Source organism: Ambystoma mexicanum, chromosome 5p (genome assembly GCF_040938575.1).
Source record: "Ambystoma mexicanum isolate Mex_15411 chromosome 5p, UKY_AmexF1_1, whole genome shotgun sequence".
Classification (NCBI taxonomy): Eukaryota; Metazoa; Chordata; class Amphibia; order Caudata; family Ambystomatidae; genus Ambystoma; species Ambystoma mexicanum.
This window is the reverse complement of record NC_090930.1, coordinates 911,313,417-911,385,505: the sequence shown is the minus strand read 5'-3', so window position 1 is coordinate 911,385,505 and position 72,089 is coordinate 911,313,417.

The window sequence follows — 72,089 nt, the reverse complement described above, 5'->3', positions numbered from 1 at the left end:
GTCATTTGTGGATGGGTGCGTGACTGTTTGAAAGCAGCCAATGAGTGAGTGTTACAAACATAAAAGTAAAAAGGGTAGAAAGCTTTCCTAAGCTACTGTGTCCACTGACATCGCAGTAGTCTGCAGACTGGCATGTACCATCTGTGCCTTTTAAGGATGCCCGGTAAGGAAAGAAGACTGTGAAGAATGCAGACCGTCACAGTCGTCCGTGGATGTCGGGGGGTTTTGTGTCTGTGGTGTACAGGAATACAGGTTAGCAAGTGTTTTATTTCTTGTGTGGAGCGAAGATGGATATGGCTATGAAGTAGCAGGGTGTGTGGATCGTGGGAGATCCTTGGACCATTCATTGAAGGTTTAAACTGAACACTGTGGCATCTCTGCTACTGTTGGATTGGACGAAATGGAAGTGTTATGGTATGCAGTTTATGGGTTAAACTGGGTTGACTTAACAAATATCATTGTTGTGCATTGTTGAGGCAACAGTTTTGGGCATGTGACTGCAGTGACTGCAGTACAGCTGCGGTTTGCCATGAAGGATTTGTTGAAAAGCGTGATGGAACTGTTTCCAGATGCAAACATTTTTTTTCCAGAAATTAATCAAAGACAAATGTGGAAATGTCCAAACTTGTCATGTCTAGATTTTTCTTTCCAATGTTCAGAGAGCATTGAAACAGTTTGTGTGAAAAAGTGAAAAGGGAACATGTGGAATCTATACTAAAGCATGTGCTAATAGGTGTGTGACATAAAAATGAACAACACAAAGAAAGGTTTGAACCAACTTTTGTCGAAGTTATAAAAAACACATAAGTACAGTACAGCTTGTGTTAGTATAGTGAATAAAATAAAGGAAAAGCAAACCCCCCAAAAAACAAATAATGCTCCTTTAACAGAGACCATTGTAGAATAGATGATTTAAATTGAGTTTAAACCTCCACACTTCCATTAATTGGCCATTTAGTCTGTGGACAAGGCAGGAATCTGCACAGTCTTTAAAGGATGCCTGACAGTGTTTTCTTTGTTGTGTGCAGTGAAGATGGCCATGGCTGTAGCTATGAAGAAGCAGTGTCTGGATGGTGGGAGATTCTTGGATCCATGGTTTAAAGGTGTATTCTGAGCAGTATAGATTATCTGTGAATCTTGGATTAGAAGAATTTGAAGTTTCTTGGTATGGAGCTTGGGGATTGAAGTGCGTGGAATGGTTACAGTTTTGTGAGAATATGGTTACTTTGAAACATCCAGACATTATTATAATTCACTGTGGAGGCAACAGTCTGGGCTATGTGACTGGAATATCCTTACAGTGTGCCATGAAGGATACATTTACAAACTTAATGCAGCTGAGCTGTTTCCAGGTTTGAAGATAATTTTTTCTCTGATCACTCAAAGGTAAATGTGAAAATGTTCTAACTTGTTTTGAACACAAATTGAAAAAGCCATGCGTGTGTATATAAATCTGTATCTGCTTTTTTACAGGATGTTGGAATGACATCTTTCCACAATGAAAATATATAGTTTGATGGAGTGAGTTTTTTTTTAAGGGATGGTGTTCATTTGATGGATGTTGGAAATTAGATTTGTCTTTCCAATGTTCAGAATGCATTGGAACAGTTTATGTGAACTTGTAAAATATATATTGAAGTATTTGTTAGTAGCTGTAGTAAATCAAAATCAAAATCATAATAAATTTAGAAGCAGTTTTTGTGAAATTTACAAAATGTTTTAACCCAAAAAAGTTAATTGATTTTAACCCCTCCCCCTGTAATGTTCCAGGGGTCTGTGGACAATCATACTGTTCGCGGACTATGCAGGCTACAAAAGGTGCTTAGGAAGGTATGGTCTTTGTGTGCTAGAGAAAAGTATTAGGGACAGAACACTGTTTCTGTCATTTTTTCTTTATCTCTAGTATACAATTGTCCATTATTTCCATCAGCATAGAACAAAATGCTAATGGATTTTTTACATTTATTTATTTTGCATATATGAAGTACACATAACCCTCAGACATCAAAGCTCTGTTACAACCAGGTTCACTTAGACATGTGAGGAATGGGGGAACAGATTGAAGGCAGTGAGAGCAAACAGTCTAGGGCCTTAAAAGAAAAGCAATGTTTTCAAGCTTTTTCTGAATATCCAATATGAGTTTCCCGATCATAGGTGAGGTGGGAGTGAGTTCCATTGGTGGGCCGTCACGAAGCGGAAACAGGCAAATCCACTTTTACCTCATTTGGCCTGGGCACTATGAGTCTGTGGGTGTAAGCCCTTCTGATTGGTCTGATTGGCTGGACTTTCTTGAAGCATTGATCCAGATATGAATGAACTGTATTGGACAGGCAGCAGCGAGTGATCGATAGAGTTTTGAAAGTGATCCTTTCCTTGACTGGCAGCCAGTGGGCATTTCTTCTTGCCTTGGAAAGATGCTCTCTTTTGGGGATATTGAAAACTGTGTGGATTGCGTTATTCTGGATTACTTGTAGTTTGTTGATGTTATGTGCTGACCTGCCTGTGTATAGGATGTTACAATAGTCCAGTCTGGCTCCAGTGATAGCTCTTGCAATAGTGAGGCAGTTGACTGGGGCTAGGAAGGGTCTTGCAGTATTGATTTGTTTTGTCGTGTAAGCAGCTGATGAGGCAATGGAATTTACCTGGCATGTCAGGGAGAGAGAGGAGTCAAGGTAGGACCTGAGGATAATCACAGATGCGGAGACAGGGATCTGCAGGCCTTTTATGCCGAAGTTGGCATATTGAGACTTTAGATGGCCCAACCATCAAGATCTCAGTCTTATCATCGTGTAGGCATAGGCTGTTGGCTGCCATCCAGGCTTGGATGGTTAGATAGAGTGTGTTGAGGGAGCGCAAGTCTTCTGTATAGTTGCCAGTGGTAGCAAGATTTGCTTATCATCGGCATAGTTTGTGTAAGAAATGCTATGGAGCCCAAGAGGTCAAGAATGGGTTTAGTAAATACATTGTACAGTGTCAGTGAGATGCAGGAGCCTTGGGGAACTCTGCATGAGATAGGGAGGAGGGGAACAGGCTACTTCAGAGAAGACCCCTATAGATCTTTCAGAAGGGAAGGAGGCTACCCATGCTGTTGCTTCCCTTGTGAAGTATGCTGCTGTGGTAAGATGGTTGCATTGAATTGTATGGTCAACTAAGTCGAAGGCACCGGAGAGGTCTAGTAGGGGAAAGGGGCGGGGGGGTTGCACTGGTCTCTGAGTGAGTTGAGTTGTTTTTTTAGATCCAGTAAATCTAACTCTGTTCCGTGGCCTGGCCTAAAGCCGGACTGGCATTGTCCTAGGACTTGGTTGGTTTTCAGACAGTGTTCTCTTTTCAGATAGGCAGCTGTATCTATGATTTTTAATGGAACGCGACTGTCATGATGGTGTGGTAGTTGGTTGGTAAAGTGGGTAAAGTGTGGGCTTTTTTAGAAGGGGAATACCCAAGCTTCTTTTAGTGAGGTGGGAACAGTGCTTGTGAACAAAGAGGCATTAATGAATGTGGTGATGAATGGGATAAGCGCTTCCACACAATAATTGATGGCAGAGACCGTGCAGGTGTCTCCTTTTCACCTGGAGGTCTTAAGACATTTGAGAATGTCTTCCACCTCTGTTTCTGAGATCTGATGGAAGTGGATGGTGGGCAGGTCTTGGGGGTTAGGATGGGTCAGGGTAGGGGAGGTATGTTTTATGGCTGCTTGTTTGGCGATGCTGTTCTCCTGTAGGGTGGTTACTTTGTTTAGCAGGGCGTTGTGGATATTTACACACCAGGTTTCATCTTTAGTGATGCATGAGGGGAGGGACAGGGGCTTCCGGGTCTTTCAGGATGGTGTACAGTTCTTTGATGTTGGAATTGGCATTAGTGATTCTGTTGTTGCAGGAGGAGGCCTTGGCTTGAATAATAGCGTGTTTATAGATCATTGCAGCAGACTTGAAAAGGACATTAGGCAAGTGTGTTTGAGATTGTTTCCAGGATGCTCTCAGCTACTGAAGGTCACCTGTGTACAAAGAGTTGGTGTGGGAGAGTGCATTGGCCTTACAGAGTGACAGAGGGGCAACAGTCTCCACTGCAGTGGTAATAGGAGTCTTCCAGTGCCACGGGGTCACTGGTCATGGTAGAGAGATGGACAGGTAGGAGGTTTAAGAGAAATTGAGTAATACACTCCTTAGTAATTTTATGGGAACTCCTGGCTCAGGTGGGAAGCATGTGGGTGCCAGTATGTGGGTTGTCTTGGGGTTGCATGATAGAGAAGCTCAGGACAAAGTGGTCAGACCAGGGGCATGGTGAGACATTGATGGAGTTTATTTTACATTTGAGGTCCTCTAACCAGTCTAGGGTTCGGCCCTTGACATGAGTTGGGGAGTTTAGTCAGTGTGAGAAGCCTAGTGCATTAACTGCATTGGCAAGCGAGGCTGCATTACCATCAGTTGGGTCATTGAGACCTAGGCTCAAATCCCCTAGAAGAATGACTTTAGAGGATGGTTTGAGGTTATCATTGAGTAGATGTAGAAGGTCATCCTTTAAAGTGCTGAAGGGTCCAGGTGGTCTATATATGAAGCTTAGAAGTGTTGTGCAAGTATGGGAGGTAGTAAGTTTAAGTGAGAGTATGTCACAGTTTCCCTCAGGTTTAGATTTTTAAAGTGTCTTTGTAAATCAGTGCCACCACTACTGCCCTGGTAGCCTGTCTGTCTGCTCTTAGGATGGAGAACCCAGGGGGCAAAGCCAGGGATACAGCAGGGCCAGAATCTGGATGTAGCCATGATTCAGTGAAGGCTAGGAAGTCTAGATCCAGTGCAGTGATGAGATTTTGAACCTCAATGGCATGGTCAGGTAAGGATCTCACATTTATTAATGAGTGGTTTTATGGAATTGGAGTGATCCCTGCTGGCAGCCTGGTGCTGGGTGGGTATCATGGGTAGTGCATCAGGTGTGTACTGGTTGGGGAGTGGGGTAGGCATAGGTGATGCCAACCATGCTGGTTTGAGGTAGCTAGGCAGTTGGACTTTTTGTACACTTCACTGATTGATGGGACGCAGTGCAGACTGCTAATCTGAGGTGTCTTATGGGGGTGGGTTGCACATGAATAAAGAGCATGTGGTAAGTACTTGTATTGGAGGTGTTCATTTCTTGAGGTGATAAGAGGAATGCATGAGGGTCTGAAGCCTGAAGTTGTTGTGTAGCATGTGCATCATAGAGGTAGGCTTGAGTTCAGAATCTTATTGAGTCTAACAACTTTACTGAATAATTTAAATCAGATGGAGTCAATAAAATAATGTTTTGTAGTTCTATTTTATAACAGTGAAAGATGGCTCCAAATGGAACCAAATACTGCTGATGTAGATATACAAACAAAGGGAAATACTATACCAAATGTCACTTTGGCTTCCCTAGACCAGTTTCGGAATAAGGACATGTAAATAGCTTGATGTCTTCTATTAGATACAGTGTAAAAGGTAAATTACCTAAAAACACATATAACATTAAAGGGGATGAAGCATCAAAGTGCATCAATGATTACAATGCAATCATTGCCCTCTTGTGGAATAAAAAACTAGACATACAATATTTTGCAGACAATTCCACTGCTGTTACAAGATATGTCTCATCAAAGCTGAGAAAACAGAGCTAAAATACCTCTGGGATGACATATCATCTGACAAAACACTGTTGCAAAAATTGTACAGCTTCAGTTTAAAAATGCTTTCCCATAGAGAATGTGGGTGCTACGAAGCTGCAGACCGTTTAATAGGTACAGCCTTAAATGGTGAATCTGAACACATTGTCTGGCTAAAACTTGGTCCAGCTTCATCCCGACAAAGAGTACTGAAATCCTACCATGAGATAGAAACAATAGCCACAAATGAGCCCAACAGACAAAACATTAAAAAAAAACAATTTAATAGACACATTCTACCCAAACAGAAGTCCTGCTTTGGAAAACATGTGCCTGTACCACATAGCCCAAAACAGCTCCTACAAAAATAATTTCAGACCAGATGAGACAACTGGCAAATATGTAGTTTCAACTTGTGAAGGAAGCCTTGTTAAACTTACCAAACCCAGTCTTATTAATTATATAAAATGATCATTTAAATCTCTGCAACATGGGGAATTTTATAACATGGCCCAACTACAACTTTGGAAACCATGGAGAAAAGAAGAAGAATTTTTAGGTAACCATGACTCATTTGAAGCTGCATTCACTGCAAATGAAAGCAGTATAACAAATGACAACTTCAAGCAATAAATGTTGGACAACGAATGCCAACAATATGAAGACGATGAAGCTCAACACTGTTTAGGGCAGTCAACCTCCCCTTACAGGAAGCCAAAAAAACACTTGGAGAACCACTCATTCTAAATGAAGTCGAAATAGCACCATATATCAATCTAAACAATCGGAAGAAGACTTGTAAGTACTCAAATCACAACTAAATAATGAACAAATCACCATTTACTGACGCATTTGAACATGGTTTTAAACATGAAACTGAAAGTCGTGGCTGTAAAAATGATAAACCTCTGCTCCTGTATGTAAGTGGTGAATCTGGTTCTGGAAAAAAACATTCTTAATTAAAACAAACTTAACAAGCAACAATATTTTGCCTATTGTAACACACAGAATAGAAGCAACCGCATGACTATATAGCTTAGAAAATTCTCCAACAGAGCTGAATTGGAGAAAATGTTAATGGTGTGTCTAAACTGCAGAGTAATTCTAAAAGGTAACCTTGACATAGAATAAGGTTTAGTCAATGGAGTAATTGGTACGGTTGTTGGCATCCAAACATATCCATATGCATTGATTGACATTGGCAGCACAGTCTTTAAAGAAGGTATGAGTTACGTAGCACTTTCACATCTACGTACTTTTGAAGGTTTATTCCTAGTCAACTTTGATGCACACAAAGTCAACGCTGACATTCCTTGCATCTTAGAACACAATAGGTTAGGTGGACTTTACACCATCTGTCTAGATATGTACCCTGTACCTCAACTAAACCATTAAAAAGAAGGGTAATACAACCAGAACCTATAGTAGATCTCCTACATAACACCAAAGAAACAAAAAACAACTGTTACTCCATCAGAAGACAAAAAGACAAATATTTCTTCTCCCAAAAACAAGTGCAGGTCCATCAAACCACACAGAGACACAACTCTCTGGTCCCTGTAAATTTAGCAACACAACTAGTGTACATTGCTATGCAAATCTAGCAATAATTCTTTTCGTCCAATTACCACCAATTGTTCAAAACATTTACTTGAACGGCTCAGACCAGTTGTGCTTACACATGCTCATCCTTCATAGAAATGCCACAAATAACCCTGACAACACATACAGTGTCTTGGGTAGAAGGCAATCATTCACATTTTGTATAAGAATGGTTAAATTGACCATAAGCACACAGGAAGATCTACAAGAATGGCTTATGTACTTACTACAAGTAGTAGAGACAAAAATATACCTATAAATGAATTTTTCCAGAATTCATACACATGGAAACATACATGCAGTCCCTGTAACCATGTTTCACAAGGGAACATCCCTAAAGAACAATTTGTGTATCCATACCAAATTGTGAATATGTTCCATTAACGCATTAACATATTATACTGTTTTTTTTCACAGAGAAAGAACCACAGATCTCTCCTTCATCACCATCTGCAACTAAGTAAACCTACAAACACATATACATTTGATAACCACTACCCTCAATTGTACTGCACTTCAAATGTTTTATGCCACCATATTACAAATACTGTATACTCCCCCTACAGTACTTATAAATACTTGATACATATTACTATAGTGTATGTAGCCAGTATCCAGATTCTTGGAGGCATGGCCACAACCCTCAATTGTACTGCACTGTAATGGTATAATGCACCATATTACAAGTACTGTGGGATCTTGATAAACTTTGCAAAAGTAATTAGATTGTACATGGGAGAATTAGATAACTGTCGGCTCTTGATTGGCTGAGCGGCTTGCCCAATGTCCGCGGACATCCAACGTGTTCGCTGATTGGACCACAAGGGTCGTGGAGCGCGTCAGATTTTTGGTGGTGCCCAACATCTTGCATTCGCGGACGACCGCGGACAGCGAAGTGAAACTTGGTTTAAAAATTGTATTTAGTGGAGTGTGTTGGTGTGTAAGAGTGTTCGGGGAGGGTGGGGAGTATGAGATAGGTGCAATGTTGTATTTTATTTATGTGCTAGACGCTTTCGCTGTGTGCGATTTGTCTGCAGACAACACGACTGTTCTGAAATGTTCGTAAAGAAACAAAATGGATTCGGTGTCAAGTTGAAAGTGTTCTAAGAAGACGCGTGGGGTCCTGGAATGTTCGCAGGGGGTGTCCTGAAGACATTGGGCCTCATTACGACCCTGGCGGCCCGGAAATAACGGTGGCAGTAAACCCGTCGCCACCGTTGTTTCCGGACCGCCTGATCCCGACCCCTGCAGGTGGGAGGTGATGTTCCCGCCAGGTCTGACCTGGCGGGTTTAACACCTCTCGCATGCAGGCGGACGAGGAAACACCGGCAGCATTACGAGATGCTGCCGGTGTTTCCATGATCCCGATTCCCATTGAGTCCCATAGGACTCAATGGGAATGGGGATTTACACCATTCCGCCTCCGTGATTCCCGGAAAACCGGGGTTGTAATGCCCCGGTAATTCCGGGAATCACGGAGGCGGAATGGTAATACGAGTCCGGCGGTAACCCGGCGGTTTTACCGCCGCGGTTACTGCCGGACTCGTAATGAGGCCAATTGTCTGTATTGTTCATTCTCAAGCTGAAAGTTTTCTAAGAACACTTGCGGTGTCGTACATAAAGAAAATGGGGGTGTTCTGAGGACGTTGTTTGTATTGTTCGCTGGCAAGTTGAATGTGTTGTAAGAACACTCACGGTGTCCTGAAATGTTCGAAAATGAACAAAATGGGTTCTGAGGACGTTCTCCGTATTGTGTGCCTGCTTAGCTGTATCCAATGAGGGAATGTCACAGAGAGTGAAGTGGAAATGGTAGAAGGGCTGTCTAAGAGTTACGCGGTCCGTGGACAGGGCGTGCTACATCCGGGGTTTTCCAGCAAATCCAGCATGGAAAGAAGACTGTAGGGATCAGCCAATCAGATGTTGAGGTTGTGGATTTGTGTTCAAAGAGACTGTGTGTAGTGAAGATGGCAGAAGTGGAGAAAGTCAGGGTGTTGGTGCTTGGAGATATGTTTGTGCATGGTTTACAACAGTATGCTCAATGCAGGCATGTTGCAAAGAATTTTGATGTTAAAAGAGTGGAGGTGGTGTGGAGCACTGTGCCTGATTGCAATGTACAGGGAATTGTACAAGTTTGTGAAGATATGGGCAGGATGAACAGTCCCCATGTGGTAGTTTTGCACTATGGTGCTTTCCATTTGGGCTATGTCAGTGCCCCTACTTTGTTGGCAGATTTAGAACACTTGGTTCAAGCAGTAATGAACATCCTTCCAAATGCCAAAGTAATTTTTTCTGGATTAGTACCTAGGGCAATATGGGACAATAGTTCAGTTTTTTGTCCTCAGCAAAACAATGCTAGGTGTGTAATCAACCGAGGCATGTGTGCCTTCATGCTTAGAGCTGGTATGTTCCACTGTAATAATGAGAATATTGATTCCAGTAATGCTATTTATTTTAAAGAAGATGGCATTTCCTTATCTTTTATGGGAAATGCCATTCTGTTTTGGAATGTAAGTGTTGCTTTGGATTCCACCAGAGTACCGCACGTGTTGCCGAAAAAACACCAATAGTTGGAAAACACCGAAAAACTGCCCAACAAAATTGTCAAAAGTAAGAAGCTTTATTTAACCAATTGCCGTTTAAAAGGCTTCCCAATGCCAAAAGAGGCTAACTGACGTGTTTTGCCACACTCCTGTTTCTTGCTCACAGTAACTCCACCCTGTAATGGGAGTCCATTTAACCCATACATACAGTAACTAACTGTGACAAGGTGACTTAACAACTTTCTGTTATTGCTGTCGGCCATCTTTGAAAGGACTCATATTATTCTCAACATATATGCACATTGCAATAACTACAAGATTAAAAGATTACAATTTGAGCAGCATATACAGATGTCAGATACATTAGTCTCATATGTTTTCTGAATATCAATGCATGAGTCTACACGACTTGTTGTAAAAATGGCACATTTCAGCATTTTACATTTTTCCACAATTGGCTTCAATCCGAATTGGAAAGTGATGTAATGTATGATGCCGTGATTTGTAATGTGGCTGTATGGCTGTTGTCTAATATGCGTGCAGACCTCAATTTATTTGCTATTATTTATTCCTCTTAATCATTGCTTATTATGCCTCTAATGCTGCAGCCAGGCTCGCATACTACCATACCTATATATGTTGGTCCTATACTGTTAAAGTGCAAATGCATAGTGCAAAAGTAATAAGCAGCATGGTTATATAATAACATGATTATAAATAGTACAATAGTGTTAAAGTGTCAATGCACAGTGCAATATATATTTGCATGGATGCAGTAGCGTCCATGTAGTTATGGTTAAGTTGGTGTTTCCATAGGAAGAGCACTTTTTGTTGGCTTATAACTTCGCTCACTCTGGACGAATCCTCACCAAACTTTTCAAAACAAGTATATGGCCCAGTCTGATTTTTTTTGCAAAGTTTGGAGAGGTTTGGTTGAGGGGGGGCAAAGTTATAGGGGGGGTCCCAAAACTTTTTTTTTTTCATATATACATAATGGGAAAAAATCTTTGAGCACGGCTACAGCCCGAACCGCTGGACGGATTTACACCAAATTTGCGGCAGGAGTGGCGGCTTGGTCCCGAAAGCATGCTTTTGCAAATTTGGTGTAAATCCGTCCAGTAGTTTTTTGAAAAATGACCAAAATGTAAGGCAAAAGAATGAGTGATATCTGTGTTCGCTTCGCGGACGGACTTCCCTGTTCGCTCCGCGGACAGCGCCCCGATTGGCCCATGGGCTTACGTCATGTCCGCGGACATGCAACGTGTTCGCTGATTGGACGGCGTGGGGCGTGGAGCGTGTCAGATTTTCTGTGGCGCCCTCCATCTTGTATTCGCCGTCGACCGCGTACAGCGCGGTGAAACCTGGATTAAAAATTGTATTTAGTGGAGTGTGTTGGTGTGTAAGAGTGTTTGGGGAGGGTGGGGGAGTATGAGATAGGTTCAATGTTTTGTTTTTTTATCTGCTATATGCTTTTGTTGTGTTCGATTTGTCCGCGGAGAACACGGCTGTTCTGACATTTTGTAAATAAACTAAATGGTGGGGTGTTCAGAGGACGGAGTATGTGTCCTTTTTGTTCGCAAGGAAGGTAAAATTGAGCTAAAAACACTTGCGGTGTATTTAAATGTTCGTAAATACACAAACTGGGGGTGTCCTGAGGACACTCTCCGTATTGTAATCTGTCAAGTTGAATGTGTTCTAAGAACACTCGCTGTGTCCCGAAATGGTTGCAATTACACAAAATGGGGGTGTCCTGAGAACGTTGTTTGTATTGTTCGTTGTCAGGTTGAAAGTGTTCTACGAACGCTCCTTTTGTCCGCTGATAGTACAAATTCCTATGGGCCTCACCCGACTTTTTGTCCACTAAAGAAACGATAAATCAGGCTGGTGTGCGCCGACATTATGTGATAATCCTATGACTGGCGCTATTGACCTGGCTGACTTGCTTTTGCAACACTAAATCATATCTCCCGCCCCTAAGACTGACATTATGAAAGCATTCATATTCCCTGCCTCTCTCCGTGACGTTACAGGGTGTGTCATCAAACGCGCCCCGTCGTCTCCAGTCCTACGCGACTTTACACAGAACCCGGAAGACAACACACATTATGTCACAACACAGCGCGCCACAATTCGGAATATGAAACTGTGATTTAAAAGCAAACAGCAAGATTGTACATTTTGTAAAGTACACTTATTTGACATCAAATCTTTAGAGAATATTCAGCGATTTGCATTTGTCTTTGTTGTCGATCCGCAAAAGTTGATGTTGAGCCATGCGATGTTCCTTTGTGGTACAGAGGGTGTTATATCAGTTTAGAACACAGTGCGCCACAATTCGGAATATGAAACTGTGGTTTAAAAGTAAAAAGCAGTATTGTACATTTGGTAAAGTACATTTATTTCACATGAAATGTTTAGTGAATATTCAGCAATTTGCAATTGTCTCTACTGTCGATCAGCAAAAGTTCATTTTGAGCCACGCGCTGTTCCTTTGCGGTAGATAGGCTGTTGGTTTATGAGCAGTAAATGGTCACACTGATAATCGGAAGGTTGCTCCAACAACGAGGCATTAGACCACCATAATAGTTGTATGTTGCTTCTAGCCGCTAGTACTGCGTAAGGGCATATTGGTCCTTGGCGATTGTCCCATAAAATGGTGAGGGTCATGAAGTTGCTTACATGGAGCTGCACCTGTCAGTTGAAAAATCCATCCGCTGGAGTTTGAAAATCGTGACATTGGCAAAATGGGGCAACATACCTGTTTTAAAAACATAAATTAGTCTCACCAGCCGATCTTTATTAAAAATATTCATTTTATTTATTAGGGCGTGAAACTATTTGCTAGCGAAGATAGTGCAACAGAGTATGTTAATAATAAAATAATAATCTTTTCGCATTTATATAGCGCTAAGAACCGTCAGGTATCTCAGCGCTGCTTATTATTACCCACGGTGTGTGGTGCTCATTTATCGACCACGGAAGGATGAAAGGCTGAGTATGGCCGTGCCGGGATATGAAACTGCGTTAGCAAGCTGTGCACGGATGTCAAAGCGAGCGCTCTACTCGCTGTGACATTTGACTGGCTACAGTGAAGTGGCACAGAGAGTAGAGCGCTTGACCGGCTGCAGACCGGTTACATTATTTCTATTCACCCACCCTGTGTCGTCTGCCTTTTTCAGAGGCCTCTAAACGACAGGGGATCAATTCGGCGGTGATAGTGCGCGGTAGAAAACAATATGCCACATTGAACGAACAAGTACAATTTGACCGGGCTTTAATGCCACGCTATTGTTATTATATTCCGGTATAAAAATCTAAAGGGTTACTTACATTATAATTGCATTTTCCATTGTCCAAGTGTAGTGCAGTCCCAAAATACGACTCTGCGTGTGCCAACAATCTTTCTCAAAGTGATATAATATACAAAAGTGGTTTCGTTTCGGAAATTTCATCTTTATCGTGTTTTACGTTTTTGCTACACTTCTTCAAAAGAAGTCTTTCAGCACAATCTCTGTCTGTCAAGGTAAAAAAAAAATAGAACCTTATACTGGGAGTCGTGGGCCTCTCCGGGCCGCGAGAAAAAAAATGAAAGTTGCTGACCTTCACTGTGAACGAGCATAAAACCTTACTTTGCAACATTCTGTGTAAAGCCATCTGTGAGAATTTGCTGTTTACGCTACATCTTTGTATATTGTTTGTGTGCTAATAAAAAAAGTTTGTTTAAGGGACGTTATGGTTCCAAGTAAAGCCGAAAAACCCCTGACATTCGCCAGTATGGTAAGCTAAGCAACCATAACTCACGCCACCACCGTGCACTGCTAAGACTAACACCCAGGACATCAAAGACAACATCGCAAATGTCATTGATGACATCACTGATGACATCACATGTGCATTTACTTTTCATAAAATTTGTGTACTAGGGATTTTTATTATAATGTTGCGAAAAAAGTGTCAAGGATCATTGCAATAAATATCATACCGTAATTAGTGCTTTGAACGATGCATTGATATAAATAGCATTGTATTATGGGGTTCTATCTAGTATACTGAGCTACTAATGGAGAAACATAGCATTGTGTGCAGCGTACAAGATGAAAGTATAATATTTGTAATGTTAATATGTTGAATAATTAAATGATTATTGTCCTGAAATGTTCGAAAATAAACAAAATGGGGGTGTTATGAGGACGTTCTTCGTATTGTGTGACTGCTTAGCTGTATGCAATGAGGGAATGGCACAGAGAGTAAAGTGGAAATGGTAGAAGAGGTGTCAAAGAGTTACGCGGTCCGCGGACACCGAGGCTGTCTGTGGACAGGGCATGCTACATCTGGGGTTTTCCAGAAAATCCAACATGGAAAGAAGACTGTACGGATTAGCCAATCAGATGTCGAGGTTGCGGATTTGTGTTGAAAGAGACTGTGTGTGGTGAAGATGGTAGAAGTAGAGAAAGTCAGGCTGTTGGTGCTTGGAGATATGTTTGTGCATGGTTTACAACAGTACGCTCGATGCAGGCATGTGGAAAAGAACTTTGATGTGAAAGGAGTGGAGGTGGTGTGGAGCACTGTACCTGATTGCAATGTACAGGGAATTGTACAAGTTTGTGAGGATATGGCCACGATGAACAGTCCGCATGTGGTAGTTTTGCACTATGGTGCTTTCCATTTGGGTGACGTCAGTGCCCCTACTTTGTTGGCTGATTTGGAAAGCTTGGTTCAAGCCGTAATGAAGATCCTTCCAAATGCGAAAGTAATTTTTTCTGGATTACTACCTAGGGCAATATGGGACAATAGTTCAGTTTTTTGTCCTCAGCAAAACATTGCTAGGTGTGTCATCAACCGAGGCATGTGTACCTTCATGCTTAGAGCTGGTATGTTCTTCTGTAATAATGAGAATATTGATGCCAGTAATACTGTTAATTTTAAAGAAGATGGCATCTCTTTATCTTTTACGGGAAATGCCTTTCTATTTTGGAATGTAAGGGTTGCTTTGGAGAAGGTTATGTGAAGATTTTAGGAGTAAGGTAAGAAAAAAAAACATGAAGAAAAATACAACATAACAGGTGTCTGTCAAGCATCTGTAAAAAAAACAAAAAAAATGGCTCTTTTCAGAGCCAACTTCAAAGGGGAAATGGGGCACACTATTTAAATTTACATTCACCGCGCTCAGATTCTCGATATGTCCGTGGACATGGCGGTAGTCCGCGGACATCAAAATCACTACGTGGGGGTTCAGTATGTTCTATGTTACATGTATATGAAGTCAGGGATATTATGGTTAAGTTGTGCTACTAAAAACCTATAAAATTCAGTAAAAAAAACTTTGTTAAAGGGACGTTATGGTTAAGTTGCACTACGAAAAACCTATGAAATTCAGTAAAAAAACGTTGTTAAAGGGACGTTATGGTTCAAAGTAAAACCGAAAAACCCCTGAAAATCGGCAGTTATGGTAAAATAAGCAACCATAACTTGCGCCACCGTGCACTGCTAACACTAACACCCAGGACATCAAAGTTGACATCACAAATGTCATTGATGACATCACTGATGACATCACATGTGCATTTACTTTTCATGAAAACTCTGTACAAGGGATTCTTATAATGCTGACCAAAAACTGTCAAGGATCATTGGGATAAATATCATGAGCTAATTAGTGCATTAAGCAATGCATTGATATAAATTGCCTTTTGTTATGAAGTTCTATACAGTATACTAAGCCACTCATGCAGAATCATAGGCAGTGTGTGCAGCATACATGATGAAGGTGCAATATTCATAATCTTGTCATGTTGAATAGTGAAATGATAACTGCTTTCTTATTAGAGTTTTGCATACTGTGAAACATGTAATAAGTAGATAATAAAACCCACTTAATGCATAATTATTACAGACAAAACATAAGGAGACAACAACACATACAAATATGAGTATATACAGGGACAGTGAAGTAAACAAAAAAGCACGAGTAGTAGCATAAAGAGTTCATAACCTAACTGATTGTCTTTATGCAGAGAAACTATTGCTCTCTTTCAAAGCTGCTACTTACCATATGTATGTGTATCACATGATGTGACTGCACCCAAAGGAAAGGAGAGTGAGTACAATGTATACAAATATGAGCATATACAGGGAAGGTATAGTAATAAAAATAAAACTATGAGAAAGTGCAGGACTAAAGCAGGACTTTTTGCATAATACAGTTTATAAACTAGATTTCTTATACTTGCATGATGTGCTGATATCCTTTTGATATCATGGAAGGTTGTTTTGCAAGTAGGTCCTGATATGCAGGCCAACGAATGTCCTTGCAGTCCTGTGAACATATTTTTGGGAATGTTACACATTGACGTGCATGGCCATGTGTAAATTAGATGTTCTGATTCAGTCGAATGGAGGGGTAAATCTAAGTTTTCAGGGCATATTTTTGTAAGGAGTACTTCTTGTTCCATTATGGTATTATTAACTTTTTCATAACCTCGACCACTGCTATGTATGGCAATTGTATGTGTTTGCTTTTGTTTGTACGCTTCTTCATTAAAGTATGGTTCTGTGCTTGTAGTGTGACTCTATTCATCTCCACAGATATTTAAGAAGTTATTTCTGTTCACATTTCATTTATTGAGAAGTCTTTTTTGTAATTTAGTTGTTAGTTTTGTTAGTGGTTTAATTTTGTTTAACACAACAATAAATACGTTTCTTTTGAGAAGAATTGCACTGTCTATCAATGCTTCTAAGATTACTTTCCTACGATAGGTTTGAAGTGTTGAACCTGGTTTCTCTCCTGTTTTTATCAGATTTTGAAGGACTTTGTGACGGAACATTTTGGCTAATATACTTTTTTTGGTATGCTTACTTTGTACTATATCGAGATTTATAGAAGACGTTTTATTTGTAGTGATAGTTGATTTTCTGTTAATAGTTTTTTGGATCGTTTTACTTTGTGATAGAGGAGGCAAGGTTTTTGCACTAGAAACTTCTTCTGTTTCACAACATGACTGTATTAGCTGTTGTGTTTCAACGTTTTTTACAAATTCTGCTATAGATGGGTGTTTATGTTGGAGACTTTTCTTTTCATTTGCTCTACTTCTGCGTCCCTTTCTAGAGAGTTGCTTTTTGGTGGGCATTCTTTAGCGTCTGTTGAAAAAAATACAGAAGGTATGGGTTGGGGTATTCTGCAAAGCATGTGTGTTGTGTGCTTGATTGTTTGAGTAAGATGATAAAGATGTATGTAATGGTTTGTGATTGTGAATTGGGAAGTTGAACTACTAGAATGGGCAATTAATGTGTTACTAAACTGTAAGCCGGTGGTATGGAGAAGAATAAATAATATAGGTAAAGCTATACAATTAAAACAGTTGTTTGTTCTACAACATCTACATTCTAGCAGCTGAGTTGGGTAATTTGTGTGGCGAAAAATAGGAATTTGAGGGCCATTCTGACCGGAGATCACTGTTTAAGACGGGGGGGGGATTTTTGGTCAGAATGGTGCAGAATCTCTATTTATAGGCACATAAATACCATGAATGCACCGTACAGTGCGTTTGAGTTAGAAATCAAATATTATGGTAACAATCTACTTACTTTTTGTTTAAAAAATGAGTAGTTTGCTTCTTAGTTGTTCTTTGTAAATCAAAATCGGCTGCTTCTATTCAGGAGAATGGGCTTCACTGCAATTGTAAAAGAAAGAAATTAGTAATTTGGTTGCTATATAGCACTGTTTTCATTTTAGACATAGATTTTTTTAAATTGAAATGCTCAGCGCCTTCCTGAAAACCATTAAAACTATATTATGACTAAGAGTAGGAAAGAAAATATCTTTACTATGGTTTGTGGAATTCATAATCTACCAACGTATACAACTATTCTTGTAACTAAGCTTTTCCACGTAATAGTGAGTCATTGTCATCATAGCTCTCAACCATGTGTGTCGTTTGGATTTTGGGAGACTTGTGGATTCATTGGTTGAAGGTGCATGCAGAAAGCTGTGGAGTATCTATAGATCTTGGATTCCCACATGTGGAAGTGCACTGGCATGGAGTGCGTGGAATGAAGTGGTTGGACTTGCTACCTCTCTGTGCAACTTTGAAGATAGAGGAACATCCAGACATAATTTTAATTAATTGTGGAGGGAACAGTTTAGGACATGTGTCTGGAATTTCTTTGCAATTTGCAATGAAAGAAGGACTTCAGAGATAATGGACATGTTTCCAAACTCTAAAATAATTTTTTCAAGGATTGCGCAGAGACAAGTGTGGCTTCGTTCTTTCTCATGTGGTCCACAAATGGAGAAAGAAAGGCGTAATGTTAATAAGGCTGTTTGTGCCTTCCTAAGAGATTTTGGTATGTCCTCTTTTAACAATGAAAATATTTTGTTTCGTAGTACATACATTTTTCGCAAAGATGGAGTCCATCTTACTTATGCTGGCAATCAGATTTTTCTGAGAAATGTACAAAATGCATTGCGACCTTTTTTAGAAATACAGCATTCGTTTTGAAGTACGTCTTACGTAGTTAAAATGTTTAACATTCAAACACCTCCCAAAGGCTCTTTTCAGAGCCACCAATTCCTGTTAGAGAAAAATGCATTGGTTTCAATAGGGTAGCAATGCAATTGTTTTTATGTTCGCGGACCGTCCGCGGACTTTCACGAAATGAAAATGGCTATGCTTTATGTATCTTCACTTCTATTTTTTAACTGTGAAAGGCGGCTCTGAAAAGAGCCTTATTTTTTTTTTGATTTTTGTTATTTTGTATTTTTTTTGTTCTTTTTTATACACTACACACTAGGAGAGGAGGGAAAGGAGGGTAACGGGGGGGACACCAACCAAAGGGATAAGAAAGGTCGAGCTGAGAGAGGAAGATGTAGAGTGGGTTTTATTTGGGTAGTGAGCAGGTCTTTTGGTGCTCTGAGACGATCGTCTCAAAAGCACTCCGAAGTCGCTCCCCCCTGCAGAGTACTGTGTCAAAGTACACACATACAACTGTGACCCTCGAAAGGTAAGGTTCATCAGAATTCTGTATGGCCTGTGAGGCAGCTTGAGAAAGACGCTGTCCCACAGAGGTGTTCCTTATGGTGACAGGATCAGAAACGGAGGATGAAGTAGAGGCAATCAACCTACTACGCTTCTCGCAAGGTACAACCTTGCGAATGGCCCCAGTGTGGAATGAGCGCAGGTGTCGCTTCATGGTAGTGGTCCCAAAGCTATACGAACCATGCTTCCCGCAACTGAGTACCATTTTGCACTCATTACAGGTGACACGGTTCGCATGAGACTTAGGACCATTTCCATGAACGGTAAACAACCGCCACACCCAAGATTCACGCCGACGGCAGGTAGTAGGGATTTCTTCTACCTCATTCTCGTCATACTCTTCTTCCTCCTCTGTATCCTCACTCCTGTTCCCCTCTTCAGGCCCTTGGGGAAATGGTGGTGGTGGAGGGGGTGGGGGTGGTGTTTAGGCAGATGTAGCACCATGTGGTAATAGTCGAGCCATGGATGTCATAGGCTTGGAGATGGAAATCTCAAAATCTGCAAAGTATGCAGCAAAATGCAGTGTGCTCTGTGGAATAGTCAGAAACACAATGAGAATGCGCTCTAGGGTGTGGTCTTATATAGGGGTGCTTGTGCGCGGGTCGCGGACATGCGCACCGTCCGCAAGACAGATCGAACATCAAAAAAGGTTCAAAAAGTCACAAAAACGATGTGGAAAGTTAGGATTAGTATGTGGGATTTGTGGTATGGTGATTTTTTAATGAGAAATATTGTGGATTACTTGGAAATGTACTTTTAAACTGGTCGGGGACACAAACAGTGTCCGCATTTAGAGCACGAGATGAGCGTGGGCGTGGTCACATGATTGTTTTGTGAGCATGTTCGCTAAGGTAGCGGTCATCCGCAGGACACCCAATGTACGGACATTGTTTTGCGCATGCGTGCTGATGTTCTACGGACAGTGTTCGGGTCCTGAACTAATTAAAAGTGCGTCACATGTAAAACGAACAGTTACGGACAGCCGTTTGTTCTTAGCAGAGTTCAATTTATTTGCTAACAATACGGACAGACATAGCGTTTCAAGCACACCTCCATTATCGTTTATTTATGCACAATTCAGGACACCACGAGTGTTCTTAGAACAGTTTCTGCTTGCTATCGAACACTACGAATAGGCATCAGTGATGTCATCAATGACATTTGTGATGTCATCTTTGATGTCCTGGGTGTTAGTGTTAGCAGTGCACGGTGGCGGCGCGAGTTATGGTTGCTTATCTTACCATAACTGCCGAATTTCAGGGGTTTTTCGGTTTTACTTTGAACCATAACGTCCCTTTAACAACGTTTTTTCACTGAATTTCATAGGTTTTTAGTAGCGCAACTTAATCATAACGTCCCTTTAACAAAGTTTTTTTTACTGACTATATATATATATACATATATTATTGTTCTTTTAAAACCCACTCAATACTAGAGAACAGTTTCTAAGCCCAGGACCAGGATTTTATCCTCTGTTGCTATGTGTTGTCTTGCTTCCAAGACAAACACGTTGCCCCTGAGCTATCCTCCCAGCCAGATGGAAACCATGTTGGAGCTTGCCTATGATTAAAGAAGGTTGGTGTAAATACACCATTTGGACTGGGTGAGGACATCACCCATATTCCGTAAAATTTGATATACAGTAATTTTGAGACATGATCCCTTTAGTTAGGGTGGTATGTAGTAGTTTAGAATTATATATGTGTGGCAAGGGTGTATGAGTGTTTTAGTAAAATTAACATTGTTAATAGGGATTGCTTTTGGGAACTTTTCACCTAGCGATGAGCTGAGGTTGGCTTGGGTGATGTCAACATGTTTTTAACGGTGAAGGGATGAGATAATACACAAGAGTATATGTGTCAAACACTGTTATTTAAGGTGTTGAAAAACCTACAAACATAACTGTTTCAGTAGTAATTGCATTGTATATATATATATATATTTTCTTTTCTCCTCTAAACCTCAACTCATTTGCAATCTGGCATTTCATTCGTATTGCTTCCTTATTTGAGGTAATGCATATGGTTTTCACTTTATTGTAATGTATGTTTGAATGTGGTAATTATGTTTGAATGTGTTTTTTCTTTGACTATTGATTGTCGGTTAATGGCCACAAAATCTATGCAAAAACCTGTTTTACATGATGGTAATGTGAACATAAGTATGTTATGTTATGTATATACCTCTATGTTACAATATGAACATTTTTGGATGGTATTGTAGCCCTGAGGAAGACCTCTTTGAGGAGGTTGAAACACATGTTGGTGAGACCAGTAAAGAACACATGCAATAACTGAATTTGCCCCCTTTTATTAATGTAATAACTATGTTACAGTAATATGGTGTGGCGCAATTGGTCAAGTGTTTTGGTTAATCTTGTAAGTGCAGTGTCATTTTCATGGCCCATTGTTGGCCTATCTCTATAAACCTAGAAATACTATACTCCTAAGATTAAGCAGAACCAACATATTTTTAATAATAATAATAATTTAGCATTTATATAGCGCTACGAACCCTCAGGTATCTGAGCGCTGCTTATTATTACCCACGGTGTGTGGTGCTCATTTATCGACCTCGGAAGGATGAAAGGCTGGGTTTGGCCCCGCCGGGATTCGAACCTGTGTCAGCAGGCTTTGCACGGATGTCAAAGCAAGCGCTCTACTCGCTGTGCCACTTGACCGGCGATATTGGAGGAAGAAGCTCAGTGGAATACTTGCCAACTCTTCCTTAGCTAGATATCGAAGTAATTGGGGATTACCTACTAGTCATTTTACCAACCCGAAAAATCCCCTTAATGGATGGGGTGCATTTAAACAATGACATTCTGACTGGTTTAACCATCCCTGAACCATGTACCAAAGTAGAGGAGGTGCTAAATCCTAACTGAACCTCTGGGCTTGTGGGGTGTATAAAAGTGTCTTCCAGGTTAAACAACTTGAAATAACTGATATAAAAGCACACACTCTACTGAGAGTGAGAAACGGGACTCTGAATTGAAGAGAAATATTTGACTGTGTAGTGGGAAAGGAAAAGGGTTCAACAAATTGAGAAAAGTGTTTTGTTAAATAACGGTTCTGCAAGTACATTGCTAGAAATGAAGTGTGTGCAGGGTGGTCAGGAATAAAGAGTGCTGCTCATGTAAAATGTGCTTTTAACCAACAGAAGAGTGCAACACGTATTTAAGTGAAGCCAATTACACAATATCCTCCCAAATAAAATTGTCATGTCATGTTCGATGCTGTTGCATTGATTATGATTAAATTCAGGGGAGTTTTGTGAGTGGCAAAATCATCTTAATTCTTCTCCAGATATGGGTTTCTATTTACATGTGATCAGGGGGAATGTGAGATAAAAAAATGAAAACTAAAAGCTGCACCGGTTTTTGTGTCGTAGACATTTTATGAAATTTGGTTACCAAAAGTGAATGGTGTTCAACTTGTTGCTAATGAAGCTTTGTCGGAAGGGACAATATTGTGCCACAAAGTAAGGTGTTGTGCTGTGATGATTATTGTGCAATGTTGATTTTGCCTATTGAATACAAAGGGGCTGATTCATGGAATTTTTTGCGCCGAAAAACAAGGATTTGTGCGCTATTCTGCCCGCAAATCCCCATTTGCTAAACAGGGATTTGCGGTCAGAATGGCGCACAAATCCCTGTTTTTCAGCGCAAATAATTCCATGAATCAGCCCCTAAATCTGTATTCTTTCTACACACAAGCCCGATTCTTGGCTTACCTATTGCAAAGGGGTGAGGGATAATGGTGGTGTGATATTTGTCAAGGGCAGAGTTATTCCGAATCTGGTAAACAGGTGTGGCACTTTTGTTTGAGGGGAGGGAAGGAATTCCACGCATTAATTGTTGCCCCATAAATATATTTTACAAGTCTCCAGATACTTCCAGCATCTTCCGAAAGCGACATTATTTGGATTCCGTTTTCAGAATCAAAAGAAGACTGCTCTACATTCCAAAGGATTCTTAAACCAGTTCTCTTTAAGTTTGCCTTTTTACTAGAATCGAACTCTGCTCATGTCCTTGGCCCAACATGCTCATTATGATGTAACATATCTGTCTACGTTCGTGTTGAAGCTTGCCATCCATGTGTCATTCTTCCACAATTAAATTATCAAAAAGTAATGCAATTAATACATGTGCACAGAAAGCACTTTTTTATTTGTGTTATTCTCAGAAATGCACAGGTCACCATATTCACAAAGGTACCTGTGCATTTCTAGGGGGCCGAGGTGCAGCAGAAATGACATCCTGGCCAGCCAGACTGAGAACTTTAATATCAGCAACGTGCTGCTGAAAAAGATGTACAACAGGCTCCTTGCACGTGCGTGAGTGCTGGAAGTGTCTTTCACAGTGACGGGCCCTTAACATGTTAGATGTAGGTGGGACAACTGTATCCCAAACTGCATCTGTCTCACATAAAAAAGAAGGAAATTATAAGAAATTACACTTGCATGCATTGCACATCCCACTGCACCTATCCAAACATAAACGGTTAATGACCCTTTTTTTTTAAAGGATTGTGCATGCATTATATTTATTTATTGAAGGTACATAATGCTTCAATTAGAGCGACATAGAAAAAAACAACAGATATCCACATTGGTCCTAAAACAGGAGTTATGCAATAGTGGCGAATATAGTGAAACAATAACAGGCAGTTGATATGGAATCCATTGTACAGAGAACAGGTACAAGAGAGACAAAGCAGACAGTAGTTCTGAGAGCTGGTCAAGTTCAGGTAGAGTGTGCAGCAGGTAGGGTTAAGGGCTGGGCTGAGAAGGGTTGTTGTATGGAATAGGCACAGTACTCACCTTCAATTTTAAGGAGGATTTACACAGTAGATAGTAATGACATTTTTGACACCGGGAGTTTCAGTGGTCAGGGCAAGATGGGAGATGTGAAGGACATGTAGGAACTGCACGGGTGTCTCGGACAGGGACATTGGGGAGGGCAGAAGATTGAAGGGTGCATTGGAGAGCATTGGGTGATAGAATTAGCAAAGGGGCTGCATGTAGAAATTAGAACACATGCATTTGGAATTTAAAAAAGAGGTTTCATTGTTTCATTCATAGCCAACCGGGATGGTGGCAGGGAGATGAGGTGTCAGGAGAGTGGGGAAGATTTTAGAGGGTGCCAGTAGCAAAGTTGAGTACATTGTCAGTGGGGAAAACAAGGAGAGGGCTAGGCAATTGAATTAGGAGAGTGGCAGAGCAGTCAAGGCAACTTGTTACCAAGTTTAGAATGAGGGTTTAATGGAAGTGTAAGTGAGGAGGGGATGGATTATTCAGTTGTCAAATAGGTTGATCTGGGTCACACTTGAGGTAGGTACAATGAAGCGCTGAAGTTCCTAAGAAGACCTCAACTTTGGGTGCCTTAGAGGAAGGGCAGAGTAAGTTACATAAACACGGGATGGGTGAGAGGAGAGTTGGAACATTACTAATGGGAAGATATAGTACTTTGGTCTTGGAGCAATGCAGCATAAGACATCAGAGTGTCTAGCCAAAATATAGTTAAAAATGGAAGCAGAAAGGTCAGGAGTAAAAGAAAAGAACGAGAGCAACATGTGCCTGTCATCAGCAAATAAATACAAAATAGGAGGTGAGATGACAAAGGGAGTAGTTGAAGAGAGTGAAGTAAAAGGGTGAAGTTTCAGAGCCACAACAAATGGCGAGGCGTGCTTGTTCATTTCCTAGAGATGAGGAAGAACTTTTCTGAGAGGAAGGAGGCAACCCAATGAAAAGCAGTGTAATATATTTAAAGGTCAGCGATGGTTAATTGAAGATGGTCCACCATATCAAAAGCGACATAGCGATTGAGTCAGATTAGGATGAAAAGTAGTTTGTTATATGATTTGTTACGCTATTTGGATTTGTACCATGCACTGCTGCCATTGTCCTGGTCTTGAGGTGCTCTCATGGGTATGAAAGAAAAGGGTAGGAGGGCATGTTTATGGGGTGGGTTAGTGGGAGAAAACTAGGAATTGTACTCAAATTTGGGGGTTGATAGAACCACGTTGAACTGTTGTTTATGCAAGTGAGTTCAGTACATAATTTACGTCTTCCACTGAGGTCTATATTTACAGATGGATGGCCTGAAGGGATGGGCGTCTCTGACTTTTGGAAGTGCTTTAGCAGTTTGTGAGAGAGTTTCCTGCATTCTGAGTAAGCTGTGGTCCATCAGGTTTTTTTTTCTAACACTCTGTTGAGTAGGTGAGCATTTGTTGAGACAGGTGCTTGAAAGGTGGCTGTGTTATTTGTATAGGTAAGCTGTATTCGGTTATTTTATTGTATTTTAGGTTGTCTTGTATATTAGATTCCTATTCCGTTATTGTCTGACATCAGAGTCTCGCGTTTTTTGGTGGTGGTGGTGTCAGTGGTTCCAGAGAGGGCATAGTGCTAGCTTGATAGAGTTAGTCCTGTTTGAGTTGTTCAATTTCTGGGCACTTTGTTGGGTTTTCTGAAACACACCTGAAGGTGTTCTGTTTCTTGTGTTCATTTTGGTGTACCATTTGTGGACAAGTTATTTGCTCATGTGGAGGTGGTGGTATCGATTGTAGTTGGTTAATTATTTTGTGGGTTCTCGATCGATCTCTAGCCCAGTGTACTGAATAGCCAGGTTTTTAACATTTTCTGAAAGTTAAGATCTTCTGTTGTCCCATTTTCATTCGGGATTGAGATCCCGGTTCATTTGTAGGGTCCTGATGCAGTATGTATGTCACTACTTGCGCTCCCTTCCTTGGTGGTAATGGGTGCTTTTTCATTGCAGGGATTTTGCGCCCTGTTCATGAAATGCTATGCGAGTGGTGCAGTGTGATTTGAAATGGATTCTTTTCTTCTCTGCAAGTCAGTGTAGGCTTCTCAGAGCCGAGGTTATATGTGGCCTCCTTTTGTTATTTTTATTTTGTTTAAATGGGGCAGCAATAGTAGTAACTACTACTTTCATGTTTTTTACTATCCACATAAACAGAGATAGAAATGATTTTCAGGGTAATTAATAGAATTTCGCACAAAAGTGGAGCACGCGGCTGGCGCACAGTGTGCGCATGCGAATGTCTGCGCCAGCCGCATGCGTTAAAATCGATTTCCGCGCACAGCGTATTCATGTATTTTAGCCTCCAAAACCAGCCGTGGCGCAGAGTGGCGCAGCGACCCTGCAGCAGCGCCAGTTACGTCCCCAAGAACGCCGTCGCGCAAGGAAAAGCCATCAAAATTCCCAATCCAGCGCAAAAGGCTGCGCTAACCCTGGATCAGTTTACAGGGCAGCCAAACAGAAAACGCCAAGCGGGGAACGTGTATTACTGGGGTGCGAGTGAAGTTTCACACACGAAAGGGCCTGTGCGAGTGGGGTACGTGTATTACTGGGGTTCGCGGGAAGTTTCACGCGCGATTTCGGCAGGGTTCGTGTATTACGGGGTTCGCAGGAACTTTCACACGTGAAGGGGCCTGTGCGAGTGGGGTACGTGTATTACGGGGATGCGCGGGAAGTTTCACACGCGATTGGCCTGGGTATGTGTATTTTAGGGGTGCGCGGGAAGTTTCACACGCAATTGGCCTGGGTATGTGTATTTCAGGGGTGCGCGGGAAGTTTCACACGCGATTGGCCTGGGTATGTGTTTTTCAGGGGTGCGCGGTAAGTTTCACACGTGATTGGCCTGGGTACATGTATTTCAGGGGTGCGCGGGAAGTTTCACATGTGATTGGGCTGGGTACGTGTATTTCAGGGGTACGCAGGAAGTTTCACACACGATTGGCCTCGGTATGTGTATTTCAGGGGTGCGCGGGAGGTTTCACACGTGATTGGGCTGGGTACGTGTATTTCAGGGGTGCGCGGGAAGTTTCACACGCGATTGGGCTGGGTACGTGTATTTCAGGGGTGCGCGGGAAGTTTCACACGTGATTGGGCTGGGTACGTGTATTTCAGGGGTGTGCGGGAAGTTTCACACGCGATTGGCCTGCGTAGGTGTATTTCAGGGGTGCGTGGGAAGTTTTACACGCGATTGGCCTGGGTTTGTGTATTTCGGGGTGCGTGGGAAGTTTCACACGCGATTGGAGCAGGGTACGTGTATTACTTGGCTGTGCATGATGTTTCACACGCGATTTTGCTGTCAGAGCGGGGAACGCGTATTTCGGGGGTGCGCGGGGAGTCCTACACGTGAATTGGCAGTGTGGGTCCTCCCAGGTGTCCCCTCTACCCCCTCCACGGCCTCTGCAGGCAGCCCACACCACAGTGGACTACCCTGCACCCCTGGTCATGTCCCGCAGGCAGCCCATCCACCATGGGCATGCCCCCCAGCCAAGCCACATGTCACGTTGCAATATGATCACCAACTCATGTCTCCCAGCACCCCCACCCCCCAGTGCCAGCCCCCCCAGCCCCCCTATCATTGACAGGCACCTGCCAGCAGGCCCCAACACATGTCCCCCAGCACCCCCAACCCCCAGCACTGAGGGGCACCTGCCAGCAGGACCCCACTCATGTCCCCCAGCACCCCCACCCCCCAGCAGTGAGGGGCACCTGCCAGCAGGCCCCCACTCATGTCCCCCAGCCCCCAGCATTGACAGGCACCTGCCAGCAGGCCCCAACACATGTCCCCCAGCACCCCTACCCCCCAGGAGTGAGGGGCACCTACCAGCAGGCCCCCACTCATGTCCCCCTGCACCCCCACCCCCCAGCAGTGAGGGGCACCTGCCAGGAAGCCCCCAATCATGTCCCCCAGCCACCCCCACCCCCCCAGCATTGACAGGCACCTGCCAGCAGGCCCCGACACATGTCCCCCTGAACCCCCAACTCCAGCAGTGAGGGGCACCTGCCAGAAGGCCCCCACTCATGTCCTCCAGCCCCACCCACACCCGCAGCATTGACAGCCACCTGCCAGCAGGCCCCAACACATGTCCCACAGCCCCTCCACCCCCCAGCAGTGAGGGGCACCTGCCAGCAGGCCCCCACTCATGTCCCCCACCCCCAACCCCCAGCATTGACAGGCACCTGCCAGCAGGTCCCTACACATGTCCCCCAGCACCCCCACCCCCCAGCAGTGAGGGGCACCTGCCATCAGGCCCCCACTCATGTCCCCCAGCACCCCCACCCCCCAGCAGTGAGGGGCACCTGCCAGCAAGCCCCCACTCAAGTCCCCCTGTACCCCCACCCCCCAGCAGTGAGGGGCACCTGCCAGCAGGCCCCCACTCATGTCCCCCAGCCCCCCCACCCCCAGCATTGACAGGCACCTGCCAGCAATCCCTGACACATGTCCCCGAGCATCCCCACCCCCCAGCAGTGAGGGGCACCTGCCAGCAGGCCCCCACACATGTCCCCCAGCACCCCCAACCAGCCAGCAGTGAGGGGCACCTGCCAGCAGGCCCCCATTCATGTCCCCCAGCCCCCCCAACCCCCCAGCATTGACAGGCACCTGCCAGCAGGCCCCGACACACACACCCCCAGCATTGACAGGCACCTGCCAGCAGGCCCCGACACATGTCCCCCAGCACCCCCCACCCCCAGCAGTGAGGGACACCTGCCAGCAGGCCCCCACTCATGTCCCCAGCACCCCCACCCCCCAGCAGTGAGGGGCACCTGCCAGCAGGCCCCCACTCATGTCCCCCAGCCCCCTCACCCCCCAGCATTGACAGGCACCTGCCAGCAGGCCCCGACACATGTCCCCCAGCACCCCAACCCCCCAACAGTGAGGGGCACCTGCCAGCAGGCCCCCACTCATGTCCCCCAGCACCCCCACTCCCCAGCAGTGAGGGGCATCTGCCAGCAGGCCCCCACTCATGTCCCCCAGCACACCCACCCCTCCAGCATTGACAGGCACCTGCCAGCAGGCCCGAAACATGTCCCCCAGCACCCCCACCCCCCAGCAGTGCGGGGCACATGCCAGCAGGCCCCCACTCATGTCCCCTAGCACCCCCACCCCCCAGCAGTGAGGGACACCTGCCAGCAGGCCCCCACCCAACTGCAGTGAGGGGCACCTGCCAGCAGGCCCCCACTCATGTCCCCCAGGCCCCCACGCCCCAGCATTGATAGGCACCTGCCAGCAGGCCCCGACACATGTCCCCCAGCACCCCCACCCCCCAGCAGTGAGGGGCACTTGCCAGCAGGCCCCTACTCATGTCCCCCAGCCCCCCAACCCCCCAGCAGTGAGGGGCGCCTGCCAGCAGGCCCCCACTCATGTCCCCAGCACCCCCACACCCCAGCAGTGAGGGGCACCTGACAGCAGGCCCCCACTCATGTCCCCTAGCACCCCCACCCCCCAGCAGTCAGGGACACCTGCCAGCAGGCCCCCACCCCCCTGCAGTGAGGGGCACCTGCCAGCAGGCCCCCACTCATGTCCCCCAGGCCCCCACCCCCCAGCATTGATAGGCACCTGCCAGCAGGCCCCGACACATGTCCCCCAGCACCCCCACCCCCCAGCAGTGAGGGGCACTTGCCAGCAGGACCCTACTCATGTCCCCCAGCCCCCCAACCCCCCAGCAGTGAGGGGCGCCTGCCAGCAGGCCCCCACTCATGTCCCCAGCACCCCCACACCCCAGCAGTGAGGGGCACCTGCCAGAAGGCCCCCACTCATGTCCTCCAGCCCCACCCACACCCGCAGCATTGACAGCCACCTGCCAGCAGGCCCCAACACATGTCCCACAGCCCCTCCACCCCCCCAGCAGTGAGGGGCACCTGCCAGCAGGCCCCCACTCATGTCCCCAGCAGCCCCACCCCCCAGCAGTGAGGGGCACCTGACAGCAGGCCCCCACTCATGTCCCCCACCCCCACCCCCCAGCATTGAAAGGCACCTGCCAGCAGGTCCCGACACATGTCCCCCAGCACCCCCACCCCCCAGCAGTGAGGGGCACCTGCCATCAGGCCCCCACTCATGTCCCCCAGCACCCCCACCCCCCAGCAGTGAGGGGCACCTGCCAGCAAGCCCCCACTCATGTCCCCCTGTACCCCCACCCCCCAGCAGTGAGGGGCACCTGCCAGCAGGCCCCCACTCATGTCCCCCAGCCCCCCCACCCCCAGCATTGACAGGCACCTGCCAGCAATCCCTGACACATGTCCCCCAGCATCCCCACCCCCCAGCAGTGAGGGGCACCTGCCAGCAGGCCCCCACACATGTCCCCCAGCACCCCCAACCAGCCAGCAGTGAGGGGCACCTGCCAGCAGGCCCCCATTCATGTCCCCCAGCCCCCCCAACCCCCCAGCATTGACAGGCACCTGCCAGCAGGCCCCGACACACACCCCCCCAGCATTGACAGGCACCTGCCAGCAGGCCCCGACACATGTCCCCCAGCACCCCCCACCCCCAGCAGTGAGGGACACCTGCCAGCAGGCCCCCACTCATGTCCCCAGCACCACCACCCCCCAGCAGTGAGGGGCACCTGCCAGCAGGCCCCCACTCATGTCCCCCAGCCCCCTCACCCCCCAGCATTGACAGGCACCTGCCAGCAGGCCCCGACACATGTCCCCCAGCACCCCAACCCCCCAGCAGTGAGGGGCACCTGCCAGCAGGCCCCCACTCATGTCCCCCAGCACCCCCACTCCCCAGCAGTGAGGGGCACCTGCCAGCAGGCCCCCACTCATGTCCCCCAGCACACCCACCCCTCCAGCATTGACAGGCACCTGCCAGCAGGCCCGACACATGTCCCCCAGCACCCCCACCCCCCAGCAGTGCGGGGCACATGCCAGCAGGCCCCCACTCATGTCCCCTAGCACCCCCACCCCCCAGCAGACAGGGACACCTGCCAGCAGGCCCCCACCCCCCTGCAGTGAGGGGCACCTGCCAGCAGGCCCCCACTCATGTCCCCCAGGCCCCCACCCCCCAGCATTGATAGGCACCTGCCAGCAGGCCCCGACACATGTCCCCCAGCACCCCCACCCCCCAGCAGTGAGGGGCACTTGCCAGCAGGCCCCTACTCATGTCCCCCAGCCCCCCAACCCCCCAGCAGTGAGGGGCGCCTGCCAGCAGGCCCCCTCTCATGTCCCCAGCACCCCCACACCCCAGCAGTGAGGGGCACCTGACAGCAGGCCCCCCACTCATGTCCCCCACCCCCCACCCCCCAGCAGTGAGGGGCACCTGCAAGCAGGCCCCCACTCATGTCCCCCTGCACCCCCACCCCCAGCAGTGAGGGGTACCTGCCAGCAGGCCCCCACTCATGTCCCACAGCCCCCTCACCCCCCAGCATTGACAGGCACCTGCCAGCAGGCCCCAACACATGTCCCCCAGCACCCCCACCCCCCAGCAGTGAGGGGCACCTGCCAGCAGGCCCCCACTCATGTCCCCCAGCACCCCTATTCCCCAGCAGTGAGGGGCACCTGCCAGCAGGCCCCCACTCATGTCCCCCAGCACACCCACCCCCCCAGCATTGACAGGCACCTGCCAGCAGGCCAGACACATGTCCCCCAGCACCCCCACCCCCCAGCAGTGAGGGGTACCTGCCAGCAGGCCCCCACTCATGTCCCCCAGCACCCCCACCCCCCAGCAGTTAGGGGTACCTGCCAGCAGGCCCCCACTCATGTCCCACAGCCCCCTCACCCCCCCAGCATTGACAGGCACCTGCCAGCAGGCCCCAACACATGTCCCCCAGCACCCCCACCCCCCAGCAGTGAGGGGCACCTGCCAGCAGGCCCCCACTCATGTCCCCCAGCACCCCTATTCCCCAGCAGTGAGGGGCACCTGCCAGCAGGCCCCCACTCATGTCCCCCAGCACACCCACCCCCCCAGCATTGACAGGCACCTGCCAGCAGGCCAGACACATGTCCCTCAGCACCCCCACCCCCCAGCAGTGAGGGGCACCTGCCAGCAGGCCCCTACTCATGTCCCCCAGCCCCACCACCCCCCCAGCAGTGAGGGGCACCTGCCAGCATGTCCCCACTCATGTCCCCCAGCACCCCCACCCCCCAGCAGTGAGGGGCACCTGCAAGCAGGCCCCCACTCATGTCCCCCTGCACCACCACCCCCCAGCAGTGAGGGGTACCTGCCAGCAGGCCCCCACTCATGTCCCACAGCCCCCTCACCCCCCCAGCATTGACAGGCACCTGCCAGCAGGCCCCAACACATGTCCCCCAGCACCCCCACCCCCCAGCAGTGAGGGGCACCTGCCAGCAGGCCCCCACTCATGTCCCCCAGCACCCCTATTCCCCAGCAGTGAGGGGCACCTGCCAGCAGGCCCCCACTCATGTCCCCCAGCACACCCACCCCCCCAGCATTGACAGGCACCTGCCAGCAGGCCAGACACATGTCCCTCAGCACCCCCACCCCCCAGCAGTGAGGGGCACCTGCCAGCAGGCCCCTACTCATGTCCCCCAGCCCCACCACCCCCCCAGCAGTGAGGGGCACCTGCCAGTAGGTCCCCACTCATGTCCCCCAGCACCCCCACCGCCCAGCAGTGAGGGGCACCTGCTAGCAGGCCCCCACTCATGTCCCCCAGCACCCCCACCCCCCAGCAGTGAGGGGCACCTGCAAGCAGGCCCCCACTCATGTCCCCCTGCACCCCCACCCCCCAGCAGTGAGGGGTACCTGCCAGCAGGCCCCCACTCATGTCCCACAGCCCCCTCACCCCCCCAGCATTGACAGGCACCTGCCAGCAGGCCCCAACACATGTCCCCCAGCACCCCCACCCCTCAGCAGTGAGGGGCACCTGCCAGCAGGCCCCCACTCATGTCCCCCAGCACCCCTATTCCCCAGCAGTGAGGGGCACCTGCCAGCAGGCCCCCACTCATGTCCCCAGCACACCGACCCCCCCAGCATTGACAGGCACCTGCCAGCAGGCCAGACACATGTCCCCCAGCACCCCCAGCCCCCAGTAGTGAGGGGTACCTGCCAGCAGGCCCCCACTCATGTCCCCCAGCACCCCCACCCCCCAGCAGTGAGGGACACCTGCCAGCAGGCCCCCATCCCCCAGCAGTGAGGGGCACCTGCCAGCAGGCCCCCACTCATGTCCCCCAGCACCCCCACCCCCCAGCAGTGAGGGGCACCTGCCAGCAGGCCCCTACCCATGTTCCTCAGCCCACCCACCCCCCAAGCAGTGAGGGGCATCTGCCAGCAGGTCCCCACTCATGTCCCCCAGCACCCCCACCGCCCAGCAGTGAGGGGCACCTGCAAGCAGGCCCCCACTCATGTCCCCCTGCACCCCCACCCACCAGCAGTGAGGGGTACCTGCCAGCAGGCCCCCACTCATGTCCCACATCCCCCTCACCCCCCCAGCATTGACAGGCACCTGCCAGCAGGCCCCAACACATGTCCCCCAGCACCCCCACCCCCCAGCAGTGAGGGGCACCTGCCAGCAGGCCCCCACTCATGTCCCCCAGCACCCCTATTCCCCAGCAGTGAGGGGCACCTGCCAGCAGGCCCCCATCCCCCAGCAGTGAGGGGCACCTGCCAGCAGGCCCCCACTCATATCCCCCAGGACCCCCACCCCCCAGCATTGACAGGCACCTGCCAGCAGGCCCCGACACATGTCCCCCAGCACCCCCACCCCCCAGCAGTGAGGGGCACTTGCCAGCAGGCCCCCACTCATGTCCCCCTGCACACCCACCCCCCAGCAGTGAGGGGCACCTGCCAGCAGGCACCCACTCATGTCCCCCAGGCCCCCCACCCCCCAGCATTGACAGGCACCTGCCAGCAGGCCATGGCACATGTCCCCCAGCACCCCCACCCCCCAGCAGTGAGGGACACCTGCCAGCAGGCCCCCACTCATGTCCCCCAGCACCCCTCACCCCGACAGCATTGACAGGCCCCTGCCAGCAGGCCCCGACACATGTCCCCCAGCACCCCACCCCCCAGCAGTGAGGGGCACCTGCCAGCAGGCCCCCACTCATGTCCCCCAGCACCCCCCTCAGCATTGACAGGCACCTGCCAGCAGGCCTGACACATGTCCCCCAGCACCCCCACCCCCCAGCAGTGAGGGCCACCTGCCAGCAGGCCCCCACTCATGTCCCCCAGCACCGCCACCCCCCAGCAGTGAGGGACACCTGCCAGCAGGCCCCCACCCCCCTGCAGTGAGGGGCACCTGCCAGCAGGCCCCCACTCATGTCCCCCAGGCCCCCCACCCCCCCAGCATTGACAGGTACCTGCCAGCAGGCCCCGACACATGTCCCCCAGCACCCCCACTCCCCAGCAGTGAGGGGCACTGCCAGCAGGCCTGCACTCATGTCCCCCAGCCCCCCCACCCCCCAGCATTGACAGGCACCTGCCAGCAGGCCCCCACTCATGTCCCCCAGCACCCCCAACCAGCCAGCAGTGAGGGGCACCTGCCAGCAGGCCCCCACTCATGTCCCCCAGCCCCCCCACCGCCCAGCATTGACAGGCACCTGCCAGCAGGCCCCGACACATGTCCCCCAGCACCCCCACCCCCCAGCAGTGAGGGGCACCTGCGAGCAGGCCCCCACCCATGTCCCCAGCAGGCCCCCACTCATGTCCCAGCAGGCCCCCACCCATGTCCCCAGCAGGCCCCCACTCATGTCCCACAGCCCCCTCACCCCCCCAGCATTGACAGGCACCTGCCAGCAGGCCCGACACATGTCCCCCAGCACCCCCACCCCCTAGCAGTGAGGGGCACCTGCCAGCAGGCCCCCACTCATGTCCCCAGCACCCCCACCCCGCAGCAGTGGGGGACACCTGCCAGCAGGCCCCCACCCCCCAGTAGTGAGGGGCACCTGCCAGCAGGCCCCCACTCATGTCCCCCAGGCCCCCCACCCCCCCAGCATTGACAGGCACCTGCCAGCAGGCCCCGACACATGTCCCCCAGCACCCCCACCCTCCAACAGTGAGGGGCACCTGCCAGCAGGCCCCCACTCATGTCCCCCAGCACCCCCACCCCCCAGCAGTGAGGGGCACCTGCCAGCAGACCCCCACTCATGTCCCCCAGCCCCCCACCCCCCCAGCATTGACAGGCACCTGTCAGCAAGCCACGGCACATGTCCCCCAGCACCCCCACCCCCCAGCAGTGAGGGGCACCTGCCAGCAGGCCCCCACTCATGTCCCCCAGCCCCCCCCACCCCTCCAGCATTGACAGGCACCTGCCAGCAGGCCCTGACACATGTCCCCAGCACCCCCACCCCGCAGCAGTGGGGGACACCTGCCAGCAGGCCCCCACCCCCCAGTAGTGAGGGGCACCTGCCAGCAGGCCCCCACTCATGTCCCCCAGGCCCCCCACCCCCCCAGCATTGACAGGCACCTGCCAGCAGGCCCCGACACATGTCCCCCAGCACCCCCACCCTCCAACAGTGAGGGGCACCTGCCAGCAGGCCCCCACTCATGTCCCCCAGCACCCCCACCCCCCAGCAGTGAGGGGCACCAGCCAGCAGACCCCCACTCATGTCCCCCAGCCCCCCACCCCCCCAGCATTGACAGGCACCTGTCAGCAGGCCACGGCACATGTCCCCCAGCACCCCCACCCCCCCAGCAGTGAGGGGCACCTGCCAGCAGGCCCCCACTCATGTTCCCCAGCACCCCCACCCCCCAGCAGTGAGGGGCACCTGCCAGCAGGCCCCCACTCATGTCCCCAAGACCCCCCACCCCCCCAGCATTGACAGGCACCTGCCAGCAGGCCCCGGCACATGTCCCCCAGCACCCCCACCCCCCAACAGTGAGGGGTACCTGCCAGCAGGCCCCCACTCATGTCCCCCATCACCCCCACCCCCCATCAGTGAGGGGCACCTGCCAGCAGGCCCCCCACTCATGTCCCCCTGCACCCCCACTCCCCAGCAATGAGGGGCACCTGCCAGCAGGCCCCCACTCATGTCCCCCAGCCCCCCCACACCCTCAGCATTGACAGGCACCTGCCTGCAGGCCCCGACACATGTCCCCCAGCACCCCCACCCCCCAGCAGTGAGGGGCACCTGCCAGCAGACCCCCACTCATGTCCCCCAGCCCCCCACCCCCCCAGCATTGACAGGCACCTGTCAGCAAGCCACGGCACATGTCCCCCAGCACCCCCACCCCCCAGCAGTGAGGGGCACCTGCCAGCAGGCCCCCACTCATGTCCCCCAGCCCCCCCCACCCCTCCAGCATTGACAGGCACCTGCCAGCAGGCCCTGACACATGTCCCCAGCACCCCCACCCCGCAGCAGTGGGGGACACCTGCCAGCAGGCCCCCACCCCCCAGTAGTGAGGGGCACCTGCCAGCAGGCCCCCACTCATGTCCCCCAGGCCCCCCACCCCCCCAGCATTGACAGGCACCTGCCAGCAGGCCCCGACACATGTCCCCCAGCACCCCCACCCTCCAACAGTGAGGGGCACCTGCCAGCAGGCCCCCACTCATGTCCCCCAGCACCCCCACCCCCCAGCAGTGAGGGGCACCAGCCAGCAGACCCCCACTCATGTCCCCCAGCCCCCCACCCCCCCAGCATTGACAGGCACCTGTCAGCAGGCCACGGCACATGTCCCCCAGCACCCCCACCCCCCAGCAGTGAGGGGCACCTGCCAGCAGGCCCCCACTCATGTTCCCCAGCACCCCCACCCCCCAGCAGTGAGGGGCACCTGCCAGCAGGCCCCCACTCATGTCCCCAAGACCCCCCACCCCCCCAGCATTGACAGGCACCTGCCAGCAGGCCCCGGCACATGTCCCCCAGCACCCCCACCCCCCAACAGTGAGGGGTACCTGCCAGCAGGCCCCCACTCATGTCCCCCATCACCCCCACCCCCCATCAGTGAGGGGCACCTGCCAGCAGGCCCCCCACTCATGTCCCCCTGCACCCCCACTCCCCAGCAATGAGGGGCACCTGCCAGCAGGCCCCCACTCATGTCCCCCAGCCCCCCCACACCCTCAGCATTGACAGGCACCTGCCTGCAGGCCCCGACACATGTCCCCCAGCTCCCCCACCCCCCAGCAGTGAGGGGCACCTGCCAGAAGGCCCCAACACATGTCCCCCAGCACCCCCACCCCCCAGCAGTGAGGAGCACCTGCCAGCAGGCCCCCACTCATGTCCCCCAGCACACCCACCCCCCAGCAGTGAGGGGCACCTGCCAGCAGGCCTCCACTCATGTCCCACAGCCCCCTCACCCCCCCAGCATTGACAGGCACCTGCCAGCAGGCCCCGACACATGTCCCCCAGCACCCCCACCCCCCAGCAGTGAGGGGCACCTGCCAGCAGGCCCCCACTCATGTCCCCCAGCACCCCCACTCCCCAGCAGTGAGGGGCACCTGCCAGCAGGCCCCCACTCATGTCCCCCAGCACACCCACCCCCCCAGCATTGACAGGCACCTGCCAGCAGGCCCGACACATGTCCCCCAGCACCCCCACCCCCCAGCAGTGAGGGGCACCTGCCAGCAGGCCCCCACTCATGTCCCCCAGCACCCCCAACCCCCAGCAGTGAGGGACACCTGCCAGCAGGCCCCCACCCCCCAGTAGTGAGGGGCACCTGCCAGCAGACCCCACTCATGTCCCCCAGGCCCCCCATCCCCCCAGCATTGACAGGCACCTGCCAGCAGGCCCCGACACATGTCCCCCAGCACCCCCACCCCCAAGCAGCGAGGGGCACCTGCCAGCAGGCCCCCACTCATGTCCCCCAGCACCCCCACCCCCCAGCAGTGAGCGGCGCCTACCAGCAGGCCCCCACTCATGTCCCCCAGCCCCCCCATCCCCCCAGCATTGACAGGCACCTGCCAGCAGGCCACGGCACATGTCCCCCAGCACCCCCACCCCCCAGCTGTGAGGGGCACCTGCCAGCAGGCCCTCACTTATGTCCCCCAGCGCCCCCACCCCCAGCAGTGAGGGGCACCTGCCAGCAGGCCCCCACTCATGTCCCCCAGCCCCCCCACCCCTCCAGCATTGACAGGCACCTGCCAGCAGGCCCTGACACATGTCCCCCAGCACCCCCTCCCCCCAGCAGTGAGGGGCACCTGCCAGCAGGCCCCCACTCATGTCCCCCAGCACCCTCACCCCCCAGCAGTGAGGGGCACCTGCCAGCAGGCCCCCACTCATGTCCCCCATCACCCCCACCCCCACAGCAATGAGGGGCACCTGCCAGCAGGCCCCCACTCATGTCCCCCAGCCCCCCACCCCTCCAGCATTGACAGGCACCTGCCAGCAGGCCCTGACACATGTCCCCCAGCACCCCCTCCCCCCAGCAGTGAGGGGCACCTGCCAGCAGGCCCCCACTCATGTCCCCCAGCACCCCTCACCCCGACAGCATTGACAGGCACCTGCCAGCAGGCCCCGACACATGTCCCCCAGCACCCCACCCCCCAGCAGTGAGGGGCACCTGCCAGCAGGCCCCCACTCATGTCCCCCAGCACCCCCCCCAGCATTGACAGGCACCTGCCAGCAGGCCTGACACATGTCCCCCAGCACCCCCACCCCCCAGCAGTGAGGGCCACCTGCCAGCAGGCCCCCACTCATGTCCCCCAGCACCCCCACCCCCCAGCAGTGAGGGACACCTGCCAGCAGGCCCCCACCCCCCTGCAGTGAGGGGCACCTGCCAGCAGGCCCCCACTCATGTCCCCCAGGCCCCCCACCCCCCCAGCATTGACAGGTACCTGCCAGCAGGCCCCGACACATGTCCCCCAGCACCCCCACTCCCCAGCAGTGAGGGGCACTGCCAGCAGGCCTGCACTCATGTCCCCCAGACCCCCCACCCCCCAGCATTGACAGGCACCTGCCAGCAGGCCCCCACTCATGTCCCCCAGCCCCCCCAACCAGCCAGCAGTGAGGGGCACCTGCCAGCAGGCCACCACTCATGTCCCCCAGCCCCCCCACCCCCCCAGCATTGACAGGCACCTGCCAGCAGGCCCCGACACATGTCCCCCAGCACCCCCACCCCCCAGCAGTGAGGGGCACCTGCGAGCAGGCCCCCACCCATGTCCCCAGCACCCCACCCCCCAGCAGTGAGGGGCACCTGCCAGCAGGCCCCCACTCATGTCCCACAGCCCCCTCACCCCCCCAGCATTGACAGGCACCTGCCAGCAGGCCCGACACATGTCCCCCAGCACCCCCACCCCCCAGCAGTGAGGGGCACCTGCCAGCAGGCCCCCACTCATGTCCCCAGCACCCCCACCCCGCAGCAGTGGGGGACACCTGCCAGCAGGCCCCCACCCCCCAGTAGTGAGGGGCACCTGCCAGCAGGCCCCCACTCATGTCCCCCAGGCCCCCCACCCCCCCAGCATTGACAGGCACCTGCCAGCAGGCCCCGACACATGTCCCCCAGCACCCCCACCCTCCAACAGTGAGGGGCACCTGCCAGCAGGCCCCCACTCATGTCCCCCAGCACCCCCACCCCCCAGCAGTGAGGGGCACCTGCCAGCAGACCCCCACTCATGTCCCCCAGCCCCCCACCCCCCCAGCATTGACAGGCACCTGTCAGCAGGCCACGGCACATGTCCCCCAGCACCCCCACCCCCCAGCAGTGAGGGGCACCTGCCAGCAGGCCCCCACTCATGTCCCCCAGCCCCCCCACCCCTCCAGCATTGACAGGCACCTGCCAGCAGGCCCTGACACATGTCCCCCAGAACCCCCACCCCCCAGCAGTGAGGGGCACCTGCCAGCAGGCCCCCACTCATGTTCCCCAGCACCCCCACCCCCCAGCAGTGAGGGGCACCTGCCAGCAGGCCCCCACTCATGTCCCCAAGACCCCCCACCCCCCCAGCATTGACAGGCACCTGCCAGCAGGCCCCGGCACATGTCCCCCAGCACCCCCACCCCCCAACAGTGAGGGGTACCTGCCAGCAGGCCCCCACTCATGTCTCCCATCACCCCCACCCCCCATCAGTGAGGGGCACCTGCCAGCAGGCCCCCCACTCATGTCCCCCTGCACCCCCACCCCCCAGCAATGAGGGGCACCTGCCAGCAGGCCCCCACTCATGTCCCCCAGCCCCCCCACACCCTCAGCATTGACAGGCACCTGCCTGCAGGCCCCGACACATGTCCCCCAGCACCCCCACCCCCCAGCAGTGAGGGGCACCTGCCAGAAGGCCCCAACACATGTCCCCCAGCACCCCCACCCCCCAGCAGTGAGGAGCACCTGCCAGCAGGCCCCCACTCATGTCCCCCAGCACACCCACCCCCCAGCAGTGAGGGGCACCTGCCAGCAGGCCTCCACTCATGTCCCACAGCCCCCTCACCCCCCCAGCATTGACAGGCACCTGCCAGCAGGCCCCGACACATGTCCCCCAGCACCCCCACCCCCCAGCAGTGAGGGGCACCTGCCAGCAGGCCCCCACTCATGTCCCCCAGCACCCCCACTCCCCAGCAGTGAGGGGCACCTGCCAGCAGGCCCCCACTCATGTCCCCCAGCACACCCACCCCCCCAGCATTGACAGGCACCTGCCAGCAGGCCCGACACATGTCCCCCAGCACCCCCACCCCCCAGCAGTGAGGGGCACCTGCCAGCAGGCCCCCACTCATGTCCCCCAGCACCCCCAACCCCCAGCAGTGAGGGACACCTGCCAGCAGGCCCCCACCCCCCAGTAGTGAGGGGCACCTGCCAGCAGGCCCCCACTCATGTCCCCCAGGCCCCCCATCCCCCCAGCATTGACAGGCACCTGCCAGCAGGCCCCGACACATGTCCCCCAGCACCCCCACCCCCAAGCAGCGAGGGGCACCTGCCAGCAGGCCCCCACTCATGTCCCCCAGCACCCCCACCCCCCAGCAGTGAGGGGCGCCTACCAGCAGGCCCCCACTCATGTCCCCCAGCCCCCCCATCCCCCCAGCATTGACAGGCACCTGCCAGCAGGCCACGGCACATGTCCCCCAGCACCCCCACCCCCCAGCTGTGAGGGGCACCTGCCAGCAGGCCCTCACGTATGTCCCCCAGCGCCCCCACCCCCAGCAGTGAGGGGCACCTGCCAGCAGGCCCCCACTCATGTCCCCCAGCCCCCCCACCCCTCCAGCATTGACAGGCACCTGCCAGCAGGCCCTGACACATGTCCCCCAGCACCCCCTCCCCCCAGCAGTGAGGGGCACCTGCCAGCAGGCCCCCACTCATGTCCCCCAGCACCCTCACCCCCCAGCAGTGAGGGGCACCTGCCAGCAGGCCCCCACTCATGTCCCCCATCACCCCCACCCCCCCAGCAATGAGGGGCACCTGCCAGCAGGCCCCCACTCATGTCCCCCAGCCCCCCCCACCCCCCCAGCATTGACAGGCACCTGCCAGCAGGCCCTGACACATGTCCTCCAGCACCCCCACCCCCCAGCAGTGAGGGGCACCTGCCAGCAGGCCCCGACACATGTCCCCCAGCACCCCCACCCCCCAGCAGTGAGGAGCACCTGCCAGCAGGCCCCCACTCATGTCCTCCAGCACCCCCACCCCCCAGCAGTGAGGGGCACCTGCCAGCAGGCCTCGACACATGTCCTCCAGCCAACATGTCATCACAATCCAGATCCCTGGCTCTTATGGCCACCCAAATCCCACCCCACGCCACCCCAGTCCAAACACCCAACCAAGCTTTACATCCACTCCAAATTGAAATCCCCATTACATGATAGATCACAAATAAGCAATTTGCGCATGAGTACAAGTCTGTCAGACCCAAACAATGGCAACACATGACTGAGAAAACCCACATTGTGACATGCATGAAACCAATGAGAGAAGACCACACATTGAAGTAAGAAACAAAAATGTATTCCAGTCAAAATGAAGGGAATGAAATCAAAACACACAATAATGCCAATAATAATCAAAATGCAGCATGTCCCAAAAAATGATGAATAAATAAAATGAGAATCCAAATTAATCCAAATGAAAATGTGTCCAAAATCACCGTCCAACAAAGCAAATCAAAGGGAAAGAAAAGCGTAATATCCATTGCTCCATGGTGAAAAAAAAAAAAAAGATGAAGGAGAAAAATCCACTGTAAAACTATGTACAAATAGCAAATCCAGAGTCCATGCGCCCCAAATGAAAGAAAAAAGAAATTAAACTTAACACTAATAAACTATATACAATGGCAGCGGGCAAGTCCAACGGCTCACTTGTTGATGTCATGGGCCAGGGCATCATCGAACTCCTGTTCAATGTCTTGGAGGCGGGCCTGTTCACTGGCCCCGAGGTCTCGCAGGGATAACGCCATGTCCACCTCCAACTCCCTGCGAATTCCCTCGAGGCACTCAGCCCGCCTCAGCGCCCTGCGCATGGAGTACTCCGCCCTGACCATTGTGAGCTGTGCCTCCTCCGCCCGCCGCCGCTCCGCACCTATCCGCTGGCCCAACCGCTGCCACACGGAAGACACTCCCATTCCAGGGTCCTCCTGCCTTCCAGCCGATGCCTGCCCCTCTGATGTAGATGGCCCGAGCCATGATGCCTCCCACATTGAGCCTGCCGCTGCCTCCGACGCAACTGCCTCTGCCAGCACGACGGCATCCAGACTGATGGAATCCACTGACGCCGTTGTGCACGTGCCCTGCCCGAAGATGCCTGCACATCCTCCATCAGCTGGGGTCCAGTTGCTGGGGTGTCCACCCCTGCTGGACCTCCGACTTCTGACTGTGGCAGGGATGGGATCCCCATCAAGCTGGCTGCGTTGGTCAGGGCAGGTCCACAGGGGGCCCTGGTGGCATCTGGGCCGGAATACAGCATGGAGAACGACTGACGCATAGTCTCCACAGAGGAGAAGAGGGCCACCAGAGTGGCCGACACCTGTACAAAACCCCCGACCATGGACACTCCCAAATGGGCCACGTTGGCACGCTGCTCTCCGTGATGACGTGCGTGCTCACCCAGGGAAGCATGCACGTCATCACGAATGTCACGCGTGCGCAACACGACACCAATCAGGACCTTCTCCATACGGTCATGGGTCCCCTCGTCTGCAGGTAGAGGAGTGTCAGATGACATCGACATCCCCCCTACCTGCGGACGTGCCTGGGATGGGGCATCCCTGCTGGTGCATGGTAGTGCAGTCACAGTGTCAGGGACAGTGACATGCACAGGCCCCTCCACGGCGACCTGTGCTGCCTCCTGCCCCTACCCCTGGACTGCACCACTTGCACCAGTGGTACCACCCCCAACAGGCCCCATGTGCGGCTCAGTAGCGGCCTCCTCCTCCTCTGTGGAGACCACCAACCTGGATGTCTCCACACCGTCTTCCGCCATTGGAAGCCCCTGTGGGGGCTCACCCGGCCCTTCCGCCACAGCCGTTGAGGCAGACGCAGCACCATTCCCCTCACTCCTGGACAATGGTAATTTCTGGGAGGGTGACTGGGTCTTCCGTCCCCTGCCAGTGGGGGCATCCCCGCTGCTTTGCTCCACAGCGCCGTCTCCGCCCTCTTCTTCACTTGCCGCTGTGTAGAGGGAGACATAGAACACAAGCATCAGGGTACTGTACAATGGTCCCCTAGACAAGAAGCAATAGCAGATGAGTGGCACTGTCAAACATCACTTCCATCATGTCCCTCCACAACACATGGGTCAGTGCAGGCAAAACACATGTAGTAACAGGCATGGCGCATGCTATGAACATTAGCATACCTGTCCAAGGGACTCTTGAAACATACAATGCTGGTTTGAAACTCACATGCATCATGGGTCATGCCTATCACATGCACACACTTCACCATAGTTTCTTCCATCTGGCCTCGTACACCCGAGAAACAGTGGATACAAGGATGAGTAGGCTGCATAAGTGAATCTGAACATTTACAAGTCGCAGACACGCAAGTCAGACACACAGACATGGACACCATACATGTCCATGACAGCAGCACCCATCTCTCACACCCCATCCATGTCCAATAACAGAGAAAGGCATGCATTAATGTGTGCATTCCGCATGCTGCTCCGCATGTTGCATTTTAACACATGCACCAACCATGTAGTTCACACATTACTTTTCTCACATGCATGACCATGATGTCCCTGCACACACACATACGTAGATCGCCTATGTCACACATACAGGCAAATATCAGACAACCAGCACCCTGCAACATGCCCTGTCTCACACAGCAATGCTTGGCTTGGCTTGGCCGCTCAACTCCAGGATCTGGGCGTGGCGCGCTGGTCCTTTATGAGGGTCCTGGACCTCAAGTCCTCCCAGCGCTTCTTGACTTGCTTGATGTTGCGGGTTGCCACCCCCTCCGCGTTGATGGCAACCACAAAGTCGTCCCAGATCCTATCCTGTCCTTCCTTGTTGGTGCGTGATGTTCCGAAGAGGGCATCATAATGCCCCAGGACATGCTCCACCAGGACACTAACTTCCTTCTGACTGGAGCTGATGGCCCTCTGCCCCTCTGGCTGGGGGTTGCCAGTGGTCTCAGATGGTGTTTGCCCTGACATGGTGACCCCCGAGGCAGGCGTGGGTGGGCAACTGTGTCCTGGGGCTGGGCTGTGGAGCGATGGTATCCCAGTCAGGAGTCTTCTGTTCCCTGCAGATGGCTGATGTGCAGGCATCAAATAGCAGGGCACGTGGGCAGCAGGCAGTCAGGCAGCAGCAGATGGCAGGTGGGAGCATGCTCGGGGCTCTGGGATGCAGGAAAAGGGCCTTCAGGGCAGGAGCGTGGTCTTCCGTGTGTTTTCGCATGGCCAGCTTGATACAGAGTGATTTGGCACGTGAAAAAAGTGCACATTAGCATGTAATTTGAGGAAAGGCCCTTAGTGCGTAAGTTCGTCTGTGACGTATCGCGCACAGGCGTTGCCCTGGCAGGGCTTGACGATCCCACGTGGATTTCCATTGCTTTGTACATGCTTTTCGTAGGGTGCGGTGCGTGTGTTTTCCAGGTGTTGGGGTTCACACGCTATTACTTCACAGCGGGTGGGTGTTGGCTACGCGTTCTTCTACACGCAAGGCAGGCGGTGAGTGGTAGCCCACTCGCCCAGGCCCAATCGTGTGTAAAACTTCCCACGCACCCCAGAAATACACGTACCCCACTCGCCCAAGGCCTATCGTGTGTGAACCGACAAGAAGTACAGATTTCACCCACTCGCTCTCCACGAAAAGCACGTACAAGAAAATGGCGTCCTACACGTACCTTTTAAAACGGCCCACACGTACACTTCACTTAAGCGTGTACGCTCCCTTTCCTCCAATTACACCCGATGACACTCGGACGTGCAGTTTTTCCACGTGTGCTCTGTCATCACGTGCTATGAGGGAAACACCTGTGCGTGTCACGTCACAGACGCGCTTACGCGCTAAGGGCCTTTTGTCCAATGAAATTGCGTACGTGTGCTGATGCGCTTACGCGCTAAGGGCCTTTCCTCGAATTAAACGCTGACGTGCACTTTTTTCACGTGCCAAATCACTCTGTATCAAGCTGGCCACGCGAAAACACATGGAAGACCACGCACCTGCCCTGAAGGCCATTTTCCTGACCCCCAGACCCCCGAGCATGCTCCCACCTGCCATCTGCTGCTGCCTGACTGCCTGCTGCCCACGTGCCCTGCTATATGGTGCCTGCACATCAGCCATCTGCAAGGGTCCAGTTGCTGTGTCCACCCCTGCTAGAACAGAAGACTCCGGACTGGGATACCATCGCTCCACAGCCCAGCCCCAGGACACAGTTGCCCACCCACGCCTGCCTCGGGGTCGCCATGTCGGGGCAAACACCATCTAAGACCACTGGTGATCCCCAGCCAGGGAACATCACGCGCCAACAAGGACGGACGGGATAGGATCTGGGACAACTTTGTGGTTGCCATCAACGCGGAGGGGGTGGCAACCCGCAACATCAAGCAAGTCAAGAAGTGCTGGGAGGACTTGAGGTCCAGGACCCTCATGAAGGCCTGGAGCCTCGTGGAGGGGGGCCGGGGCAGCATGAGTACCATCCAGATGAGTGTCCTGGAACACGTAGGCCCAGCGCTCCACGCCCAGATCCTTCGGAGGAGGACCCGTCTGGAGTCGAGCGGTAAGTGTACATGCATACTGATTATAAGCTGTGCATGTGGTGGGGTGCCAGTAGTGTGCAGGTTGCACATGTGGTTGTCATCTTGTCGGGGAGTGAGGAGTCCGGAGCCGCGTCCCAGGCTGCAGCTGCCCGAGTGAAGGTCCAAGAGGCGGAGGTCGGAGTTGGACTCCTCGGCAGCAGAAGGGGCAGCTGAGACCCCACAGGGTGCGAAGGAGGAAGGCACGGAGTCATCCAGGTTGGTGGGGGGTTTGGTGGAGGAGGAGGCCGTGCAAGGGACAGACATGGGGTCTGGAGGTGGGGATTCCACTGGTGCTAGTGGTGCAGTGCAGGGGCAGGAACAGGAGGCAGCACAGGCCACCGTGGAGGTGCCTGTGTGTAATCCCGTCCCCGATCCTGTGACTGCATCATCCCGCACCAGCAGGGATGCCTACATCCATACCAGTTTTCAGGGAGTGGATCCGCTTACAACAACTGGCCTTCCTCTCCCTGCAGACGTGGCTATCCGGGACCGAGTTGAGCCTGTCCTGGGTGGGGTGGCATTGCGTCGACGGGACATGTGAGGTGACCTGCAGTCTGTTCATGAGGAGACTGCACGTCTTCTCGATTGCCTCATTGACTGCCTTGACCTACTGGGAGAGCTCACCAGGGCCGGATTCCTCCGTTTTCTGGACCTTGTTCCGACCCCCTCCTCAACTGAACCCCCTATGCCCCAGTCGTCCTCCATGCCATCTTCCCACCCATGTATCACCTGGGTACCCAGTGGAGCTGCCTCTGACCCTGCGGCCAGGCTGGTGGAGGACACATCCCTGCCACAGTCGGGAGTCGGACGTCCAGCAGGGGTGGCCACCTCAACAACTGCACCCTAGCTGGAGGATGATGTGCAGGCAGCAAGAGCCAGGGCACAGGCAGAGGCACAGCAGCAGCAGCAACAAGGTGGGAGACATCATGGCTCGGGGCCTTCGACATCGGAGGGGCAGGCATCGGCCAGAGGGCAGGAGGACCCAGGACTGGAAGTATCTTCCATGTGGCAGCGGTTAGGCCATGCTATAGATGCGGAGCGGCAGCGGGCAGAAGAGGCACGGCTCACGATGGTCAGGGCGGAGAACTCCATGCGGAGGGCCCTGAGGCGGGCCGAGTGCCTCGAGGCAATTCGCAGGGAGTTGGAGAACATGTCGTCGTGGCCATGGAAGAGGGCCGCCTCCAGGACATTGAGCAGGAGTTCGATGATGCCCTGGCCCGGGACATCCAAAAGTGAGCCGTTGACTAGCCCGCTGCCCTTGTAAACAGTTTTTAGAGTTAGGTTTCCTTTTCGTTTTCCTTTTATTTGTGGTCAATGGACAATGCCACACAAATTTGTATATAGTAATATTTTTAGGTAGTTTGTTAGGTAGGTTTCATTTGTTTGGTTGGGATCATGGACCCTTTACATCCTTGGACAATGGATTGTATATAGTTTCATCATGTATTAATTTTTCATTTTTTTTTTGCATTATGGACATGGAGCAATGGATTTATTTTTTCCGGACAATGGATTGTAAATAGTTGGACTATGGATTGATTTCTCTTTTTTTTTTTATTATGAACATGAAGCAATGGGGATTTTTTTTACATTTCCTTTGTATTTGCGTTGTTGGAGGGTGACTTTGGACTGTTTTTCTTTCTAATGTTTTTGGATTGGTTATCATTTTCATTCAATCATCTTTTTCACATGCTTTTCATTTCATGTTTCATATTTTGGTATGCTTTCATTTCATTTTTGATTTTATGTAGATAATGCATTTTAATTTTTTAGTTCCATGTGTGGGATTTGCTCATTGGGTTGATGCATGTGAAAATTTGGGTTTACACAAGCAATGCCAACCAGTGTATGTGTGTGACGGACATGTGTTGATGTACATAGTTGACTTTTGGTTTGTGTCATGAGATTGGCATTTCATTGCTGGGGGGTGGGGGTGCTGGGGGACATGTGTGGGGGCCTGCTGGCAGGTGCCCTGTACTGCTGGGGGGTGGGGGTGCAGGGAGACATGTGTCGGGGCCTGCTGGCAAGTGCCTGTCAATGCTGGGGGGCTGGGGAGCTGGGGGACATGAGTGGGGGCCTGCTGGCAGGTGCCCTAAACTGCTGGGGTGTGGGGGTACAAGGGGACATGAGTGGGACATGAGTGGGGGCCTGCTGGCAGGTGCCCTGCACTGCTGGGGGTGGGAGTGCAGGGGGACATGTGTGGGGGCCTGCTGGCAGGTGCCCTGCACTGCTGGGGGGTGGGGGTGCAGGGGGACATGTGTGGGGGCCTGCTGGCAGGTGCCCTGCACTGCTGGGGTGTGGGGGTGCTGGGGACATGTGTGGGGGCCTGCTGGCAGGTGTCCTGCACTGCTGGGGGTGGGGGTGCAAGGGGACAAGTGTGGGACATGAGTGGGGGCCTGCTGGCAGCTGCCCTGTACTGCTGGGGGGTGGGGGTGCAGGGGGACATGAGTGGGACATGAGTGGGGGCCTGCTGGCAGGTGCCCTGCACTGCTAGGAGGTGGGGGTACTGGGGGACATGTGTGGGGGTCTGCTGGCAGGTGCCCCTGACTGCTGGGGGGTGGGGGTACTGGGGGACATGTGTGGGGGCCTGTTGGCAGGTGTCCTGCACTGCTGGGGGGTGGGGGTTCTTTGGGACATGTGTGGGGGCCTGCTGGCATGTGCCCTGCACTGCTGGGGGTGGAGGTGCTGGGGGACATAAGTGGGACATGAGTGGGGGCCTGCTGGCAGGTGCCCTGCACTGCTGGGGGGTGGGGGTGCAGGGGGACATGAGTGGGGGCCTGCTGGCAGGTGCTCTGCACTGCTGGGGGGTGGGGGTGCAGGGGGTCATGCGTTGGTGATCAGTAGTGAAAGCTGACATGTGGCTTGGCTGGGGCCATGCCCATGGTGGATGGGCTGCCTGCAGGACATGACCAGGGGTGCAGGGTAGTCCCCTGTGGTGTGGGCTGCCTGCAGGGGCCGTGGAGGGTGTAGAGGGAACACCTGGGAGGACCCACACTGCCAATTTATGTGTAGTATCCCCGGCACCCCCGAAATACACATATCCTGCTGAAATCGCATGTGAGACTTCCCACGAACCCCAGGAATACACGTACCCCACTCGCACAGGGTCAATCGCGTATGAAACTCCACGCGAACCCCAGTTATACACGTACCCCACTCGCACAGGGCCTATCTCGTGTGAAACTCCACGCGTACCCCAGAAATACACGTACCCCACTCGCACAGGCCCTTTCGCGTGTGAAACTTCCTGCGCATCCCTGAAATACTCGTACCCGGATCCAATCGCGTGTGAGACTTCACGCGAACCCCAGTTATACAAGTACCCCGCTCGCCCAATGCTTATCTCGTGTGAAACTGCGCACCCCCGAAATACACGCACACGCTATTTTTCACACAGCGGGTGTCCGTTTTTGTCGCGTACCCCTTTGCACGTCATTTGTCCTAGAGGGACACAGTATGGGACATTCATCATAGCTGTACGTATGTGCTTTTTGTTAGCGCACATTTTTTTCATGCGCAGGTACGCTACCGCCTGCCTTTGTGTGGCGGACGTGTTTAGGCCTGTGCATGTCTTTGCCCGTGCGCTGGTTTGCCCTATTCGATTCCATGAATACGTGTTGTAAGCGAGCGTGTGGGCATTCCGCGCACTTGCCTCCTGTACTTCCCGTGACACCCACATTTTCACGCGTTGTTCCCCATTCAGCGTGTCATGCCCTGTGTTACGCCTACTTTTGTTGTGTGCACCGCGCTATGTGCACTTTCGCTATGCGCTTAGCGCACGCTCTTTGAAGGCGTGTGCACCAGCGTGCGCTGAACAGGATTTCAGCACACATCCATGGATTTCCACGCGCATGGACTTCCATGAATCACTGTGCGCGGGTTTCTCTGCGATTTTCGCACTGGCACTGCGATTCGCACGCTTGCGCACGCTTGCACACGCTTGCGCTGAAAATTTCAGCGCACATTAATTCCATGAATCGCCAGTTTATCTTTCTTTTACTTTTTTCACTCTCAAGCATACTGCGGGACCGCCAGTGCCTGCCAGGAGCCTTTCATACATTAGTGTCAGTTAGGCTCTACCATACTGCATGCTGTGGATCTGACCAGACCATGATATAATATGATATGATTGGTTATTTATAACATGCTTAATACCCAGAGGTTTCTAAGCGCGGACACAGGGTTCAAACCTGTGTTACTTTGTGTCGTCTTGCTTCCAGGGCGAGGATACCCTGAGCTATCCTTCCGAGACCAAATAATTTGTGCTGGTGCAAAGGCCTCTAGAAATCACTTTTAAAGAAAAATGTGGATTGTGCTTTTTGGCAAAATTAGGCATCTAAAAAAGGCCCTTCTATGATATTTTAAATGTTCAATTTTCTGTGATTCTGACCCTGGGCTTATGAGGCGGACCCATACAGGGGTGGACAGGGGTGGACAGTCCTATAGGGAACTCTGGAGATTTCCCGCTAGGCCTCTGCACCCTGGGCCTCTTTTGTGTGGTATTACCAAATGTTCCCTTAGGAAAAGGGTTGTACTTGCCGAAGATGTGCAATATGGAGCCATTTAAAAAATGATTTCCAGTGCCTTTTTTGGCTCCCAGTCTACCCCTGGGCCCATAACATAGCATGCATAAAAAACTGTGAAAGATGATCTGTGTAAAACCTGAATGGATTGATTTCTTGGTATCCAGTATCCAGTGCTGGCAATTGGGCCGAAATTAAACCCTTCATTTATTCAGCACGTTTGGTACGGCCTCCGCTACCAAAGAACTGCAATCGCTTGCATCAAGAGGCAGAAACTTATTTACACGACTACTTAAGTAGTTTATCAGGATTTTTGCGAAGTGGCTTGTTAAGATTGTACTCTGCAGGAAATTAGGAAATATATTGAAGTACAGCTTTTTTGTTCTCGGAAGTGTGCAGCGCCTATATTTTTCATGCAACAGGATAAATGCTCCTACCTTGGATTATTTTTCTGGGTGTTCATGATTAATCTTTTGTGAGGGAGATGTTTACGTGTTGCAGGAAATGGGGGAGAACAATCCTCTATCCCTCCCATCACTCGCACACTCCCCCCCTGCAATCCCACCCCGATATCTTTGATGGACCCCATAGTAAACAATAAAACCTTTCCAGCACAAACTCATGGTATCTCTTGATTTTGTTGGGTCGGGGTATATTTGTATTTGCAACAAGCACCACAACCCCTTACGTAGGCCCTGTCTGGAACTTGAACTGTGGACCATGCAGGACTATTCTATCGTTTCACGTTCCCAAGCGATTTCTAATTGATCTTCTATGTGGAGAGTGTACCCTGGGGGCTGATTAGGTGTCTCTAAAAATACAAACACGCACCTTCCATTCACACTCCTGATTCCTGACACCTCTTTTCCCTATGGGGAGACAACCCTGGGGGCTGATTAGGTGCCTCTAAAAAATGCAAACATGTTCACCACCATTACCAGTCCCGATCGATCTGTCCCAGTGGATCCCTGTTCTGCAGAATCGTCGATTTAGTGTGTCAGACACCCGAGTTTCCAGTGGAAGTCTTCTGTTTTTCGTTGTATTCGACCTTATGGACAGAAACGATCTATATTCCAGCGGCGACTCGAAGAATCAGTCCATGTGCATTGTTTGAGTTGCCGTGAACCTGCACCAGGTTGTTTCCCCGCGTGCTGAGCACAGACAGCGCATCTGTTCCAGCGGGCAGCTGCTCCTTATATCTGCATGTACATTAACGAGTCTGCAGCAGGTGTAGGAGGAACAAGTGGCGCTCCTTGCACATTGTGTACTTGTCTCCTACTTCTTTCTCTGACTCAGATGAGCCATCACACAATCTGCTAGACATCGGGGGAGGAACATTTGCTCAAACATGAAGCAGTCCTCGTCGAACTTAATAGAGCTCAGTTAATATGACCGTGAACATGTAATTTAGGAAATCATTTAAGACTTTACAACACGAAGATATGCACTTTAGTGGCTTTCATTTCTATATAAGGCGTTACACAGGGCCAGTGCAAGGCATTTTGCCACCCTAGGCAAAGTGCCAGGTTGGCACCCCCCACTCTGGGTCCTAAACCTTACGAACCAACCATCCCCATTTTGTGACTGATTGCAGCAAACCATTACCTCCACCTAACACATTGCTCACGTCTGATGGATCCCATTGCACTTTCCTCACCCTCACGTCCGCTCACAGTGTTTGGTTTCAGAAGTCAAATTAAAGCCTCTGTATTTTCTAAATACAGGTTTATTAAACCAGTCAATGATACTATAGCAACAACAAATGTAATACTGAAGAATGTGGATCTAATCCTTTCCATAAATTATATATAGACATACAATAGAGGCAGTAGGACAACTATTTTTGTAATACAAAATAGACACCTGTAAGCACACAAGCATCACTTAAACTGGTTCCAATACTTGTATGATACATGTACATTCAACAATAATAGTCTTAAAACACCTAAAACAGTGAAAACAATGCATGACTGTCCAAAACCATACAAAAAACAAGGAACACTGGAGCAGAAGTGATGGGCCACCTGTTTACATACACCATGAAACATATGTGTCTGGGTAACCAAAGCCATCATGTATGGTATATGATGCTTTTGGTAACCCAGACATATAAAACAAACATATTTAGACCTCCATGTTACCTCGTACCAGATGTGTTAAAACAAGTGAAAATGCAGATACATTAGAAATTAACTTTCCGAGCATTAATTTTCGCAAATGTAGACACAAGGTACTTGATATCAATGGTTTGAGCAATGGCATGCTCTATTGAGATGGTTGCTAGCCCAACGCGTCTTTCTTGCATCATCTAAGCTCAAATATAAGTTTGATCAACTGTAGCTTTGAAAAGCTTCTTTCACCACTTGCCTCTGAAACAGGCTGGGTAAAGCGAATCTGGAGAGCAATACACATGTTGGGGATACTCTTTTCCAAATTGTTATTTTATACAAATTCAGTACACCTTGTGGTGATGAACAATTTCGAACTCTTCTTGCAATGACTTACTCATTGCACAAATCTGATGCATGATTATCCTTCGAATCACTATTTTGTAAAGCTTTCTCTAGCATCAAGCAGTGGTAAAAGATTTGATCTGCTACCTTAGTATTCAAACTGTGTATGTTATAGAGGATGCCAAACAAAGAACTAATTTGAAGAATTTGAGTACATCTCTCTTCTACAGATTGGCTGTGACAATGCTGGCAAAGAACAAGTTCACTTTGAATTTTTCCCTGGGGGCTTTCAATAGGTTCATCTCCATCATCCTAATGTAATGGTTATTTATAATGTGCTTAATACCCAGAGGTTTGTAAGCATGGACCCGGGTATCGATCCTGTGTTGCTCCATGTTGTCTTGCTTCCAAGGCAAGCCCATTGCCCCTGAGCTATCCTCCCTCATGTGAACTGCTTCTTCCTTCGAACACAGACAGAATGATCAGGTTCAAAGCACGCAGGAATTTCCAACTCTTCTGTAAGTTGGCGTGCATCGACAAGTGCTTTCTCAAACCCTGCATCACTCCTGCACCCACTAAGAAACTGGTTTCTTCCAGTTGTTTTATAGCATCACGAACATCCGTTGTTGCTTGTCACATTTGTCTCAAAGAGAATGTTATGCCACTCAAGGGAAACACAAAGGATTAATTATGCTTCCTTTAAATAAAAGTTAACAACCTAGTGTTCTTCCAGGTTTCTAAGAGAACAAACACACATAGCCATTGCTTACTGTGGCATGACATTTATATAAAACGTACACACTGCAGAGAGCCCTGTCTTCTCATATCAGCACTCATCAACATTGCTACAAAGCAACCTTGCCAGCTCCTTAATTAATGCATGCCCTACCTCCTGCATATACTATAATTCCAACTGTGTACTATACAAGTCATAGCATAAAAGGGCATAGCAACATCGTTAATTCCCTGTGTGGCAGTAATCTGGACATCTCATGTACTTTGGTGACTGCATGGCAAAAAAGAGGAGGCTAAGAATGTTTGCTCTGCTGAGGCCAGCGCTCTTTACTAGAAGAGATCAATTATTTGCCCAGGATCACACAGATTCTTTAAACAGTGAAGCTGAAATGTTACTCCACTGTACAGTTTAGGCACTTGAACACATAACTTTCATGCTGCACTTGGAAAACATATTGACATGTTGTACTTCAAGGCCCACATGAATACTGCCTTTCAGAGCAGAGATCGAAAGTTTCCCATGGCCATGTGCAAAAAAGCCATCGAGTCCTGTTTTTGATTGGAATTCTGGGACTTGTAGTTTTCCTAAATTCCGAGTGGGGAAAACATATATGCCAGTATAAAAACATGTTGTGCTGGCAGCGCCCGTACATGTACATTTAGACTATATTAAGGCAGATGCCAGTATTACCATATGAGAACTTACTCCTGCTGGATTTGACAGTAGAAAATGCCATGCCACTGTAAGAAAGCATGTCCAGGTTGGCTGCACCAAGCTAGTCTAACAACTTGCCCTTGTGATGCTGTGACTACAATTAAGCATCCTGCCCAGACACGTGACTACCAGCACCACCCTGACACAGGCTCAGTGAGTACCTGCAACATGCTGCCCGGGCATTGTGATATGTGTTCCCACTCCTCTTCTAGTGGAAGGTATTGAGAAACAGCTGACAGTTGATGGACTAAGATGCCCTGAAAAAAGAAATGTCAGTATTGCCCACATGACACAGAAAAGTGAGGAGCCCCTCAAACTTCCCCAAATTGGTTCTTCAACAAGCTTATTCTGGTACGAGCCACTCTTCTGAGATTGGCAATAAAGGTGGATTGTGGACCTTTGTGTCCTGGTAGAGCTGGGCACTATGGACTGCTGCTGATACAGTTCACATACTTCAAACAGGCCACATTCAACCATCAGAGGGTAAAGACCTTTCACCAGGCCCCCGCGCAACAGGTTAGGCGGGCATCTGCAGTGACTCACATGGTAATGTTCTCTGTCAATGGCCAAGTTGGGAAACAAATTATATTGACCTAAAGAATATTTGGTATCAAAGGTAAGTAATATTATTATTTCTGATCATGGTTGCATATTCCTGCTTGCTCGACTGTCTATTAAGTTAAATGGAACTATCAAATGCATGTGATAGGCAAACATATCTTTTTTAAATTAATTTTATGTTTTCTAATGAAAGACTTGGCAAGCAGTCTCAAGTAGTTATGATAGTTCAGAAAGCCTATGTATTATGGCACAACAATTATAGATAGCATTGACATAAAGGGGGTAATTCATAGAATTCAGCGCACAAGTGGCACACGCGGCTGGCGCACAGTGTGCGCGTGCGAATCCCTGCGCCAGTCGCGTGCGCCAAAATACATTTCCGCGCACAGCGTATTCATGGATTCCAGCCACCAAAACCGGTCGTGGCGCACAGTGGCGCAGCGACCCTGCAGCAGCGCCAGTTACGCCCCCAAGAATGCCCCCTGCGCAGGGAAAAGCCATCAAAATCCCCAATCCAGCGCAAAGGGCTGCGCTAACGCTGTACCAGCACGGCAAGCAGGGTACGTGTATCACTGGGGTGCGCGGGAAGTTCCTCACGTTATTTCAGCTGGGTACATGTACATTAGGGGTGCGTGGGAAGTTCCACACGCGATTCCATCAGGGTATGTGTATTTCAGGGGTGCGCGGGAAGTTTCACACGCGATTTCAGCTGGGTACGTGTATATCAGGGGTGCGCTAGAAGTTCCACATGCGAATGTCCTGGGTACCTGTATTTCGGGGTGCGCGGGAAGTTACACACGTAAATTCAGCAGGGTACGTGTATTTCAGGGGTGCGCGGGAAGTTTCACACGCGATTTCAGCTGGGTACATGTATATCAGGGGTGCGCTGGAAGTTCCACACGCGAATGTCCTGGGTACGTGTATTTCAGGGTGCGCAGGAAGTTACACACGTGAATTCAGCAGGGTACGTGTATTTCAGGGGTGCACGGGAACTTTCACATGCGATTTCAGCTGGGTACGTGTATATCAGGGGTGCGCTGGAAGTTCCACACGTGAATGTCCTGGGTACGTGTATTTCGAGGTGCGCGGGAAGTTACATACGTGAATTCAGCAGGGTACGTGTATTTCAGGGGTGCGCGGAAAGTTCTACACGCGATTTCAGCTGGGTACGTGTATATCAGGGGTGCGCTGGAAGTTCCACACGCGAATGTCCTGGGTACGTGTATTTTGGGGTGCGCGGGAAGTTACACACGTGAATTCAGCAGGATACGTGTATTTCAGGGGTGCGTGGGAAGTTTCACATGCGATTGGCCCTGTGCGAGCGTGGTACGTGTATTACTGGGGTGCGCGGGAAGTTTCACACGCGATTTCAGCTGGGTACGTGTATTGCAGGGGTTCCGTGGAGTACTACACGTGAATTGGCCGTGTGGGTCCTCCCAGGTGTTCGCTCCACAACCTCCACGGCCCCTGCAGGCAGCTGTCAGGGGGGAAATTCTGCCGGGGTCGGCCGGGCCGTCCGCAGACCTCCGGGCAGGGAGGCCCCAACTGGCCTGTGCTCTTTGTGGTGCAATCTTTCTTCCATGTTGGGATATAGGTTGACCAATGTAAAGCACCTGTTCCTGACAGTACTGCATCTTTTCCATGTCTACCTTGTAACCTTTTTCAGCCAATATTGTCAACATCTTTAATGAGTCCTCTCTGCATGTTCTTTCGTTCGTGCTGCAAATTATTATGTCATCCACATACTGCAACACTGTGCTTTCCACTTCAATGTTACCCAAATCCATCTGTATCACTCTATTGAAAATTGAGGGTGATTCGCAATACCCTTGTGGTAATCTAGTGTGTTTCCACTTTGTGTTTCTGTAAGTGAAGCTCGTCAGATCTTGTGAGTCTGGGTGTAATGGTATTGAGAAAAAAGCATTTTTAAGGTCGATCACTGTAAATCGTGATGCCTCTGCTGGAATGCCACACAATATCGTGGCCGGGTTTGCTGCTACGGGATATTCCGCTTCTACTATGTTGTTCAAGGGCCTGAGGTCCTGTATGAAGCGCCAAGACCCCCCTTTAGCCTTGCGCACTGGGTACACAGCTGTGTTGCAAGGTGATTCCGAGGGGACCAATATGCCATTATTTACAAGGGCCGTTATGGTTTCATATATACCCTCATCTGCCTCTTTTGATAGTGGGTACTGTTTTACTCTGGGGAGTATTGCACCTTTTTTCAATTTTATCCTTACTCCCCCTATACTTTTTATACACCCCACGTCATAGGGGCCAGTAGTCCACAATGATTTGGGTACCTTTGACATATCCTCCTTAAAGAAGGGGACTGGGGTGCATGCGGGTGCCTCAAGTGCCATTGCCATTTTCTGTGCTACTTGTTTGTACGCCACTCTTAGCCATATTTCCACACTCATCATAAACACCATTTCACCTTCTTCCTTTTCATCTGAGAACAGCTCCTCATCTGACACCTGGGTGAGCCTACATCCTTCTGCTAATGCTATCACGGCCCTCCATGCTCTTCCTTCTTTGTCCTGGGCATGTACAGCAATGTAGTCAGCTGTTGCAACAATGCTCTCAATGTCCATTAAGATCACCTTTCCTTCTGGTTCATTAACAGGTGTTTCTGGTCTGAACAGATAGGTTGCTGGCCTCCTCCATATTTTCCCTTCTATCCCTGGCATCCATGCAATTGCCATATCTGTTCCATACTGGAATAGTTCGCCATCTACTGGCTCCGCCCTAATCGCTGTCTGTCCGCAGTATGCTTGCATAAGTTGTCATGCTGTGAGCATGTTAATCCCTGGAGTAGAGCAAATTATGCCGTCCTCAGTAAAGGAGATCGTCATATTCAACCTGTTCATTATGTCTCTCCCCAGTATATTTACTGGTGAGGCACTATAATATAAAAGTGGAACTGACAGATCATAATCTCCAATAGATAAGGGAATGTTATCAGTAAAGGGAACCAACCCTCTAGCCCCAGAGAATCCTTGGGTGTTCATGGCTTCGCCTGACATCTTAAACTTGCCTTCCCTTATGCAAGACCGGGTTGCCCCGGTGTCAACAAGGAATGATAATTTTTTGTCACCTATCGTTACCTCTATGCGTGGCTCCTCCGCACTATTAGGTGTTACTGACAGGATGGGACACACCAAGGCCATCTGTGGGCTGTCCTATTGAGGGTACAATGATTGGCCATTTCCTGTGTAAGGGTTGTGTCCCAAGACCGTCACCCTACCCAGTTGTGTTTGTTGTGCTTGGGGTTGCTGTGTCATCGCTACCTGTTGTTGTGTTAATTGTGGTTGTTCTTCATTTCCCTATTGCAACATCTGCTGTTGCTGTATGCCCTGCTGTTCCTGTGAGGGCCTTTGTTGTCCCTGTTCACTCCATGATGGTATACCTGGTCTAACTCTACACGTGCGTGACATGTGTCCTAATAGTCCACAACTCCAACACACCGGCGGTTCCCTACTTTGCCATGGAAAGCTCCCTGTGTTGTCCTGGTATACTGGTTGCCCTCTGGGGTAGGGGTTTCTAAATCCTCCCACCTGTTGTTGGGTGTTATATCCGTATCCTCTCCCTCTCATAAATCCTCCTCTCCCCCTGTTATAATTATAATACCCAGCTCCTGCCATCGTATGTCCACCTCCCATGTTGGTCATGTATGGTTGTATTGGCGGCGCCTGTTGTGTTACAGTCTGTGAAGGTGGTATTTGGGCGGAATCTTGTCCAGCCACTACTTGTGTGGGGCTTTGGGTCATTGTTGTAGGCGTAGTTATTAGCGCCCCTTCCATTGTATACTTAGTAAGTTTTTTCTGTACTAGTTTAGCCTCTTCTGTTTTCCTGTCCTCTTCCTTTTGTTTCATTTTACCTTGCCATGTTCTGCAATGATGCACTATAGTAAGTTGTATTTCTGGCCATGGTTTTGCTTCCATTCCCACTACTTTCTTTAGTTGTTTCTGAACTCCTTCTGGGAGCCCTTGTACTAGAATATGATAGAATATTGCTGGTGTTTTATCCCATTGCTCCCTCGTTTCCATGCGCCACTTCTCTTGGATCTCCTGGATATAATCAACAGGATCTTCATTCTCACGCATCTTACGAGAGGTAATTGCTCCTATGTCTGATGTGTCTGGGTACTGTACCCTCAGTGCCTGCCATAGTGCATGTCTGCAGTTTGCGAATGGTGCCCCATCGTGCGATGTGTTTGTTATTGTTACCGCATGGAATCCCGCTCTCTTCCAAATGTCATCCGCTCTATCTCCTAATATTGATATTAACAGGCCCTTTACATCTCCTACTGCTAGTTTCTGTCCTGCGGTGTGTTTTTCCATTTCATATATCCACTTACCTGCACCTCCACTTAATGATGGGAGCCTGCATTTGATATTTTCTTTATCGGTATGCTTCCAAGGGACATACTGTGGTCTAACCCCTCCTCCCTCTAAAAGTGGCATCAAGTTATGTCTCGTTTCACCCATTGTGTTCCATAATACCGAGTCCTCACACCCTTCCTCCTCTTCCCTTTCTTTTACATCTTCAATTTTGTCCGTATTTCCCCTGCTCGTAACTTTTTCTTCTACATTTTTTCCTGTGTTTAATGTGGGCATGTTTATCCGACTTTCTTGCCGGCGACTAGGGAGGTTTCTAAGCCGATATGCATAGGGTGTCAATTCTTCTGTGAAGGGCGCGAGTTTTATTTTGCGTAACGAGCGTGAGGTGGTTGAGCATGTAGGGTGCAATGGGGGAGGGTGTGATGGAGATGGGGATGGTGCGGCTTTATGTGTTTGTCTTTCCACTATTCCTCGCTCTCCTTCCTCACTTCTTCCCAGTACATCCATTCTCCTACTGATCCATGGTGAGTCTGTGTTGGTTCGGGTGATGTATAGTTTATCTAGACTTTCCCTTCCACTGTTACTTCCTTCTTTCTCCACTCCTTCTTCTTCCCCACTGCAAAAGTCAGTCATAAACGGCAACCCCCACTCGGTCTTTTTCCCCTTGATCGTTACTGTTTCTAAATCTATTAGGTCCAGTTCTCTTGTTTCTCCTTTATCAACCACTCCCCTTTGTGCTCATGTTGTGGCTACTTCTGCGTTACTATATACATTCCCCCATTCTCCACTTTCCCTACTCCTATCTTCTCTTTCTCCTTCATCTCTCTCCTCCATCTCCCTACTATTTTCCTCCCTTTTCCTTTTTAACTCCTCCATCACTTCACTTCTCATTTTTTCTAATATTCTTTCATCCTCCTTCTTCCTTTCCCATTTCATCCTTTCTCTTTCTACTATACTCTCTATCACCCTCCCTTCTTCGTATTTCTTAGTTGTTTCCGATAGTACTCTCCTCTTCCACATTGCCATTTCTTTTTCTTTTTCTTCTTCTTCCCTTTCCTTTTCTCGCAGTACTACTCTTGATACCCTTTCTGCTGCTGCTTTTACCCTTTCGGCTTCTCTCTTTTGCTCCTCCGTTCATTCCCGTATTTTTTCCAATTCGTTCTTACCTTCTTTCCTTTTCCTCGCTCTCTCTTTCTCCTCCCTTTCAAGCTGCTTAATCAATTCATTCTGCTCATCCCTTAATTTTGCTAGTCGTTCCTCCAAAATCTCTTCCTGTTGTCGTAACAGCCCTTCTCCCCTCATTTCACTATCCCTGGCATTATCCTCATCTGTTTTCTTTACTACCTCCTTCTCTTCTCCTGTTAATGAACCCCGTAATTTTAATAATATCTGTGCAGCCACCCACTCGCCGTTTCCTATTTCCACAGTCTGGTTTTCTCCAGTTCCCCCCTCCCCTGCTGGCATCTTCCTATGAGCCACATATGGTGGAGGGCTGTATGCCGGGTTCGAGTATCCCTCAGCTGCCCTTAACTGTCCTCTTTCCATTTCTCCTAGTTCTCTTAAAGGGTACAACCCCCCTCCCTCTGTTTTTACCCCCTTTGCTATGGGTATCTCGTTGCTCTGTTCCTTTTTTATCTCATCTGTTTTATTATTCTCTTCTCCTCCCTCTCTTCCGTTCCCCGTGTTCTTTGGGTCCTCACTCCCCTTTTTCCCATCCTCTCCTCCCTCCTTAATCTCTTTTTCTTCCGGTATTTCCCCCATAGTGAACATTCCATTTTGTCCTGGTCGGGACCCCTGGAACATCCTCCATAAGTTAAACACCTCCACATGGTTTGCCAACTTCTTCCCTTTATATGTATTGTGCAAATGGTTTAATAATGAATGTTGGACATATCGATCGAAGCTACCATTAGGCGGCCACGGTGTTAGCATCTTATTATCCGTCCCCTGGGTCCATTCTATGCTATATTTAATCAGTTTCTCCCTATGGGGTGGCAGTGTTGTGCAGATGTGTTGTAGTGGGGTAGTGAGTGTGTTCCCCCACCCTCCCGATCCTGCCCCGTATGACATAGTAGCGCTCCACTTGGTACCCTTCCCCTATCTGGTAGCAGTTTATCTCACTAGCAGTTTACAATATACAGCCTTATATCGCTTACCTGGCCCCGTAAGTTTGGGGACTTACGATAGTCCGCTAAGAAAAATTATAGAAAATATGGTATGTTACATTTGTATATTTCCTTCTGTCACCCTTACGGTCCCCTGCGGCCGAGGCGCACGTAGCCCCCTGCGGCTGCGTACCCCTTATGACGTTCTTATACAGTCGTCCTATTTCCACGTGCTCCTCCCCCTTCTACACTGGCCGTGGCCGGCGTTCTCCATGCGCAGCCACGTTCCCCCTTTTCGCCTTTCCCCGATCAACTCATTTCCGTTTATCTCCGTTTCCACTTCCTTACCACAATTCTCTTCCCCACCAATCTCAGGATGGAAGATGCCTTGTGCTCAGGATATCCTATGAAAGCCCTACTGGTGATGTCACCGATCTCTTCGAGCTACTGATAAGTTCTTCATATATTCTTTAAGTTCAAAATGCACTTTCGATCCACCCCCGTTAACCCTACAGCTGTCTTCCTGTCACTCCTGGAACAAGGTAATCAAATCAATAATATAATCGGACTGCGCACGCTGCGTCGCCTCGCGTGTGATACGCCCCTCGACAGGAGGGCTTAACCAGCCAATTATCTTCCATATTAGGCAACTACCTAGCTACCGCCTACAGGGAAACATCATCTACCTATCGAGTTTCTTGCTCGAACAATAGGGATCCTCATCTATTCATTGATCAATAAATGCCAAATCGTAGGAAACCATGCACACCCACACCCTTACACATAGTCGCGACCTAAGCCAATCAGTCTCTACGAGCGGCCGCACGTGATGTTTTCGTGCTACGCCTCCTCCCTTCGCGTAACGTAGCCGACTGCCCTCGCACTTGTTCGGCTACCATTCATTCCATTTCCAAAACTAAATTCTCAACCCTTCGCCGCGCACCTGTGTAACACCTCCCGCCTCCCTTATTCAGCTCCTCCCCCCTCCCTCACAATTTCACATTGCTTGTTGTGCGTGGCATGCTCACCAAGTTCTCTTGATGCGGGGCCGCTCGACTGCGTGCACCCCTCCAAGCGGCTCGTCACCTCCCCTCGTCTGGACCACGTCTGGACACTCGCCAACCGCGGGCGGGATACTTCTCAACCGGCTCCCGAGGGCCAATATCCGGATTGCGCTGTCCGGTCTTCTCGCAGCTCCGCGATGGTCCTGTAGTCCTCAGAAGGGGGCGACGGCAGAGGGGGCCGCGCCGCCGGGCCTCCTCGCAACCGGAGAGCCTGGAAAAAGTAAAACATTTTTTTAAAAAAGGCGGATCTTAAACAGATCTCAGCAGTGCCTCCAACTTGTCGGGGGGGAAATTCTGCCGGGGTCGCCCCAACTCCTCCTGTATATCCCAGATGAGATAGAGTATGAGACACACACAAGAAGCAAGGTGACTCTGCTGTTTATTAAACAAAAACGGCAGGGATGGGTCAAGGAGCGTACGCGTCCGTCCTGACACACACACAATTGTGGGCTTGCAGGCCATTTTTACTTTAGTCTGACGCGCTACTTGCGTCACCTCGAAAAGTTAGCAAAAAACCTATCTCCACTCTGGATTGGTTGCTCGAGTGGTAGGGTTAGTATAGCATACGTATAGAGAACAATATTAGTGGACAAGGAGAGTCAGGTGATATATCTGGGTTGTCCCTACAATTAGATACATGAGAATTGTTACATGAAGACTACTGATGATTGGCCAGTGTTAATGGCGTCAGTGATAAGAGCCCCATGTTCTAATTGGTGCGCTCGTGAGCCTCCCAGTCTGGGACCATCGCTGTTCCCAACTCGCGGTGCACCTGTCATTTGCAACAATGTTTCACTGTGAGTACGTGCAGACAATGTGAGGACTTATTCATGAGCTGGAAGGCCGACTACTCCCACTGTCGCAGATGTCCATTGAGCCTTTTAAGTGCATCTGCCTGTGTCTTGTACTGAGGGATCCAGACGCCTTCTTTCTCCTGGACTTGGCATCCTGTCAGGTTCGGCTTGGTCACGTGAGGTGGGACCGTGTTTGAGGCAGACTTTGCACCATTAATATTGTTTTTCTACTGTGCGCCTGGTTTAATTTTGCAGGTGTGACTTTAACGTTGGTGCGCGGCGTGCGAGGTTGCAACATCGTGCCCTTGATGGTCTGCCTTCGGAATGTGGGTTTGCAACATTACGACCTTGGCTGTCTGCTCTCGCCGGGCTCATTCTGCAGGATCAGCAACCTGACTCTTGTTCTTTTAACGTCCATGGGAGCTCTTGCTTGCGGCCTACTTAGGCCTGGTGTATAGGTGGAACCGTTTGGTGCACAGGCACTTTAGGTTATAGTAACATATTGTCTTATGACCAGTATCATGTCTTCGTCATATTTCTCATTATGGCACCTGGGTTTAAGAGAAGCGTAAGCAAGCTCTTTAGATGAGTTCATGAGGCGTCTTGCGTTTCTGCATTTTGAGAGCCTATGTGGAAAATAATAAAGATGCACGTCCGTGAGTATGTCTGTCGCCTACGTCATAGCACTGAGTATATTCTTCGTGTAGATTGGTGCGGGAGTGTCCAGTGTGTATATTTGCACAGGTGTGCTGATCGTTGGCTAGGTCGTCATGGCATCTCTAACGACGTGTTGGTTTTAGTCTAGTTGATCCGTGTCGCAGGTGTCAACATGGGCAGGACGTGCTGTCGGGCAGGCAGATGGACACATCCGTATGTTCCTGTACCAGGGTATTTGGTCGTCTGGTAGATGGGCAAACTCTTCTCGTGGCGGGTGCCTGGGCCGTGATCCTTTAGGCCAGGCGCGAGAGGGTAAGGACGGGAGCCTGTTTTCCATTCTCCCACTTCACAGGCCACACCAAGGGGGACTACCCTGCACCCCCACTCATGTCCCCCAGCACCCCCACCCCCCAGCACTGTGGGGCACCCTCCACCAGGCCCCCAACTCATGTCCCCCTGCACCCCCACCCCCCAGCACTGCGGGGCACCCTCCACCAGGCCCCCAACTCATGTCCCCCTGCACCCCCACCCCCCAGCACTGTGGGGCACCTGCCAGCAGGCCCCCACTCATGTCCAACTCATGTCCCCCTGCACCCCCACCCCCCAGCACTGTGGGGGCACCCTCCACCAGGCCCCCACTCATGTCCCCCTGCACCCCCACCCCCCAGCACTGTGGGGCACCTGCCAGCAGGCCCCCACTCATGTCCAACTCATGTCCCCCTGCACCCCCACCCCCAGCACTGTGGGGCACCCTCCACCAGGCCCCCAACTCATGTCCCCCTGCATCCACACCCCCCAGCACTGTGGGGCACCTGCCAGCAGGCCCCCACCCATGTCCAACTCATGTTCCCCTGCTCCCCCACCCCCCAGCACTGTGGGGCACATTCCACCAGGCCCCCACACATGTCCCCCTGCACCTCCACCCCCTAGCAGTGCAGGGCACCCTCCACCAGGCCCCCAACTCATGTCCCCCTGCACCCCCACCCCCCAGCACTGTGGGGCACCCTCCACCAGGCCCCCACTCATGTTTCCCCTGCACCCCTACCCCCCAGCACTGTGGGGCAACTGCCAGCAGGCCCCCACTCATGTCCAACACATGTCCCCCTGCACCCCACCCCCCAGCACTGTGGGGCACCTGCCAGCAGGCCCCCACTCATATCCAACTCATGTCCCCCTGCACCCCCACCCCCCAGCACTGTGGGGCACCCTCCACCAGGCCCCCACACATGTCCCCCTGCACCCCCATCCCCCAGCATTGCAGGGCACCCTCCACCAGGCCCACAACTCATGTCCCCCTGCACCCCCACCCCCCAGCACTGTGGGGCACCCTCCACCAGGCCCCCACTCATGTTTCCCCTGCACCCCTACCCCCCAGCACTGTGGGGCAACTGCCAGCAGGCCCCCACTCATGTCCAACACATGTCCCCCTGCACCCCACCCCCCAGCACTGTGGGGCACCTGCCAGCAGGCCCCCACTCATATCCAACTCATGTCCCCCTGCACCCCCACCCCCCAGCACTGTGGGGCACCCTCCACCAGGCCCCCACACATGTCCCCCTGCACCCCCATCCCCCAGCATTGCAGGGCACCCTCCACCAGGCCCACAACTCATGTCCCCCTGCACCCCCACCCCCCAGCACTGTGGGGCACCTGCCAGCAGGCCCCCACTCATGTCCAACTCATGTCCCCCTGCACCCCCACCACCCAGAACTGTGGGGCACCCTCCACCAGGCCCCCAACTCATGTCCCACTGCACCCCCAACCCCCAGCACTGTGGGGCACCTGCCAGCAGGCCCCCACTCATGTCCAACTCATGTCCCCCTGCACCCCCACTACCAAGCACTGTGGGGCACCTGCCAGCAGGCCCCCACTCATGTCCAACTCATGTCCCCCTGCACCCCCACCCCCCAGCATTGTGGGGGCAACCTCCACCAGGCCCCCAACTCATGTCCCCCTGCACCCCCACCCCCCCAGCACTGTGGGGCACCTGCCAGCAGGCCCCCACTCATGTCCAACTCATGTTCCCCTGCACCCCCACCCCCCAGCACTGTGGGGCACCCTCCCCAGGCCCCCACTCATGTCCACCTGCACCCCCACCCCCAGCACTGTGGGGCACCTGCCAGCAGGCCCCCACTCATGTCCAACTCATGTCCCCCTGCACCCCCACCCCCCAGCACTGTGGGGCACCCTCCACCAGGCCCCCAACTCATGTCCCCCTGCACCCCGACCCCCAGCACTGTGGGGCACCTGCCAGCAGGCCCCCACTCATGTCCACCTCATGTCCCCCTGCACCCCCACCCCCCAGCACTGTGGGGCACCTTCCACCAGTCCCCCACATATGTCCCCCTGCACCCCCACCCCCCAGCAGTGCAGGGCACCCTCCACCAGGCCCCCAACTCATGTCCCCCTGCACCCCCACCCCCCAGCACTGTGGGGCACCTGCCAGCAGGCCCCCACTCATGTCCAACTCATGTCCCCCTGGACCCCCACCCCCAGCACTGTGGGCCACCCTCCACCAGGCCCCCACACATGTCCCCCTGCACCCCCACACCCCAGCAGTGCAGGGCACCCTCCACCAGGCCCCCAACTCATGTCCCCATGCACCCCCACACCCAGCAGTGCAGGGCACCCTCCACCAGGCCCCCACACATGTCCCCCAGCCAACATGTCATCACAATCTAGATCCCTGGCCCTTATGGTCAGCCTCCAAATGCCAAACACCCACCCGAGTATTGCATCCACCCACTTAGAAATGGCAATAACATGATAGAACCCCAATTGCAAGTTTGGAAATGAACACATGTCCCTCACATACACCCAATGGGTGTCAGTGAATCTCAAAAACCATATCATGATATGCATGAAACCAATGAGATGATACTACACATTGAAGTTTGAACAAAAATATGTATTAAAAGAAACATAAATTGAATCAAAAATTAACAAACAAAAATGTCCAACTCATGTCCCCCTGCACCCCCACCCCCCAGAACTGTGGGGCACCCTCCACTAGGCCCCCACACATGTCCCCCTGAACCCCCACCCCCCAGCACTGTGGGGCACCCTCCACCAGGCCCCCACTCATGTCCCCCTGCACCTCCACCCCCCAGCACTGTGGGGCACCTGCCAGCAGGCCCCCACTCATTTCCAACTCATGTCCCCCTGCACCCCCACCCCCAGCACTGTGGGGCACCTGCCAGCAGGCCCCCACTCATTTCCAACTCATGTCTCCCTGCAACCCCACCCCCCAGCACTGTGGGGGCACCCTCCACCAGGCCCCCAACTCATGTCCCCCTGCACCCCCACCCCCCAGCACAGTGGGGCACCTGCCAGCAGGCCCCCACTCATATCCAACTCATGTCTCCCTGCACCCCCACCCCCCAGCACTGTGGGGCACCCTCCAACAGGCCCCCACTCATGTCCCCCTGCACCCCCACCCCCAAGCACTGTGGGGCACCCTCCACCAGGCCCCCAACTCATGTCCCCCTGCTCCCCCATCCCCCAGCACTGTGAGGCACCTGCCAGCAGGCCCCCACTCAAGTCCACCTCATGTTCTCCTGCACACCCACCCCCCAGCACTGTGGGGCACCTTCCACCAGGCCCCCACACATGTCCCCCTGCACCCCCACCCCCCAGCAGTGCAGGGCACCCTCCACCAGACCCCCAACTCATGTCCCCCTGCACCCCCACCCCCCAGCACTGTGGAGCACCTGCCAGCAGGCCCCCACTCATGTCCAACTCATGTCCCCTGCACCCCCACCCCCCAGCACTGTGGGGCACCTGCCAGCAGGCCCCCACTCATGTTCAACTCATGTCCCCCTGCACCCCCACCCCTCAGCACTGTGGGCCACCCTCCACCAGGCCCCCACACATGTCCCCCTGTTTCCACACACCCCAGCAGTGCAGGGCACCCTCCACCAGGCTCCAACTCATGTCCCCCTGCACCCCCACCCCCCAGCACTGTGGGGCACCCTCCACCAGGCCCCCAACTCATGTCCCCCTGCACCCCCATCCCCCAGCACTGTGGGGCACCTGCCAGCAGGCCCCCACTCATGTCCACCTCATGTCCCCCTGCACACCCACCCCCCAGCACTGTGGGGCACCTTCCAACAGGCCCCCACACATGTCCCCCTGCACCCCCACCCCCCAGCAGTGCAGGGCACCCTCCACCAGACCCCCAACTCATGTCCCACTGCACCCCCACCCCCCAGCACTGTGGAGCACCTGCCAGCAGGCCCCCACTCATGTCCTACTCATGTCCCCCTGCACCCCCATGCCCCAGCACCGTGGGGCACCTGCCAGCAGGCCCCCACTCATGTTCAACTCATGTCCCCCTGCACCCCCACCCCTCAGCACTGTGGGCCACCCTCCACCAGGCCCCCACACATGTCCCCCTGTACCCACACACCCCAGCAGTGCAGGGCACCCTCCACCAGGCCCCAACTCATTTCCCCCTGCACCCCCACCCCCAGCAGTGCAGGGCACCCTCCACCAGGCCCCCACACATGTCCCCCAGCCAACATGTCATCACAATCTAGATCCCTGGCCCTTATGGTCAGCCTCCAAATGCCAAACACCCACCCAAGTATTGCATCCACCCACTTAGAAATGGCAATAACATGATAGAACCCCAATTGCAAGTTTGGAAATGAACACATGTCCCTCACATACACCCAATGGGTGTCAATGAATCTCAAAACCCATATCATGATATGCATGAAACCAATGAGATGATACTACACATTGAAGTTTGAACAAAAAATATGTATTAAAAGAAACATAAATTGAATCCAAAATTAACAAACAAAAATGTCCAACTCATGTCCCCCTGCACCCCCACCCCCCAGCACTGTGGGACACTCTCCACCAGGACCCCACACATGTCCCCCTGAACCCCCACCCCACAGCACTGTGGGGCACCCTCCACCAGGCCCCCACTCATGTCCCCCTGCACCTCCACCCCCCAGCACTGTGGGGCACCTGCCAGCAGGCCCCCACTCATTTCCAACTCATGTCCCCCTGCACCCACAAGCCCAGCACTGTGCGGCACCTGCCAGCAGGCCCCCACTAATGTCCAACTCATGTCCCCCTGCACCCCCACCCCCCAGCACTGTGGGTGCACCCTCCACCAGGCCCCCAACTCATGTCCCCCTGCACCCCCACCCCCCAGCACTGTGGGGCACCTGCCAGCAGGTCCCCACTCATGTCCAACTCATGTTCCCCTGCACCCCCACCCCCAGCACTGTGGGGCACCCTCCACCAGGCCCCCACTCATGTCCCCCTCCACCTACACCCCCAGCACTATGGGACACCTGCCAGCAGGCCCCCACTCATGTCCAACTCATGTCCCCCTGCACCCCCACCCCCCAGCACTGTGGGGCACCCTCCACCAGGCCCACAACTCATGTCCCCCTGTACCCCCATCCCCCAGCACTGTGGGGCACCTGCCAGCAGGCCCCCACTCATGTCCACCTCATGTCCCCCTGCACCCCCACCCCCCAGCACTGTGGGGCACCTTCCACCAGGCCCCCACACATGTCCCCCTGCACCCCCACCCCCCCAGCAGTGCAGGGCACCCTCCACCAGGCCCTCAACTCATGTCCCCCTGCACCCCCACCCCCCAGCACTGTGGGGCACCCTCCACCAGGCCCCCACTCATGTTTCCCCTGCACCCCTACCCCCTAGCACTGTGGGGCACCTGCCAGCAGGCCCCCACTCATGTCCAACACATGTCCCCCTGCACCCCACCCCCCAGCACTCTGGGGCACCTGCCAACAGGCCCCCACTCATGTCCAACACATGTCCACCTGCACCCCTACCCCCCATCACTGTGGGGCACCCTCCACCAGGCCCTCACACATGTCCCCCTGCACCCCCACCCCCCAGCATTGCAGGGCACCCTCCACCAGACCCCCAACTCATGTCCCCCTGCACCCCCAAACCCCAGCACTGTGGGGCACCTGCCAGCAGGCCCCCACTCATGTCCAACTCATGCCCCCCTGCACCCCCACCCCCCAGCACTGTGGGGCACCCTCCTCCAGGCCCCCAACTCATGTCCCGCTGCACCCCCACCCCCAGCACTGTGGGGCACCTGCCAGCAGGCCCCCACTCATGTCCAACTCATGTCCCCCTGCACCCCCACTCCCCAGCACTGTGGGGCACCTGCCAGCAGGCCCCAACTCATGTCTAACTCATGTCCCCCTGCACCCCCACCCCCCAGCTCTGTGGGGGCACCCTCCACCAGGAACCCCAACTCATGTTCCCCTGCACCCCCACCCCCCAGCACTGTGGGGCACCTGCCAGCAGGCCCCCACTCATGTCCAACTCATGTTCCCCTGCACCCCCACCCCCCAGCACTGTGGGGCACCCTCCACCAGGCCCCCACTCATGTCCCCCTGTACCCTCACCCCCCAGCACTGTGGGGCACCTGCCAGCAGGCCCCCACTCATGTCCAACTCATGTCCCCCTGCACCCCCACCCCTCAGCACTGTGGGGGCACCCTCCACCAGGCCCCCAACTCATGTTCCCCTGCACCCCCACCCCCCAGCACTGTGGGGCACCTGCCAGCAGGTCCCAACTCATGTCCACCTCATGTCCCCCTGCACCCCCACCCCCCAGCACTGTGGGGCACCTTCCACCAGGCCCCCACACATGTCCCCCTGCACCCCCACCCCCCAGCAGTGCAGGGCACCCTCCACCAGGCCCTCAACTCATGTCCCCCTGCACCCCCACCCCCCAGCACTGTGGGGCACCCTCCACCAGGCCCCCACTCATGTTTCCCCTGCACCCCTACCCCCTAGCACTGTGGGGCACCTGCCAGCAGGCCCCCACTCATGTCCAACACATGTCCCCCTGCACCCCACCCCCCAGCACTGTGGGGCACCTGCCAACAGACCCCCACTCATGTCCAACTCATGTCCCCCTGCACCCCTACCCCCATCACTGTGGGGCACCCTCCACCAGGCCCTCACACACTTCCCCCTGCACCCCCACCCCCCAGCATTGCAGGGCACCCTCCACCAGACCCCCAACTCATGTCCCCCTGCACCCCCAAACCCCAGCACTGTGGGGCACCTGCCAGCAGGCCCCCACTCATGTCCAACTCATGCCCCCCTGCACCCCCACACCCCAGCACTGTGGGGCACCCTCCACCAGGCCCCCAACTCATGTCCCGCTGCACCCCCACCCCCAGCACTGTGGGGCACCTGCCAGCAGGCCCCCACTCATGTCCAACTCATGTCCCCCTGCACCCCCACTCCCCAGCACTGTGGGGCACCTGCCAGCAGGCCCCAACTCATGTTTAACTCATGTCCCCCTGCATCCCCACCCCCCAGCACTGTGGGGGCATCCTCCACCAGGCCCCCAACTCATGTTCCCCTGCACCCCCACCCCCCAGCACTGTGGGGCACCTGCCAGCAGGCCCCCACTCATGTCCAACTCATGTTCCCTTGCACCCCCACCCCCCAGCACTGTGGGGCACCCTCCACCAGGCCCCCACTCATGTCCCCCTGCACCCTCACCCCCCAGCACTGTGGGGCACCCTCCACCAGGCCCCCAACACATGTCCCCCTGCACCCCCATCCCCCAGCACTGTGGGGCACCCTCCACCAGGCCCCCAACACATGTCCCCCTGCACCCCCATCCCCCAGCACTGTGGGGCACCTGCCAGCAGGCCCCCACTCATGTCCACCTCATGTCCCCCTGCACCCCCACCCCCCAGCAGTGCAGGGCACCCTCCACCAGGCCCCCAACTCATGTCCCCCTGCACCCCCACCCCCCAGCACTGTGGGGCACCTGCCAGCAGGCCCCCACTCATGTCCAACTCATGTCCCCCTGCACCCCCACCCCCCAGCACTTTGGGCACCCTCCACCAGGCCCCCACACATGTCCCCCTGAACCCCCACCCCCCAGCACTGTGGGGCACCCTCCACCAGGCCCCCACTCATGTCCCCCTGCACCTCCACCCCCCAGCACTGTGGGGCACCTGCCAGCAGGTCCCCACTCATTTCCAACTCATGTCCCCCTGCACCCCCAAGCCCAGCACTGTGGGGCACCTGCCAGTAGGCCCCCACTCATGCCCAACTCATGTCCCCCTGCACCCCCACCCCCCAGCACTGTGGGGGCACCCTCCACCAGGCCCCCAACTCATGTCCCCCTGAACCCCCACCCCCAGCACTTTGGGCACCCTCCACCAGGCCCCCACACATGTCCCCCTGAACCCCCACCCCTCAGCACTGTGGAACACCCTCCACCAGGCCCCCACTCATGTCCCCCTGCACCCCCACCCCCCAGCACTATGGGGCACCTGCTAGCAGGCCCCCACTCATGTCCAACACATGTCCCCCTGAACCCCCACCCCTCAGCACTGTGGAGCACCCTCCACCAGGCCCCCACTCATGTCCCCCTGCACCCCCACCCCCCAGCACTGTGGGGCACCCTCCACCAGGCCCACAACTCATGTCCCCCTGTACCCCATCCCCCAGCACTGTGGGGCACCTGCCAGCAGGCCCCCACTCATGTCCACCTCATGTCCCCCTGCACCCCCACCCCCCA